The sequence below is a fragment of the Taudactylus pleione genome, unplaced genomic scaffold (genome assembly GCF_031769625.1).
Source record: "Taudactylus pleione unplaced genomic scaffold, aTauple2 ptg000324l, whole genome shotgun sequence".
In the NCBI taxonomy this organism is placed as follows: Eukaryota; Metazoa; Chordata; class Amphibia; order Anura; family Myobatrachidae; genus Taudactylus; species Taudactylus pleione.
Genome location: NW_028284725.1, coordinates 1,041,824 through 1,113,912, shown reverse-complemented (window position 1 = coordinate 1,113,912; position 72,089 = coordinate 1,041,824). Strand labels below are relative to the sequence as shown.

General features: G+C 46.5%; 1 protein-coding gene across 1 annotated transcript; it reads left to right on the top strand.

Moving 5' to 3' along the window:
• The first annotated feature begins 24,817 nt into the window (after nucleotides 1-24,817).
• LIN7B (lin-7 cell polarity scaffold B) lies at nucleotides 24,818-66,883 on the top strand. Its single transcript, XM_088443034.1, has 6 exons — nucleotides 24,818-24,854; nucleotides 31,163-31,281; nucleotides 44,593-44,664; nucleotides 45,430-45,639; nucleotides 52,287-52,450; nucleotides 66,797-66,883. Exons 1-6 carry the CDS (start codon nucleotides 24,818-24,820, stop codon nucleotides 66,816-66,818), a joined length of 624 nt encoding a protein of 207 aa, XP_088299160.1. The 3' UTR covers nucleotides 66,819-66,883.
• Nucleotides 66,884-72,089: the final 5,206 nt, after the last annotated feature.

Genomic DNA, 72,089 nt, shown 5'->3' with positions numbered 1-72,089 from the left:
CTTTCTCCGGGATAAATCACTTAAACATAGCTTGTCAGATTATAAATTGGGGGTAAAAAGGGGTCTAACTACCAGATATCCATCCCATGAATGTCTAAAATGACTAATTACATTAAATATAGAAAAATCACATGGGAGTATATCAAAATATAGGGTAATAACATGAATGTGAGGACATGGAATCCTTATGGGGTTAATGACATAACACAGTTACATAGCCGCAAGTCATATATAAGGAATAAAAACAGCTTATAGGGCAAGGTAGCTACATAGGTTCTCATAACAAAGAAAACATACATTATAGACTGTATACCTGTACATTTTCTTGAATTGGTTCTTTTAGGCACAATAAACAACTTTACAATTGTATACCCGACATGTAAATGTGTGTAACTATCTCACTTTAGATACATGCAAAATTCTATAAATGTAATTCCTTTAGCAGAAGGTGTGGAATGTATATTATAAAAGTAACACCATACACGTTCCTGATGAAGTTCCACCACGGTGAATGAAATGCGCTGAACTGCCTCCCACATACACCACCAGTAAGAGATCCGTCTGCCAGGGTGAAGCTCAACTGGCAACAACAGATGCATATAGCGGAACTTCGGACTCCAACGTTCCCACTGTTAATAGAGCTCCTCCTGGGGAATCTATTCACTACCCACAGGTCTCGAAGAGTGGGTAAGTGTGCATGCACTTGCTATCACTACTGCTCAATAGGACCTTTTCTTGCATATAACCAAGGCTAGAGACCTTTTACTATAAAAGAGTAACTGAGTAACTGCATACCAGGATATTTCCAATTACGCACCTCGGCCTGCTTTTTTTATTGACTATTACCCTATCACAAGCTTACTAGATTTTGTGCATTTACTTTAACCCCTTATGAGCTGTATGTCTGATTGCTTCAATGTTCCATGATCCCCACAGATGTTCTCTTTTCAAATTTTTTATTGTGATTTTAGTGCTATATTTTTACTGTTTGATATTACTTTATTGTTACACCCCTTTTTTACTCTTTGTTTTTTTTTTTCCCCACCAATAATCTTTTATTTTATTTTTTACATTTGTATTTGAAGAGCTCATAACAGTGGACAGGCTGAACATATAAATCTAGAAAGCGGGGGGGGCGTGGCTTGCTTGCCAAGGGAAGTGGACGCACACTAGAACAGCTCCCAGCTTAAATTCTTCTGGGCCCGGCTATCACAGCCTTTGACCCCCCTTCTGCTCTGCCCTGAGTAGCCAGCTGCCTTGGGATCCCGCTGGCCTCTTTTCCGGGCTGCGGGAGCGTGTCAGGGGCCATTACTGCATCGCGGCCTACACAGCACCAAGAAGCTGCGGCCTCGAGTTCCAGGGCTGTAGCCGCGCCGCTGATCGGCGTTATCGTGGGTGCTGCCGGACATCGCGGTGGGACCCCTCCGCGTCCTAGCCTCCTGCTGCCTGACTGGGGGCATAGGGGGCACCCTAAATAACCCCTGGAAGACCTGGTATGCGGCGGTGAACGGAGCCGCGAATCGCAGGAGGCGCCATTTTGGGACTTAATACATCTCCCTGTCACTGTGCTGCTGGTTATGTGGAGACTGGCTATACCTGTACAGGGCATTGTCTACTTACCTTGCTCTGCTTCTTCATCACTGCTTCTATAGCTGCCCTGCCAGGTCTGCTGCTGGCCCTGGCCTCTGTCCTGTGCTGATAGCTGGAATCAAACAGAGGTCTGTTACAGCTACATCCCCCTGGCACAGTTGCTGAAGTTGGATGGGTGGCTGTCTTAAACCCTGTGGATGCTGGAAGGAGTAGTCCATGTCCCAACAGCTGCTGCAATGAAATAGCTACATAATGGCGAGGGGAATGTGAATTATGACACCCATCCTATGCTATGCCTAGAAGTCTATTTATTGCTTTCTGTGTATATTTCTTCTAATATGTTTCTTCATGGGTAAACGGGGCACAACCAAACGACCCGCAGCCACCCCAGCTAAGTCTTCATCTAATACTGCATTTAAAACTCTATTTGGTGTTCCTACGTCTGCCGCTGGTGTCTCTTCGGGACCTACCTCTCCACATATAGCTTCTGGGAGTTTGGATGGCGGCTCTACCCCGGAGTCTCGCTCGCCACATTTGACACCATCTATTCCTGCCAGTTCCTCAGATATGGGTGAGATATTGCAACATTTAAAGTCCTTACCGACTCGACAGGACATTCAGCTAGATTTACAATCACTGGAAAAAAAGATCCAGGAAACAGTCCAGACTCATGTCGCCTCTATTCGGTCGGATCTTACTCAGGTGGCGGAGAGGGTGGTCTCGCTGGAGGAACACGTGGAGGTTGTTGACACTCAGCTTGGGGATATCAATGGGTTACTTTCACGTCACTCCCGTATGTTGATAGAGATGCAACGACATCTGGATGATGTCGACAACAGGGGCCGACGAAATAACCTGCGGGTACGTGGGATTACTGAAGATATCAACCAGTCTGGACTTGAAGATGCCCTCACTAAAATATTTAATGAACTTCTACATACTGACCCAGACGCCAGGATCCAATTTGATCAGGCACATAGAGCTTTGCGCCCTAAAGGTATGCCCTCTGAAAGACCCAGAGACATTATCTGCCGATTACATTATTATACTGTGAAAGAGGAGATTTTGAGAAAAGCTAGACAAGTAAAGGAAATTGAATTTAATGGATGTCCTGTGCAGATTTTTCAAGACCTATCCTGGAATACACTCCAACAGAGACGCCTGCTCCGTCTGCTCACAGAGGAACTTCACAGGCGAGACGTTAAATTTCGCTGGGGATTTCCTCTAAGCATTCAAGTTATGCATGAGGGAAAGCTTCATATACTACGGGAACCCAACGACGTACCTCAGTTTTGCTCCTCTCTCAATCTGTCTGCTGTTTCGGTGCCTAATTGGTTAGTCCCTTTTGATACGCACGTTCCTCAACCGCCTCGCAAGGAGACTTGGCAACGTGTCCGAGATTCCAGACGTAGACCCGGCAGGGACTCTGCAGCTGAGGGCAAGGAAATCACTTGATCATGGTCTCTAATGCTGTCTTGAATATCCTTTTTATACTCGCTGTGTTATAAATAGAATATTCGCTAATTCTATGTTATTTGCTACATTATCTTGGTTGCAAATGGATACTATACCCCGTTGAGGATGTTTATTCGTTGATATATATGTTCTGCTAAATTTTGCGCACCTATTCTGTTTTGGTGTAGGAGCTCTTTGATTTTTCTGTCTACTTATTATTAAAAATATTTTGCTGACTTAGGCAAACACTGTTTATATAATATTTTATTAGGTGGGTCCCAATTATTTGTGGACCTGCTTGGTTGTCATGTTCACTATGTCCCTCCCATTCCCCCTAACTCCGTTGTATATATAATGTCCATGGACACTTTAGGGGTTTCCATGGCCTTTTTTACGGAGATTTGTTATTTCACTATCTTCATCTCTAATTTGAAATATAATCTGAGGTTAACATGTATGTTGTTAGATATGGTTTGTTCCATGTCTATCTTTCTTCTTTCTTTCTTTTCTTTCTTTTTTCTTTTCTTTTCCGTTTTTTCTTTTTTTTTTCTCTTATTGTCATGCGGTTCCCTTTCCTTCCCTCTCTACCTGCAGGCGGACACCACACACATTCAGGTAAATGACCACGGTACCCAACGATACAGGTATCTTTTCCTTTTCTCAAATATTGACTATGGCTAAATTATCTATTTTTTCTTTTTTTAAAACATATTTTTATTGTAAAACCGCAATAAACAATATAACATATTGATCAGAAAATGACAAGACATCAACAGGACCACAACAGTGATGTGCAATACAATGTATCCATGAGGAACGTAACAATACAGGAATTAAAATGGTGGTTCACCTGAAGACAAGGTTTCTTCATTATACCAGGCTGTAAGTTGAACTGCAGCTCGAAGCGTGTCTTTAACCTGAGGTGTTAATGTGTGAACATATGGGAGCCAAATATTAAAGAACTTCTCTGCTTCCTTGTCTTTATTAAGGGATAGTTCTTTCTAACCAATCCATATTAAATAGGTGCGTAATTCTAGGTTGTAAAAGACTGAGTGTTAAAGTGTCAGTGGATATCCATTGAGATAATATTGTTTTTTTCGCAGCTGCTGCAATCTTTGCTAGTAATAGACGGGCACCTCCAGGGGCACAGGATGATCCAGATGATGGTACAATATCCCACATAGCCCACTCGGGTGTTAGTTCAAAGGCAATTCCCAACTTGGTGGAAATATAGGTGTGTACCAAGGACCAGAACCTCTGTACCTCCGCACAGTGCCACATACAATGCATTAGATCCGCATCAGGTTGACCACATTTAAAACAATTTGAGTCTGTGGAAGTACCTGTGATGAGTCTTAATTTGGGGGTGAAATAGGCACGATGCAATAATTTATACTGCATTTCCGCGTATGAAGCCGAAATTAATTGCTTATTGAGTCTAACAAAAGATTTCAAAATGGTGGATAGGGGTATGTTAGGGAATGTGGAATGCCACTTGGCAAATCCCACCGTCTCCACTTCCAAATTTATTTCCCGGCGTATATAGGTGTATAGCATAGAAGTGGAAAATGACATAGAGAGGCAGCGAGACAGCACATCATCCAAACCATTTTTCCCAGGTATAATGGGAATTTTAGGGAGTAAAGTATTGACATAACTACGTATTTGGAAATATATAAATAAAGGGATTTGGATACAGGGAAATTTTTCCTGTATTTGGTTATGAGAGTAAATAGTCATTGTGGAGAGATCCAATAATTGATATATGTAACGCAATCCCTGTGTGTTCCAGGTTTTGAAAGTCTGTGTTAGAAAACCAGCATCAAACCCTGGGTTATGGCCGATAGGAAGGAACAAGGAGACATTGGGAGGGACTCTCATTTGAGTTCTGGCTCGGCGCCAAGCCAAGCATGTAGTATGTAGTAGTAGATTTTGTGCTACGTGAGGTGGAAAGGACAAGGGTCGTGTGTGTAGCAAACTAGCTAATGGCATTTCAACACTAAAAGATTGCTCTATTAGCGTGTCAGCAAATCCATTTGTTCCTCTAATCCAGTCAATTGCGTATCGGTAATTTGACGCAATAGCATAAGATTTTAAGCAAGGGAGATTAATTCCGCCTAAAGCAGGTGGTTGTCTGAGTTTGAATAATGAAATCCTGGGTTTTTTGTTCGCCCAAATGAACTTGCTGATCGCTTTGTTAATCAATTTTAAATCAGATTCTAAAGGAAGCAAGGGGAGCATCTGAAAAAGATATAAAATCCTAGGAAAAGATATCATTTTAATTAATTGACATCTACCGAGATATGAGAGTGGGAGATGTTTTCATTTTTTAAAATCTAAAAGTGTACGTTGTATTAAAGCAGGGAAATTGACTGAGTATAGGGCGGAGGGATGTGCCGGGATATTAAGGCCTAGGTATTTTAGAGTTGTTTTGGCCCATTTAAATGGGAAAGAATTTTTCCAGTTTTTTGTGACGTCCGAGTGTAGGGCCAAGGCCTCTGTTTTGTTATAATTTATCAAAAAACCAGAGATAATATGGAAGTCTTTCAGGATATGAAGGAGTTTAGGTATGGCAGAATGTGGGTTCTCAAAATACAGTAATAAGTCATCCGCATACGCGGAGACTTTCAAAGTATTATTTCCGATATTTATTCCCTGCCATTGTTGACATAGCAAAAAGGTGCGGATAAGAGGATCTATAGCCAAGTTAAATAATAAAGGAGATAGGGGACAACCCTGTCGGGTTCCCCTATGTAGTCTAAGGGATGGAGTATTCAGGCCGTTAACTGTTAGGAATGCTATAGGGGTGTGGTATATTGTTTTGAATAATGTAATAAATTCGGGACCAAAATTTTGTAGCTGGAAGATGCGCAGTAGGTGGTTCCACGACACCCTATCAAAGGCCTTGTCAGCGTCGCAGCTGACAAGGAGCGTTTGGTTATTTCTCATTTGGTGAGATTTAGTTAATCCTGCAATCAAATGTCGGACGTTGATCACTGAGTGTCGTCCTTTCATAAACCCAGTTTGTGCGGTGTGTATGAGATGTGGCAATACTAATTGTAAACGTTGAGCGATAATACCAGTGAGGATTTTGAAATCCTGGTTGAGCAGAGATATTGGCCTATATGATTGGGTCAGCGTAGGGTCTTTCTCAGGTTTCAAGAGAAGGATAATTCGGGCCTGGTTAAAGTCTGGTGGTGTTGAGGTTCCCTTCAATATTGAATTAAATAAGGAAACTAAATGAGGGGTTACAAGTGGATTTAATATTTTGTAGTACTCGGCACTAAGGCCATCTGGGCCGGGTGTCTTTCCGTTGGCCAGGGACTTGATAGTTAGAGCAACCTCCAACTCCGAAACAGGAGTTGTTAGGGAGTCGCGGGCCTCTTCAGAGAGGGAAGGTAGATTAGCCTCTTTCAAAAAGTTCATCCCCAGAACAGGGTTATCATCCTGTGCGGAGTATAAGTCTGTGTAATATTGTAAGAAAGAGGCCGCAATGTCCTCGTTGGTATGTAATGATCCTAGGGGACCTTTAAGAGAAAGAATGGGAGAGGATGTTTTCTGACTTCTCACTATATTAGCTAGCATTGCCCGCTTTATTTCCCCAACGGAAATAGCGATGTTTCTGGAAATCTAGATAATATTGGGCTCTTTCAGTGCACAATGTGTCATATAAATTTTTGTTATTCAAATAATTCCGCCGTGTCTCTGTGTTGTTATTTTGCAGCATAATGGCATACGATTGTGATAGGGCGTTACTCAATTCCGTGAAACGTGTGTTAAGTTTACGGCGTTTATGGGAAACATATCCCATAATATGCCCTCTCACTACTGGTTTAGATGCGGCCCAGAACAATGATATGTCGCCAATATGAGAAGCATTATCATTATTATAATTAAGAAATTGTTGTTCTAAGTATTTTTTGAAGTCTGGAGAAGTGAATAAGTATGAGGGGAATCTCCAATTGAAGGAAGATGTTTTGGGGGTAGATAGTTGTAACGTGAACCATGTAGGCGCATGATCGGAGATGACTATGTTTTCTATATGAGATGTTTGAATCCTATTAATTAATGAGCTTGAGACCAGCCAGAAGTCCAATCTAGCTGAGGAGTGATGGGGGTGGGAGTAAAACGTGTAATCACGTGCTAAGGGGTGGAGGTGTCTCCATGGGTCTACTAGGGCGAGGGATTCAATTAGTAGTTGTAGCGTTGGAGATGTGCTGCCCCGCCACTCACCGGATGCTCCCGTTCTGTCCAGACTAGGAGAAAGAGTAGTGTTGAAGTCTCCTCCTATGACGAGGGCGCCTTCTGCCCAATTCTGGAGTCGGGCGTAGAGATCGGAGAAGAATGCATTGTTGTGACCTGTGGGAGCGTACAAAGTGACAAGCGTGATTAATTCACCTTCTAAATTCAGTTTAAGAAAAAGAAATCTGCCCTCGGTGTCCAGGATCGAGTCTACAACTGTGTATTTTAAAGATTTATGGAAAATCACCAGCACCCCTCTTTTTTTAGATGTGAAAGATGCAGCTGTATAATCTTTTATCCATGAGTCTCTAAGAGTATTAGGGTCACCCTGTCTCCAATGGGTCTCCTGTAGCACTGCTATGTCAGGTTTAAATTTTTTAAGTTGTTGTAGTATTTTACGCCGTTTAATCGGGGTGTTTAAACCCTCTACGTTCCAAGTTAAAAATCTTATGTTTTTTTGTGTTTTAGTGAGATCAGCAATAGAGTGAGACATTGTGTTATCCTATACCTGTTCTGTAGATCAAAAAAATGAACCATCGTAAAGAGACCATCACGCTCTCAGTCCCAGCATGCAGAGAGCGCCTGCAGTAAAACCTTGAAAGTGCCATTACAAAAATACACATAACACAAAAACAAAAACATGACCTGCCATAATGTATGGAATATAACAAACATAATGCAGTCTTACAATTTTTGAAAATTTTAAGAACCAAAAAATAAGGCTCTACGGGCCTATTTAAACCCAGTGAGGTATAAAAGTATCGATAATTGAAAAAAAGAAATAAAAGAAAATAAAAAAGGGGATATGAAAGAGGAGGAATGGTAAATGTGTAAAAGGAAGGGGAGAAAACAACAAACCAGAGATTATCTTGACAATTCTGCCGTTGACGTTTAGCAGTTGTTAAAATAACCAGAAATCTTGAAAACAAGCATAAGATATATATTTCCAATAACAAACTCTCCATGTTTGCGATAGGAGACGGATTTGTACAATTAAATGTATCTTCTTAAGTCACGATATCATTTTGAGGAGTGATTTGGTCAGTTAGAGAGTCCAGGAAAGTCTTTGCAGACGATGGAGAATCGAAAAAGTGTTGTTTGCCGTTATGTAGGACTTTCAGCTTCGCAGGGTACATTAATGCAAATCTCAGTCCCAGATCAAATAATGCTTTACAAATAGTAGAGTATTCCCTTCTTTTCATTGCTACTTGATACGAGAAGTCCTGAAACAACAACAATTTGTGTCCCTGATAGGTGAGGCCTTCTGATTTGCGGTAGGCGTCCAGTATGCGAGTTTTGTCTAGGTAGTTCAACATTTTCATTATGACAGGCCTAGGTCTTCTCTGGTCAGAAGCACGGTCAGGGCCTATGCGGTGAACTCGTTCTATGATGAGGGTATTGGAAGAAGCCGAGCAATTGAGCTCAGAGGGTAACCATTTAGAGACGAAATCCATGAGATCTCTTTGCTTAACAGATTCCGGTAGGCCTATTAACCTTAAATTGTTGCGGCGATTCCTATTCTCTAAGTCTTCCAATTTTTCCTGCATAGCAGAGATCGCTGATTCCTGTGTACGTATTACGCTTTGTGCCTCTGTTAGCTCATCTTCAACATTGGAGATACGTTGTTCTGCTTCCGTAAAGCGTCGACCATGTTCCTTAAGTTGCGAAACTGCTGATTCTATAGCTTCTTTGAGGCCGGACAGTTTTTTGTCAAGCAAGGGAGAAAGAAGCTCAGATATTTCTTGGGCTTTAGCTATTGAGGCGGTACTAAATTGAGTCGATTTAGAGGTTCCGTCCAGAATATTGTCAGCTGGAGGTGAAGTAGGAGAGTCAGGAGATGATGATGGAGCTACATTTTTGTCTTTCCCTTTAGTAGTTTGACCTTTAGGTGCACGCTGTGGTCTGGCCACAAACTTCTCCATGGTATAGGGATGTGATGTGCGATTTAATCAGGAGCCACTAGGGGGAGCCCCAGGTGTTCAGGATATATATGACACTGGGTCTGTAAATTAAAACTTATAGTATGGCTTGTGAGCACTATCTTTGGACCAGACAAGACAAGATCACAGTATGAGGACCCAGCAACACCACCCTGCTCCCTGGTGTGAGCAGCAAACAGAGAGGATTGTGAAAGGAGGTAAGCGCTTGCTGCAGCAGCTTAATCAGGTCTCAAAAAATGGCGGCCGCGGGTGATGTGTGGCCAGCGGGGAGCTTGTAACTGAGGGACGTCCCTGAAACGGTGTCCAGGCGTCCCGCTTGTTCCTATGGGTCTAATAATAGCTCCGGTGGCTGTTGCTGAAAGTGGGGAGGGGAGAAATTATGCCCGGCCGCGATCCAAGATGGCGGCCGCGGGCAGTGCCGCTTTTCCAATGCGGCTGTACTCCGGTGTTGTGGGGCAGTGCGGGGGGCCGGGGCATGCGCCGCTCTTACCCGCGTTATCCTAGAGACCTCAGGGTGGCTTTAGGTGAGGCAGTGAGTCTCTCCGGCGGCGCTATGTCTCGGCTATCATCTATTTTTTCTAACAATGTAAAGGGACTTAATATACCTGAGAAAAGGTCCAGTCTTCTACATACACTGCATTCGGACAGGGTAGACATAGCTTTTCTTCAGGAGACACATTTTAAAGAGGGTATGGCCCCGTCCCTTAGATCTCGATACTTTCCAGTGGGTTACTTCAATAATTTGTCTGAAGCCAAGGCTAGGGGCGTAGCCATTTTGTTTGCTAAACATCTGAAGCTTTCCAATATTTCAGCTGTCCCTATTTGGAACGATAGGGGATTGTTGGTCAAAGTTACCATAGATGATCAAAAATTTTCCCTAGTCAATCTGTATGTACCTAATCAGGGTCAGTCTGGTTTTCTGCGTAAGTCGTTGGAATTAATAGAGGATCAATTGGAGGGGATCAGAGTAATTGGCGGCGATTTCAATTGGGCCTTGGAGCCTTCTCTTGATACTTCCTCTGGGACCCCACGCACCTCCATTAAAGAGACTAGGAAGTTTAGGCTGACCTTACACGATTTTCAGCTAGTAGACACTTGGAGACTATTACATCCAGCAGAGAGGGATTACACCTTCTACTCTTCTCCACATAGGTCTTATTCCCGCATAGATTATTTTTGCATTGATCACTCCCATTTAGATCTTTTGGCGAAAGATACTATTGGGCAGATTACTAGCTCTGACCATGCCCTGATACTTTTGACATTATATCTGTGTGACCCTCCCCCACGCCAGTGGCTGTGGAAGCTTAATGAGCAATTCCTTCGGGATCCCTATTGTAAAGCTCAAATTGGAGAAACCCTGGAAGACTACATTTCTCACAAAATCACTGATGATGTGTCCCCTGTTACAATATGGGAGGCCCATAAATGCGTCATTAGGGGTAAATGTATTCAACTAGGGTCTTATCTCAAAAAAAAGAAAAATGAAAGTAGAGATGCTTTATTGTCTAGAATTCAGGTGTTAGAACTTACCCATAAATGTAATATGACCTCTGATGTGTTGGTGGAACTTCAAATGGCTAGATCTGATCTTAATAATCTCCGGAATGAGGGTGCCCAGAGAGGATTTCGGAGATGCCGCCATAAATATTACCGTTGGGGGAATAAACCAGGTAAAATGTTGGTAAGGGCACTTAGAGCCCAGAGATCTTTGACTTACCTTCAGAGTATCAGAGACCATAAGGGTAACCTCTGTCACATGGATAAAGCTATTGCAGCATTGTTTCAGAGTTTTTATTCTGGGCTGTATAATTTAGGTCCGACCCGTTCGGGCTTGGATCTGACAGATCGAGAATTAGAAATCCAGAATTATTTAGAGGAAATAGCTTTCCCTACTCTCCCTGAAGCGGTGCCACAGTCTCTCGAATCCCCATTTACAGAAGCAGAACTATCCGTAGCTAATAAAACCTCCCCGTCTGGGAAAAGTCCCGGCCCTGATGGGTTTACGGTGTCCTACTTTAAAACATGTCAAGATACCCTTTTGCCACTGTTATTACGGGCATGTAATGCTGTATCAGAGCATAGCCCTTTTTTTGATCAGTCGCTTGGGGCACACATCACAGTAATTCCCAAGGAGAGCAAGGATCCGTCCCTGCCAGCAAGCTATCGCCCGAATGTGAGGCCCTAGCGATAACTCGTTAGCCAACACTCACCACTTTTCCGCGGCAGAGTCCTAGAGCCTTCGTTCCCAAATTGCCAACTGATCTACGATCCGGAACTTCTTCACCGTTTTAGTATCAGGTTCAAACCAGCCTCAAACTGTAAGAGAATGGAGTATTCAATAATGATCCTCCTACGCTTGGCGACACAATAACCGCTAGGGATGAACGCGACCTTCACCGGATGGGTGAATGGTCATCATTGGCACGGGGCCTCAGCTACCCAGTTTTCACCTATACAGTGTTCACACACTCAGGTGTAGTTTGGATCTCTCACCGTTGTGAGAGATCCCCTAACCGGTGTTCAAGGGAAGAACAGACAGAAGGAGAGAAAGTATAGAATGTTTGGATCTCTCACCGTTGTGAGAGATCCCCTATCGGACGCTCCACTGAAAGACGGACAGACACTGAGAGATACTCACACTAGACCCCTTGTCACCTTGACGAGTCATCCGCTGCCCCTGAGGATCAAACAAAACAATCCCCCTACCTTCACGAACAAACACGCAAACAATGCTGTACCAACTGGGTTACCTGTTTGTATGTCTGGAAGCTTGAACTTCTCTTCCAGAAACTTTCTCCGTAAACTCTCTACTATAACGAGAAGATTCAGGGCAAACAACAAATAAACGTCACCTTGCACATTATATTAACTAAGCTTGAGAACAATATACCTCTAGCGGAAACACTCTCATTTCAGCTGTCCATCCCTTTCTCTTCCCGGCCGGCCGGCCCTGTCTGTACCCTCCTATGAACACACCGCTGCCTTGATCTACTAGGCTGAATCTTCAGAGTTCCCCCTACAGGGGTTCAGTACCGGAGCCGCACAGCCCCTTGCACTGACTCCCGAGAGAGCTTACTCAATAGCCTATGCCCAGTACTCAACCTCACCAAGCTGGGGTTAAAGCGGGTGATCCGGGTCTATTACTCGGATTACTTTATTCTTTGAACCACCTACCAGCACTCTGTACCCAGTGACACAGACCTCCAGCGCCGGGCACTCTGCAGCACAGGTCCGCCGACCTGTAATTGATCGCTTCGGTTCTTGCCAGGACGCCTTGCACTTTAGACCCACCTTCCTTCGACCGATCCCTAGGGATCTAGGCCTAACGCCTAGATCACTCTGAAGCTGGGCCACCTCTGGTGAATCTGGTGGTCTTTTAGTGAACCGGGCCTAATGCCCCAGACCACCTTATATGCAGGGCCGCCTCTGAGGGTCGTGCAGTGAACGGGGCCTAATGCCCAGCCCACTTTATATGCGAGGCTGCCTGAGGGTCGTGCAGTGACCTGGGCCTAATGCCCAGATCACTTTATACGCCGGGCTACCTGAAGGTAGTGCAGTGACCTGGGTCTAATGCCCAGATCACTTTACACGCTGGGCTACCTGAGGGTAGTGCAGTGACCTGGGCCTAATGCCCAGATCACTTTATAGGCGGGGCTACCTGAGGGTGGTGCAGTGACCTGGGCCTAATGCCCAGATCACTATATATGCGGGGCTACCCTAGGGTTGTGCAATGAAGCACAACTCCTCAAACCGGGCCTAATGCCCCCTGCTATCCCCGGGGCCTTGTGCCCCTCCTACGTGACCACAGGCCTAGTGCCTGATTATTCCCATGGGCCTTAAGCCCGACAACAAATAGTTTACTGGATTTTAAAGGTAAGTAAAGGTGGCCCACGGCCGCCTACCCTGTCCGTTGGGAGAGCCTGCAGTGGGGAACTTCGATAAGCTCTTTAACTTCCCTCCACTGCAGAGCTCTCCGGTCCTCAGCTTCGGCTCCGCTGACCACCGCCGTCTTCCGGCTCCAGCAGCAGCGCTTCCGTCTTCAGGAGTTGAGCACGACGTCTTCCGGCGTTTTCCGGCGCCTCTGGAACTCTTCTTCTCCGCGGACGATCTTCTTGGCTTGCTCTCCGCCGACGGACTGACTCGCCCCACTCAGCGGCGCCTAATATATGGAGCCGCGAGGGGGCAGAGCCATGACGCGGCGAGCCACAATTGGCTCGCCGTGCCAGATTCGGATTGGCTGTCCGCCCGCGAGCCATTGCTGGCTCGCCGGCGGCGCCAAATTCAAAATCCGTGCTGGTGGTTGGACGAGCTTGAATCTTTTCAGATGCAAGCTCGTCCAGCCCCGTCTCCCGCCGCCGCACCGCGCTGCCCGAACCGCCGACGCCTGTTGGTCCAGCGGTCCCTGGATTTCGGGCCGGACCAGTCCCTACACTGCCGACCCTGCTCACACGATCTCTCTCCTGAATGTGGATGTCAAGCTATACGCCAAGCTTATAACCAATCGCCTCAAACCATTTCTCCCGACTGTCATTCACTCTGACCAGGTGGGCTTTGTCCCAGGTAGAGAGGCTAAGGACAACACCACCAAAGTCATTGATTTGATACACCATGCAGTGGCCTTGGATGTCCCTATGATACTCCTCTCCACCAATGCTGAAAAAGCTTTTGATCGGGTGGATTGGAGTTTCATGACGTCAATACTAAGGCGGTTGGGTCTGGGCGCTAATTTTCTATCAAAAATCTTGTCCTTATATAGAGCCCCTTCAGCCCAGATACGTGTAAACGGGACTTTATCCGATCCAGTGCATATAGCCAATGGTACTCGCCAGGGCTGCCCTGTCTCTCCACTGGTTTTTGTTCTATGCATGGAGGCCCTGGCGAGAGCAATTAGGGCCAATCCAAACATAACAGGTCTTATGGTGGGTTCGCGGGACTATCGCCTTGCTCTCTTTGCGGATGATCTATTAGCGATAGTCACAAACCCAGTCACCTCTCTTCCCAACTTAATGAAAGAATTTCAGCAATTTGGCAATCTCTCGAACTTTAAAATTAAGTACAGTAAATCTTTGGCATTAAATGTCACCGCTTCAGTTGAGACTATATCTGCCCTTGGAGCTTCTTTCCCATTTAAATTCCAGACTTCCTATCTTAGATATTTAGGTATATTCATACCTAGACGTTTACAGGATTTGTTTACTCTTAATCATGCACCTTTGCTAAGTTCCATTCGTAAGGAATAAGATGAGTGGCTCCTAAAAAAGTTCTCATGGTTGGGTCGTCTAAATATTGTTAAAATGAATATCCTTCCACGTCTTTTGTATCTATTACAGACAACTCCAATAGGTCTCCCTCCAGGCTTTTTGTCTGAAACACATAATCTTATACGAAACTTTATTTGGGGGGGCAGAAAACCCAGATTGAGGTATTATTTAGACAAAAGTGTCGGGGAGGGCAGCAATTGCCCATGATATTAACTTATTATAAGGCCATAGTGCTTAGTAAAGTCTTGGATTGGACCCGACGTAGTTTGGATAAGCAGTGGGTTGAATTAGAGGCGGATTCATCCAGACTCCATTTGCGCACACTGTCGTGGTGCTCTAAAATTGCCCGCTCTTCACACCCAACAGTAGGCCCTACTTTGGAGACATGGAAACGAATGCGTACTAAACCTGGGATATCTTCTGTGATATCTCCCCTCACCCCTATCCTACATAATCCCCTTTTCCCCCCTGGGACTTCAGGACCTTTCATTTTTAAATGGTCGGGGGCTGGGATTGTTAGAATGAGTCACTTGCTGGCCGATGGTAAATTTATGTCATTTCCAAACCTATGTGCTAATACCTCCCTTAATGAGGAATGTTCTTGGGCCTACATTCAGGTACGATATTTTGCTTCATCCCTTGGGAGCCCTTCAGTATTTGCCAGAGATATGACGCCCTTTGAATCTATGTGTTCCCATCGTATTCCTCCCACACATATTATCTCAGGTATTTATAAGATCTTGCTACACGACATGTTTACTTCTGATCCTCTTTTTGTTGAGGCCTGGAACAGGGATTTTACATATAAGGGTATTCAAATGAATTGGGATAAAGTCTTCCAAATCTCCAAGGTGTGCTCAGATAGTCTGGAGGTTCGGGAAACACAATATAAAGTGTTGACAAGATGGTATCGCTGTCCTGTCATCCTACATAGATGCTTCCCCTCGGTGTCCCCTCTCTGCTGGAGATGTCTTCAGGAAACAGGTACAATTATACATATTTGGTGGGACTGTACATTAATTTCTCTCTTTTGGTGTAAGATAATAGCCTTGGCTTCTGAGATATTAGGATTTACTGTACCAACTGGACCGGATTTCTGGTTGCTATCTCATACGTCTTTCTCTGTCTCTATATATAAAAAATCACTACTTAGACATAGCAACAACGCCGCAAGGGCAGTGCTCCCAGTCCGCTGGCACTCTCAGGTTCCCCCCACAGTGTGGGAATGGTGTCAACGTCTTGATTTCTATATGACCATGGATGATATTCTCTACTCAGCCCCTGAAAAACACTTGGTGTAATTGGATTGAATTTAAATCATCTGCTTCTTACGCAGCCCTCATCCCACGACCCTAGTTTATCTATTGATTTTACTGATGCCTGGTCTCGGAAGGTGTATGCTTAGCATTGGTTGTCTGCCTCTCCTCCTTCCTCCTCCCCTCCCTATCTTTCCAAAAATTATTATTAATTATTATTTATTTATATATTATTTTTATTTATTTCTCTTTCTCTCTTTTTCCTTTTATTTTTCTGGTCTAATTTGTTGTATTTTTGTTTTAATTGAGAAATTGTAGGTTTTTGTTGTCCATGCCGTTATCTGCAGAAGATTTAATTGTTTGGATACAATTTTTTTATTTTTCCTTACTGATATTCAAGGTTTGTTTTATTGTTCCTGATTTTCATCTGCAAGGTTTATATGCACTAATGTTGAGAAAAAAGGAAAATGTATAGATTATGTACCACTGTTACTTGATATAACAAGATGTTTTCTCTGAAAAGAAAGAATTTATAAAAAAAAAAAAAAATCTAGAAAGCACCAGCAATGAGCGACATTTTCAAATAAAAAAAGATTCAATAGAAAACAAGACATGTAAATGAAACAAAAAAGTATGGCGTATAAGAGGAGGGAGGGTAGGGGTGAAAGGAGGGAAAAGTACTCCTTAAAAAAAAGACAGCATATCGAGGGGCATCAAATGATGTGCAAGAAGTATCATTACAGATGCAGAGAAAAGTACCTATCTCAGGCAATATAGCAAGGTAGGATGAAGCAAGGAGGATGGTCCACCCCGTCGCACATGGGTCCAGCAGAGGAGGCAGGGGTAAGGGTAAGGGGTGCCTTCATAGGAGAGCCACAGAGCCCACACCTGGGTAAACATATGGCCCCTCTAGAGGAGATAATAGGTGATGTTTTCCATAGCTGCAATATGCCAAACGTGTGATTTTAGGGCAGAGGGGGTCGGTGGAAGAGGATTTATCCTACCAATGCATGATCTGAGGTCCAAAAAAACATCAAGGACCAGGCAGGTCCACCAGACATGGGTAAGGGTATCCTGAAGGGCACAGTTTCTCCAGCAAAGAAGAGAGGCAGAAGGAAATATTTGTGAGAGCTGTACTGGAGTATAGTACAAGCAATAACATTATTTAATAGAGGTATTTTTGAGTTCTATGGAAATTGAATATTTGGCAACTGCCTGTATCATTGTCTTCCCAAGCTTCGTTATCCGGCGGTCCGCATTCCACCAGGAATCGTGGGGGCTATAGTCCGGGAGAGCAGCATCAATGAGGGTACCAACAATTTGGGAAATTATTTATTTGGACATGGGGTGGTACTGAAGGTATGGAGCTTGTGGCATAGAGATTAGAAAATGTCTTATTTGTCAATATTCAAAGGTTTTAAAAGGCTATATAGGAGATTTCGATAGTAGGTCTGAGAGGGGAAGCCAAAGCCTGCGTGCGCTATAATCAACAGGAAATTTAAGGGCCAGTCTTGTTCACAGTGTCATGCAGGTCATTTGTAGGCCCAGTGGGAAACTGGGATTATTCCATATGGGTATAAGGGTCGATATAGGGATATATGGAGAATTTAGCAGAGTATAGGTTCCATAGATATAGGAGAAATTTAAGGGTAGGAGGGAGGTTAGAAGGGGGAGCACTGTGCTGCTTTTGTAGACAGGTCTGGGGAGTTAATGAGGCTGGATTCAATGTCAAGACAGGAGGTTGTTGTGGAATTTGGGAATCGTGGCTAGCCAAATAGTGAAGTTTGAAACCTGGGCAGCCCCGACCACCCCTGAAAATAGGTTTTCTGAGAAGGCGGAGGATAATCTGGGGTAGTTTGCCACTCTGCCCAGCCATGAAATTATAATCTGCTTCCAAGAGACCAGGTCCGCATGAAGTTTTGTAAAATGTTGCGTAAAGTTTTCCTGGTACAGTAAGTCATAACGGAAAGGCTAGGAAAATCAATCATCTTTTAATTCAAGCTGCTAGAGCCCCTTTCCATTAATTCAACTTCTCTTGTTCCTACTACAATACAAGACACATCTAGGGACTTGCATTGCATCCAGGGACACCTAATATATTTTCCAGAGTCTCTAGTGGAACTGGAAGATCCACTAGGACCAGTCACAGCAGAGTCCCTATACTGTACCTGTCTAACACAGGGAGCGCAGCTCACTAAACCCATATATTCAATATTATAAGAGTAAACCTTCCTAGATGGTCCATATTAACTATTGTCCACATAGCTTGATCTAATTGTAGGTGAGGGATAAAAGTTAACTTTTTAACCATTAAAAAAAAATTAATCTATGATATAGCAATGTTTCTAGACACCAGTATTAACAGTGGTATATAACTAATAATAGAGCCACATGCTTTCTAATAATGAGTTTGTAACTGGTAATGCTTGGATATTCCCATAATAATAAGTTGCGTTCTGTTCTGGCAGACAAAAAGTACCAGAATAAATTTGTCTTTGTGCATTATCTACCAAGCTCAAACCTGCTTTGTGTTATGAATCCCAAGAAGAATCTCTTCAGAAGGAGGCATCTGAGGATGATATTGCGATGGGATCAACCAAAGGACGGTGCAGTTGTAACTCAAGGCTGGAGATGCTAGGCAAAGGTGGAGATCTAGTGATCACATAGCAGCCTTGAGGCCTGGAGATACTTGGCAAGGTGGTAACCCGATGATCATGGAGCAGCCTTGAGGCCTGGAGATACTTGGCAAGGTGGTGACCTGATGGTCACAGAGCAGCCTTGAGGGCTGGGGATACTTGGCAAGGTGGTGACCTGATGGTCACGGAGCAGCCTTGAGGGCTGGGGATACTTGGCAAGGTGCAGAGCAGCGGAGATAACTTTGATGTACAATAAAGTCCACTCAGATGCTGCACTGATGATGCGGCAATTTGTGATAACTGAAGACGCAGAGCAGCGGAGATTGCCATGATGTTTAGGCTTAATCCACTCAGATGCTGCACTGCGGTTAATGCCGTCGGGATGCGGCAACTGGGAAATGATGTGTACACACACTGCGGAGGTAGTTCCGGTGTAAGGCGGGAGACTCTCAGACGCAGTAGTGCGCACTGTGCTGCCGGAATAGACACGGCACTTGAAAGGCTGGAGGCACTCTGCAGCGGAGATAGCCGCTATGTTATGCTGGAACCTCAGACGCTGCAGTGAGGTTAAAGTCGCTGGGATGTAATACAACAGGAGACGCGACAGACTCAGAACTGGAGACGCTGACAATCATAATGAGATACCAACTCTATGGAACCGGAAACACGTGTAAGACGCTATCACCGGCATCCGTGTAACGCACCAGCAGGACAGAAAAAGGATGAAGAGCCAATACAGTCCCGCAGGGATGACGTACAACCAGTTTGGAGGACTTCATGAGTTGATGGTGTCTCCGTGTCCCGGCAACAGGCCTAAGAGAATTGCCAGGAGCACAGTTGTCCAACAAGACACGGCGGCAGCTTGTGGCAGTACCCCCCCCTTGAAGAGGGGTTAAGGAACCCCCTAGACCTAGGTTTGTCAGAAAAGTTCTGAAAAAATTACCTTATCAAGGCAGGATCATGTAAAGCTCTCTTGGGAACCCAGGAGCGCTCCTCTGGCCCATACCTCTTCCATTGAACCAGGATCTGAAGACCCCCACGTGACAATCTGGAATCCAGGATCTTTTCAACAAAAATCTCTTGATGCCCCCGATGAGGACAGGTGAAGGTCTAACTGGCCATCTGGCACCAAGCTTGGAAGAAGAAAACACCAGCTTGAGCAGAGAGCAGTGAAACGTGTTATTGATTTTAATGGTGTTGGGCAACTTCAGATGGAAGGCCACCGGATTAATCTGGCTGATGATTCTAAAAGGCCCTATGAATTTAGGACCCAACTTCTGAGATCGTTAGCGGATGTTAATATTTTTAGATGATAACCAGACTAGATCTCCCACCTTGGAATTGCATGGTTTCCAATGTTTATCCGCCCATGTCCTGGAGCGATAGGATGCCTTGATGAGACATTGGCGAACCTTCCTACAAACAGACCAGAGTCTAAAGACTGATGTAGAGGAAGGAGTTCCAGTTGCGACCGTCTCAAAGGAATTAACTCTAGGGTGCAGCCCAGAATTACAGAAGAATGGTAAAACAGAGGATGATGAGTGGCAGGAATTACTGAAAGCAAATTCTGCAACAGGAAGAAGGGAAACCCAATCATTCTGGTATTTTGAAATTAAGTACCAAAGATACTGCTTCAAGGACTGGTTTACCCACTCAGTCTGTCCATTTGACTGGGGATGGTATCCTGAGGACATACTGAGGTTGACACCCAAGACTGAACAAAATTTTTTCCAAAAGCGTTCCACAAATTGGGTCCCTCGGTCTGAGCCAATATCAACAGGTAGACCATGGAGTCTGAAGATATGTTGCATGAATGGAGAAGATAATTCTTTAGCAGAAGGCAGTTTAGTCAGTGGGGCGAAATGAGCCATTTTGCTAAAACAGTCAACAACTGTCCAGATGACCAAACAACGAGAGGAAGATGGAAGATCCACAATGAAATCCATGGTGATGTGGGTTCAGGGCTTTGAAGGAGTAGGAAGAGGAGGTAGAAGGACCGGGAGGAGCAGTACGAGGAGCTTTGTTCCGGCACAAATGTCATTGGCCAACACAAATTCACGGACATCTTGGACCATGGACTGCCACCACGTAGAGCGATATAGTAACTCAGTAGTTTTGGCAATACCCGGATGACCAACTGCCTCGGATGAATGGAAATCCAACAGGACGGCCTTACGAAACCTCTCAGGCACAAACACCACTCTCGGAGGCTTCTCAGATGGAGCTTCAGACTGACAGCCATTAAAAGAATCCGCTAAACTCCTGGTCAAACCAAAATGGATCTTGGAAGTGGGAACAATAGTTTCTTCCAAGACAATGAGAGGCTGAATGGGTTTAAAACTACGTGACAGTGCATCCGCTTTGAGATTCTTGGAGCCGGGATAAAACAAAATAACGTAGTTGAAGCGAGTAAAGAACAACGCCCACCATGCCTGTCTGGCATTTAATCTCTTAGCGGTCTCAATATAGGACAAGTTTTTATGATCTGTTAGCACAGTGATAACATGATTCACTCCTTCCAGTCAGTGCCTCCAATCTTCGAATACCCACTTGATGCCAAAAGTTCTCGATTCCCAACATTGTAATTCTCTTGGCTGAAGCGAATTTCCAGGAGAAAAAGGTGCAGGGATGCAACTTATTATCTCTGGGATCTTTCTGAGACAAAACAGCACCCACGCCAACCTTGGAAGCATCCACCTCAACAATCAATGGAAGATCTGATTGGGTTGCTGGAGGACAGGAGCAGAAATGAAAGCAGACTTCAATTACTTGAATGCTTGGAGAGTCTTGACTGGCCAGCTGACAACATCAGCCCCTTTTTTGGTAAGCTCCACAATAGGTGCGAATAATGGATGAGAAAGATTTGATGAATCTCTAATAAATGGCCAAGGAAACATTGCACAGCTTTCAAGGTGGTAGGCTGAACCCAATCCAGAATTGCCTTGACTTTGCCTGGATCCATACAGAACCTTTGGGATGAGATGATATACCCCAGGAAGGATATCTCTTGGATCTCAAATTCACACTTCTCTGGTTTAGCGTATAAGTTGTTCTCCAGGAGTCTCCATAGCACCTGCCTCACGTGCTGACGATGCTCTTGCAGAGAGTTTGAATAAATCGGGATATAGTCGAGGTAGACAACTGCAAATACTCCCAGGAAATCCCTCAATACGTCGTTAATAAAGTCTTGGAAGACGGCTGGGGCATAGGAAGGACCAAATGGCATCACAAGGTATTCATAGTGACCAGAGTGGGTGTTGAAGTCCGTCTTCCATTCGTCACCCACCTTGATCTGGACTAGATTGTACGCTCCCATGAGATTCATTTTGGAGAAGATAGATGCTCCACGAAGCTGATCGAACAAGACTGAAATCAGATGCAGCAAATAGGAGTTATTGTTTAAACCCCTAAAGTCAACACATGGGCGAAGGGATCCATCTTTTTTCTGCACAAAAAAGAAGTCTGCCCCGACCGGCAACTTAAATGGTCAAATGAACCCCTTCTCCAAAGCTTCCTGAATATACTCCTGCATCGCCTTTCTTTCTGGTATTCACAATGCGTATAGCCTGCCTTTGGGCAGTCTCGTTCCTGGAAATAAGTCAATGGCACAGTCATATGGGCAATGAGGAGGAAGTGTGTCTGCCTTTTTTTAAAAAAAAACCTCGGCCAGATCATGATATGGTGCAGCAACCTTAGAAGACACTTCAGACTGGATTGCGGCAGCCAGACAAACAGGTAGAGTGATGCATTGAGAAGAGCAGGATGTCCCCCATTTCTCTCTCCAGTCTGCCAGTGAATGACTGGGTTATGTCTTCTGAGCCATGGTAGCCCCAAAACCAGCAGTGCCAGAGGACAATGAAGCAGCAGGAAAGTTATATTCTCGGAATGTAATGATTCCACTGACAACCGGATGGGAGGCATCTGGGAGTTAACTGCAACTTGGGATAGTTCTTTGCCATCCAGGCCTATAATAGAGATAGGCGGCAATAACGGCTCGGACACCAGTCCTAGGTTATTGAAAAAAGAAATGTCCATAAAGTTGTCAGCTGCACCACTGTCCAGGAAGGCAGAAATGGAAACTTGCTGCTCATTCACCTGGATTACTGTGAGGATAAGGACTGAGTTATTGGGAGAGACAGATGCAAGGCCTAGATGTAACTCTCCCTGTTCACCTAGACCTTGCCTTTTCCCGACTTGATTGGACAAACAAAAGCAGTATGTCTTTTTCCTCCACAGTATAGGCAAAGACCTTGGGAGCATCTCCTACGCTTCTCCTCTGAGGACAAATGGAAAGCTCCTAAATGCATAGGCTCTCCTTGGTCAGGAGGTGTCACCCATACCGGCAATAGTTCTGAGGATTATATTGCAATGTGATCAACCAAAGGATGGTGCAGTTGTAAATCAAGGCTGAAGATGCTAGGCAAAGGTGTTCCCCACTGCACATGCACACGACGGAGGGAGCTCCGTCGTGCGCATGCGCGAGACCCGGCGAGCGACGGGCTCACCATCGCTCCGGGTCTCGCACCAAAGGGGGCGTGCTGTCGATGTTGATTGACAGCACGCCCCCTTTGGTGGGCGTGCCTTCCAGACGGAGGCGTTCCCATGGGAACGCCTACCGTCTGAAGCCGGCCCCACTGACATCACTAGTGATGTCAGTGGGAGTGATTTTGGCTCTGATAGAGCCAAAATCACTCCAGGGCTTGTGGCAGGGAGACCCTACCGCAGAGTCTTCGTCGCAAGTCCGATGGTCGCGATGGTCAAGACCATCACGACCATCTGTTTGGCCGCTCGCATATGCTGTGGGTGGTCACCCACAGCTATGCGAGCGGCCAGGAGGCTGCTCCATTTTCATGGAGGAAGGCCCTGATTCAGAGCGAGCGCTCTGGTCAGAGCGTCCGGCTCTGAATCAGGCCCTAAGTACAGCTATGTACACTAGCCACCAGACTAGTACTGCTTTGTACACTAGCCACCAGACTAGTACTGCTTTGTACACTAGCCGCCAGACTAGTACTGCTTTGTACACTAGCCACCAGACTAGTACTGCTTTGTACACTAGCCACCAGACTAAGTACAGCTATGTACACTAGGCACCAGACTAAGTACAGCTATGTACACTAGCCACCAGACTAAGTACTGCTTTATACTCCGTCACTGCCCGCATCGGCAATTGTGTATGCACTTGCCTATGTCAACTCCCCCGCCAGGTTCTGACCCTTCCGATGTTGGGCTGGGTACACAAGTCCTGCTTTCTACATTAACCGCCAGACAAAGTCCTGCTTTGTACAATTGCCTCCAGACTAAGGCTGGGTATACATTAGACAATCCGATATATTGTATCGGGCACATCGTCTAATGTGTATTCGCGATTGCACGCTCCAGCGGGTCTTCACAACATCGTCACATCTGATATTCTGCACATCAGATGCAACGTCCCGGTGGTCAACGGCATGCATTATAAATGTGGCTGCAAAAGATATATCACGCGGTCGCGTGAGACATCGTTTATTGTGTGTGGACGACTGATGTATCGTTATGTAGGATGTCCCGTTGGGAGGGAACCACATCGTTTTGATGTGTACCAGGCCTCAGTCCTGCATTGTACACTAGCCAACAAATAAGGAGCTTTTTATGTGATGTGGATGGTGTAGAGTTCTGTGGGCCGGCTCCTTGTGATTTATAAAACTGCAACTCTGGCTTGTTAATCCTTATACTGCAAGATAGACTTCTGCAGCACCGCCTAAATTTCTCCTGAGTATCCTAATCTCTGGCGGCCAATTTCTGTGCTGCTCTTTTGCCAAAAGGGTAGAAATCAAAATAAATATTACATTAAACCAAGCTTCTTCCCGTATGAAGTAGTTGCTGCTGGCTAATGTCATTTCAATCGCAGAGAGAAGGATAACAGATCAAGCAGATCCTGACTAAGGGTCAGGACCTATTTACTAAGCAGTGTTAGGAAACAGAGTGAAAATTGATAAGTCTGTGATAAGGTGCCAGCCAATCAGCTCCCAACTGGCATCTCACAGGCTGTGTTTGAAAAATGACAGTTGGTAGCTGATTGGCTGGCATCTTATCACTTTCTTATCACTTTTCACTCTGTCTCTTAACACTGCTTAGTAGATAAACCCCTATATCACTCTGAGGTTGGACATAGCATAAAATAACACTAGGAATATTACACTATTCATTTATCTTACATTGATTCATGCACAGCTTCAGAGTGTGACTGTAGCTACACAATGACTACACAGTACACATAATATTATGGGATGAGACTGTGACAACTCATCCCTGTGACACCACGTCTGGCGGAGGATGCAGAAGTGGCTGTCAGGATGCACACTGCATCTCCGAAGCTTGTGGATTGAGCAGCACAGTCCCTCCTTCTCCTCCTCCACAGTGGGGGAACTCCTGGGCATGTGACTGCTGGAGTTAAGATGGCAGCTCTGACTGAACCTTTAGGTCTGGAAAGAGGTAACAGATACAGTGCATGTTTCATTGCAGGGGTTGGGATTTTGCCTGTAGCAGCTGAGTGCAGCCAGAGAGAGGAGGGAATAGCTTTGCCTCTCTCTCTCTCTCTCTTTTTGTAGCTGGCACCAACCTGCTAATCGGCAAAGTGAGTGATTTGCAGAATAACCTTGCACTGGTCTCTCCCTGCATCCGATTTCTATTCTGCTTCTTTGCAGACCCATAAAGCATCTATCGTATACTGTGTAACATTTCTTCAGTCAGTATTGAATTATTTCCATTTCATCCTGTCCTTACACCTTTCACGTTCTTATTTCCACGCTGCAATTTTTCTTATTGCTTCGCAATATGCAATACAATTGTAGTTGATTATATGTTTGTATGTATATATGTATGTATGTATGTATGTCATTATAGTTTGCCAAACATAGCTGTTGTCTTTTCCCTTACTGCAGGTAGAACATGTAATTTGGTACTTTAACGCTTTCTGCAAAATAATAGTGACAGAGAAACATTACATGCAGTGCCCTTAATGTAAACTCCTAGACTACATCGGAGGGAAAAACAGCCCAGGTTGACTCAGGTGCCCACACACATAGCGATCTGCACACGATGAGCCGATGTGTACGATTCGATTTCCCTTGAAACTCTCCCCGGCAGATCTGCACACGATCTGCAAATGATTTGGTGTCCAATCTTCATACGATCTCTCCTGCAGTCAGACTTTCACAGTGCATCGGGTCCTAGATTGTCAGATCTGCCATACTGCACGGCAGATCTGAAGATGCGATGTGAGTGGGGATTTCCTCGCGATTTGGACATATTTTACACGATCTGTTGTTCCAATGTGTCGGAATCGGCCAGTGTGTGGGCACCTTAAGTCTTACATGCTGCTACTCAAATTGTCGTATTTTGTTAATAAATATCATCGGTCTCACTTGCAATGCTACAAAATGAATTTTGTCCATTTCTGTAAAAAATTGATTGACCATTAGGATTTTGGATATGTCCCCTCTGTATATGACAATTTGCAAATTAGTCAATAAATGGTCAATGTGACAGTACAGACGGTGCCGTGTTGTGCCCACCAATCTACTTTTCTGTAATTAATAGGTAAAGGACAACTAAACCCAAGTGTTAAACCTTTGATGCTTGAAGGTAAAATGCAGAGCCGTAACTAGACTTTTTGGTGCCCTGTGCCAGAAAGAGCATTGGTGCCCCCCTCATTTTTCAAAGGGACATAATGCACCCAAAAAAGGGCCATGGCCTCATGGGGAAGGGCCAGGGAAGAGATAGGGGAGGCCAGGAGATGCTGGGGATGAAATAAGAGGAAGCTACAAGTGAGAATTATAATAAACAGACATTTGACAGGCCCAAACAGCGCCCCCTGACCTGTGGTGCCCTGTGCCATGGCACCGGCCACACTACCCTAGCTACGGCCCTGGTAAATTGCACTCAAACTCCCATCATAGCTGTTACAATGAAAGCTGCATTACCACCCAAAAGTGCTGAACATTTTTTATTAGCCATTTCAGAATGACTGCGGACGGGGTGTGTAGGTGGGAAGAGCAATCAGCAGGGCCATGCCAAGGGCCCACTCTGCCCAGTTTATGTTGGCTTTAGAGGCGCTCCACCCAATAAAGGACAGCCCTGCTTCCATCTCCCTTCTAGCTCCAGGCTCTCTTGTCTTTACAGCCCACATGATGTCATGACATTGGGGGGGGGGGAGAGGGGGGGAGAAGTACAATTAGAAGAAGAGAAGAAATAAAAAGAAAAAAGAGAAGTGGAAAGAAGAGTTTGCTACAAGGTTAAAGGAGAAGGGCAGGAGATCACAGGGAAGCAGGGAAGGGTACTCTTACTCGGTGATAAAATATTTAGGTTGAGGAAGAGGGGGGGTACAAGTGCCAGAATGGCTGCCCTGCCTTACCAGGATTCCAAACTAAGCAGGTACAGCATTGCCTCTTAGAAGCTGCAATGTTTGTGATTTCAATTTATTTAAATTTTTCTATTAGGGTTGAGATACTAACCACCATACAGCCATCTTCTTCCAGGGCTACAGGTGACACCACTAAACCCTCTGCCCTTAGATGGTCCTTAAAGATGTGATAACAAAGTCTCCAATGACAGAGGATAATAGTTGCTGCAACATTGCTGGTCACAGTGTGCCTATTTGTGTCATGAACACATTTATGTTACCTAGGAGACTGAGGGACGGATTCAGACACGTTCGCTAGTCAGCGTTCGCACGTAGCCTGCCGATGCTTGCAATTTGCGCATGCATCGCAGTGCACGTGTGTAAACCAGTCCATGCTATCGCTAAGTGATCGCCCCTTGTATATAGACGCCTCGCTAGATTGAGTGACAGGACGAGCCGTTTGTGGGTGATGACGGGTTGGTTGATGGAAACGAGGGAGTGGTGGTGCGAACGCAGGCGTGTCTGAGCATCTTAACGCCGTTTGAGGCGTGCATAATTAAGACGCAGCGTCACAGTACACGTCACATGGTTGAATTACACACTGAAGCACTCGCAGTGCTTGCGGTAGGGTATGGTCAGCCACAAGTGCTGCGTATGGTTCCGATGGTACACGATGTTACCGATTGTTGCATAGACTTCCTGGAGATGACATGCATCACTAATGGAAAGTGGGCGTCTTAAGAGAGGCCCCGATGGGCATCTAAATACACACCGCGATCACACGCTAAGACATAGTGGGCGTGCTACTGCCTTGCCGTGCGATCGTGGGATTTGCATACTTTGGCTGCGTGCGAACGCATCTAGCGAGCGGGTCTGAATTGGGCCCTGAATGCCTGTCTCTCACCCTTGGGAGGTCTGCATTGACACATACTGTTTAAATATCCCCTTGATATGCCAGAGGGGCAAATGCGGGGAGCATGATGACACAATCCCCACCTTTCCCTGCACAATATGTCATTGTTCCACAATGGAGGCAGTGCTTGATGACATTAAGGGGGAGATGTATCAAACCTTGGCAAGAGATAAAGTGGAGAGTGATAAAGTACCAACCAATCAGCTCCTGTCATGTTACAGGCCGTGTTTGACAAATAACAGTTAATTCCTAGGGGTCCGAGGGGACTTTCCAAAATGTGTCAGTCTCCCAGTCATTCTCCCAGAAGTGTAGGCATGTAATGAAGACAGCTTAAGGGACTGATATTGTCATTGATTTATAGGTGGGAGGGAGTTTCATCCGATGGCCCTCGAACCAGGAGACTTGCCCTCTCTTGCTGGGGGGCCAGGAGCACCACCCAATTTTCGGGAGCCTCCCGGCCATTGCGGAAGAGTTGGCAAGTGTAAATATGGTGAGTAGTATGTTTCTGCCTCATATGTACAAATAATAGATGGCAGGAATTGGCCTTTTGTTACATGATGCCACTGAGGTATGTAGGACAGGGCACATGAAATATGGGTGAGGTACAAAGCAGCTTTTCATCTGTGTTTTGCCATTTCATCGTATAATAAGAGTTTCTTTTTGTTCCGTTCTGTCCATCGCTCCTCTGAAATGCAGTCACTGGGCTGCTGTGATCACTGAGCCATGTGCGTGGGTTGTGACCGAACCCCTACAGTCTTATTCCATTGCTGTGTATTATCTCAGGTGGTCAGAACTGATTCGCGCCTCATTTGCTCCTAAAGAAGAAACATCATTCCCGTCATACAGCTGTCAGTGCAGCGGGGTTATTGCATCAAAACCACAGTATCGTTCTCAACATCAGCATCATATTATTGGTGATACCTTGCTGCTGGCCAAGCTTACTAACCATAAGTGTTTCATGTTCATAGCATACGACACTCTCTCAACGGTTTGTCAATAACGACATCGTTATCATTAAATCGTTCAAAGAAATCGTTCAGTTTATGAGTTATAACGATGAACGATAATCACAAATGCGCACTCCCATTTGTAGTTTGTAATTATCGTTCATCGTCCATTTCAGACTGTCCAACATGACGATTTTCATTAAGGAAAGTAACATTATTCGTTCATCGCTCAAAAAATCGTTCATTACACTTCAAAAAAATCTTTCACTTTTTCAAGGGAAAATCTGACAGAAAATCTGACAGAAAATCGTTGGTTACAAAATCGTTACGTGTGTATGCACCTTTAAAACATAGACAAGTGTGCAATTGATCACATTTATTTCATCATATACATATTAAAATATTTATACCATAGATAGAGTGTACCCTATAGTTAGGGAGCAATAAATACAATGTCCAATATATCGCTAATAAGGGACTAATAAATCCATGGGTAGGACACTATCGTTGGGACTGTTGTAAAATTCCACAAGCAGGATCCAGCAAATATTTAACCAACAGGATTTGGACACAGGAGCTACCATCTGGACTGAGCTATCAGGACAATTCACTTGGTAAATATTTGCTGGACCCTGCTTGTGGAATTTTACAACAGTCCCAACGATAGTGTCCTACCCATGGATTTATTAGTCCCTTATTAGCGATATATTGGATATTGTATTTATTGCTCCCTAACTATAGGGTACACTCTATCTATGGTATAAATATTTTAATATGTATATGATGAAATAAATGTGATCAATTGCACACTTGTCTATGTTTTAACTAAACACAGCAACTTTAATTCAGCGCCGGTATACATCTTTGTATATAATATATATTTATCGGGACTGACAACCCCTACTGGCTGCTTCAAATAATAGCGCATTGGATAATAAATTTTTTGTATGCACCTTTAAACATAACTTTATTTGACATTAAATAATTTTTTTTTTACATATTGGAGCTGATGCAGAGTTTCCATTGTGTGATGTTCGACGGCACATTCCCCTAATTGAATTGGCACCTTAGATGTTAAACTGTGGGGCTGAGTATCCTGAAAATAAGGGTGCACCTTATGTACAATCCAAGGAATACTAAAACCACCTTTTTTAAAGTAACTATGCTGCTAACACATATTAATAATTGTACAGAATGGAGTTTTCAATCTGCTTGTTAAAGGATAAATACTAGAAGTTGAACAGGCTGGGCACATTTCTTCCTCAATTCATACTCTGTGAATCCATAAGGATACGGAATGATTTACCGCCGGACCCATGCCCGGTGGTTGGAATCCCTACAGCGGTATCCCGGCAGAGGAGGAAATCCCGATCTTCCAAGGTAAGTATTGTCTAACCTAATTCTACCCCCTAACCCTAACCCTCCCTTAGGGGAGCCTAACCCTAACCTTCCTCCCCCCCAGTGCCTAACCCTAATTCCCCCTCTAAGTGCCTAAACCTAACCCCCCTTCCCTGCCGCCTAAACCTAAGTCCCCTGGGGGGGTGCCTAACCCTAAGTTCCCCCCCGGGGGAGCCTAACACTAACCCCCCCTTCCCCTAGTCTAACCCTAACCTCCCGGGGGGGGGGTGCCTAACCCTAAGTCCCCCCCGGGAACCCTAAACCTAACCCCCCCCGCCACGGCTATCTGCACCCAGCGTCCCTTCGATCGGGATGTCGGGCGCCGGTCTCCCGGCGTCAGTAAAATGGCAGGCGTCTAGATTTAGACGCCTGTCATTTAACCCTCGCCGGGATTAATCAGTCGGGAAGCCGGCTGTCGGGATTAGGGGTGCCGGCTTCCCGACTGCATACTATCCATAAGTGAAGCATTTATCCTCCTGCATTTTGGCATACACCACACCTGCCTATTTTTAATTTCTCCTCTCCAGGAGAGGGATTGTTGCTGACCACTTTGGGGGAGGCCTCCCTAGGCCACACCTATCGTGGAAAACTGCAGCGAATCCCTGGTCCATGGGAAGGAAATGGGGCTAAAGTAAAGTGATATGTGTCATTTTAACCCCACCCCCTCCCTATGGACCAGCGCTTCACGGTGCTATCTCCCCATCCTGCCCACCTCACTTGGAAGTGGACAAGATGCGGGGGATCCACCAACTCTTCCAGCGGTGCGGGGGACTACCCAAAGATTGCGAGTCTCCCACAGCTTCCAGAAGAGTAGGTAAGTATGGTGTACACCCAGTTACACACACTGCTTTGTGATACAAATATGTTAGTGAGAGAATGACAGAAAATAAAAAGTCACTAAAGCAAATGTAATGGGAAAATAGAATATATTTTAGGCCAAAGTCTTCCTACAGTGTAAACTTCAATATTGGGATAACTTCTACAAAGGAGTGAAAGTGTTGCCCATAGCAACCAATCAGATCATAGCCATCATTATTTAGAATGTACTAGATAAATGACAGCTACAACCTGATTGGTCGTTATGGGAAACACCTCCACTTGACCTCTCTTTCGAAGTTTTGTGTTTTTTCATGTCTTATAGATGTGTCCCGTGCGATTGAGCTACTAGAGAGACTGCAGCGAAGCGGGGAAGTGCCACCACAGAAGCTGCAAGCCCTGCAACGTGTCCTACAGAGCAAGTTCTGCTCGGCCATAAGAGAGGTCAGTGTGTTGTCTGTCACACACACAGGGGGGGATGTTATGTCCGTAGAGGCAAAAAATGCCAACCTGGCTCCCACAAAGCCTGTCTATGCCGATAGTAAGAAATATATAGAGTGGTGCAATGGAAGGCAAGGAACTTGCAGCAGGACATAAATTGTGTGTTTAGTATAGTATATCCATCCCCAACCTTCTGACTAGTCATGTGATCAGTGCTTTCAGCATTCCTTTCTATCAGTGGTGGAACTACAGCTATTGCAGAGTGTGCCGGCTATGGGGCCTGAGAGTGAAGGGAGGTCCATGGTCACTGTACTTCCTGCATGGCTGTGGCTTCATCCGCTGCCTGCACCCACTATCTTCTCCTGTCAGCCCACAGCATTTGCAGGACACCCTTACAGACTACAGTACTCATGTGCAGGTAGCTCCCTCTACACATACACATTCACTTACTCAGGAGAGCAAAGCTGGGACTGCAGGAACATGGAGCCATCGCCAGGTCTCCTTCACAATTTTGTTATGGGGCCCAGTAATATAGCCTTCCACCCCTGTTATCAGTATTTCATATGAAAATATTATACCATGTCGTGCCCACTCATCAATACCACAAACAGGAAGTGGTAGAATATGTAGGCAGAAAACAGGGTGCCCCAATGTGCTAGCCATATCACTACCCATATTACCCCCACCGCCCCTGGCATCCAGCTATGCAGATGGACCCCTTGCACCCACATCCGCATCTTCCATTGGGCTGGCCCTGATCATATCTACACGTGGTTGCTTTTAGTTATGTGCAGATAAAGTTATAGTAGTGCATTCAGTGTTTTATTCTTTCTGGCAAGTGGCACAGAAACGTGGAAAAGTCACGTGGCTGGTTCAGCATCCATTACTCATTGTACAGGAAAGGGTGTAATGTGGGTAAGGACATAGGTAATTCCTACCATTTTATTAGGTAAGGTTGCAGGTTTTACTACAGTCATTAAGAATTAAATAACACGCACGAATGGTTGGGCCAGAAAGGCCACAGCAGATTTATTAAAACATACCTTTATAATAAATGAAGACCCAAATATAATAACATAATACTCTATTCGCCTCTTCTTCCTTGTTCACCTTTGTGCCGCAGTCGTCTATCCTCTCTTTCAAATGTGGGTGCCCCAAATGTATAGCTGCTGTATTGGACATAATCAGCCACATAGTGTCCACCCGCCCATAGAAAGACAACGGATGTTTTATGTAGAGCTGGGTACCGTTTGGTGATCAAAGCTGATCACCAGACAATAAGCACAAAGGGGTTCCATCATGGGGCACCTCATTTAAAAGTGGGGTCTGCCATCTTTTTAGGCACCGTGGTTAGGGAGACAAATTTTCTTACTATCCTTTCCCCATACTTTTTATTTTTTTATTTTATTTTTTTACAAAAGTGACTGTTGTGTGCATGCCGGTGGCTCTTCTCAGACCAGTCTGGCAGCTGCTGGGAGTCCCAACTGGTTGTCAGATAAAATATTTTTTTTCTGCCACTGCTGTAGAGGACGAGGCTGACGTCCTCTGCAATTTCAAGGTCTATCCAACGGATGAGTCAGGCTTGTCCTTAGTAGCAAAGGGGTTAAATCGATTCTTCTCCAACTCTCCACCACTTGTCTTTTTCTAGTTCACCCTTTAACTGTTTTTCCCTTCTCATAAGTATGTAAGCTCTTGCAGACAGGGACCTCCCTTCTCTTTTTCTTCCCTAGCACAGGCCATGTCACCAGTGATCCACCCTCTTGTATCCTCCCCTTCAGTGACTCTACAGCTGTATTAAATATATATATATATATATATATATATATACACACATATATACATATATACACAGCTACAATCATGTACTTTGGGCTTGTTTTTTTGTCCATACAGTCTTAATAACCTCAATAGCATTAAGTTCCAATCATTTCCAGTCAATTTTGACCACCTCACAGCTTACAATATTGTTCACCAACATTGGTCAAAGGCTAGCTGGCTAAACTAAGCAACAGAGCAGCAGCACAAACACACAGCAGTTTAAATGAATATAGAAGATCTATGAAACATTCCCAGCAGTGGCAGATAGGATGGCAGTTTAATAAACTATATGACCCCAAAGAAACCAAGAATGTTTTCAATAATCAAGAACTAGATCAAAGGCCTAAGGACAGTACAGGGAAATGGAGGTGGAGTATGTAATGGAAGGCATGTAAAGCATTGGTTGGTTGGTTGATTGATTGATTGATTAAGAAAATGGAAAATGTAATTTGAGACGTGCTCTTGCAAGATCTGTTTTCAGCAACTAAGAAGAGAAAAGGCCGTAAAAGAATACAATGTTGTTGTTAATATAGCCAAGGATTCCTAGCAAGAGTTGCAAGAGAAGTTGGCCACACTGCCCCCCGTCCCTCCTTCCTAATTGGGTAACAACCACTGTAGTACATTTATGAGATGCACCAGAGAGTTTGAGAATAAGGGGAATTAGCTCAGAGGCCTGAGTGCAGTACAGGGAAATTGAATTTGAGTATGTAGTGGAAGGCGGGTAAAGCATTGGTTGGTTGGTTGGTTGGTTGTTTGGTTGGTTGGTTTATTGATTGATTTATTGATTAAGAAAATATAATTTGAGACGTGATCTTGCAAGATCTGTTTTCAGAAATTGAGAAAAGAAAAGGCCATCAAAGAATAAAATGTTGTTGTTAATATAGCAAAGGATTCCTGACAAGGGTTGCAAGAGAAGCTGTCCATACTACCCCTCCTCCTCCTCCCTCATTCCCAATTGGGTAACAACCCTTGTAGTACATTTATGAGGTGCACCAGAGAGTCTGAGGGGAACTAGCTCATAGGCTCAAGGGCAGTACAGGGAAATGATGATGGAATATGTACTGGAAGTCAGGTAAAAAAGAATGAGCGATTAATTAGTTAACATTTTTTTAATTGAGACATGGCCTTATATCTTCTTGTTGATATTAGTAAATAATACTCAATATGCTACATAATTCTGTTAATTTTTTATTATATTTTGTGAGGCACCACATTATATCTGGTTAAAAATGTGTTGCAAATTAGTTATGTGTTAGAGCAATAACCAATAAAAATGTTTGTCTATGCAAAAAGGACTGTCACAAATGCCCACAAACAGCCCATAATGAAAGGAAAAGTGGTCCATGATGGAATTGTCCTTAGGCCCTCCCACCCACTTGTATATTAAAAAGGACATGCACAGTTTAAGAAACCAAGCAGTTCAGTGACAGGTACTGCCATTTTTGTGGCTGAAGGGCTTGGTTTGTTTGGGCCCCCACAAAATAAGCTGTGAATGGGCTTAAGGCAGCTAATAGAGTTGTTAATCTTCTCTACACTGGAAAGATGTCCTTATCATGATCACCCTCATCAGTGTTACCATCATCTTCACACAATATTAGCTCATCCCCACTGGAATCCACCATTACAGAAGTCTCTGTACTTTGTTGCAATTGGCAGCAAATGTCTCACTCATAGAATTTCTAGTTCATCTTTATGAACATGAGTTTTTCCACATTTTGAGGAAGTAGCCTCCTACACCGATCACTCACAAGGTTACCGGCTGTGTTAAGCACACTTTCTGAGTGCACACTGGAGGGTGGGTAACTTAAGTACGCCAAAGCTAGTTTGTACAAGGGGCTCCAAATTGCCTTTTTTTCCTCCCAGTAATCAAAAGGACTGTGTGACATGCTAATTTATACATTGTAATTAAAATAATACTCCACCATCCTATTGATACTTAGGAACTAATGTAATAGGGTGAGAGTTTAGAAAATGTGAGAGTTTAGCAGTAAACTGTCACATTGGTTGAGTTTTATCTTCAAAATGGGAAAACATCTGAGAGTTTTTTAAGTCAGAAAAACATGCGAGTTTGCATGTTCTCGGACTTTATTACTGTCAGGACTCTTGGAAAATTGGCCTCCTTTGATGAATCAGACACTGCAGGCTGGGACCGTGGAAGAAGAATCTGTGGAGGTTTTAGATAGCTTTTCCTCATAGGAGAAATAAGATAATACCCAAACTTAATGGTAAAGGATACAAGGCTTTATTGAAAAAACAAAGAACTAATTGGAATGATGAGTAGAAGCAGAACTAATCCAGGATGAAGAATGACTTGGCACGTAAGTCCTGAGAATCTGAGAGTACCACCTTAGCTGGAGTAAGACAACTAGTACAGATGCATGAACTCCGCGTCCAGCAGGACACATAGTCAGATGACACTGAATTATCCTCAGTTAGACAAATGAAGGAATCCTGTGTCATAATCACCGGGGTATAACCCAGCTAGACGAGGCAGGGATCTTAGGTCAAAGGTACTGCAGTGTATCCAGATAAACTGTTTGGTATTGGTGGCTTGAAGAGAATGTGGATCTTGAGTACACAAAGGTGCGTCTAACTCCTGGTGTTGAACACTGAGATGCGTCCTGGAGACATAGGTTGAACACACAGGTGTGCGTTTTAGGTGCTCCGGGCTTTATACCCAAAGTAGCGTCTTCAGTATTCCGGGATTTGTACCCAAAGTAGCGTCTTTGATGCTGCGGGTTTTGTACCTAAAGTAGCATCTTTGGTGTCCCAGGTTTTGTACCCCAAGTGGCGTCTTTGGACAAAAGCACAAGACACAGGGAAGCGTAGGAAATCCAAAACTTGGAGGCAACAGGAGCCAAATACTAAGACTTGAAGAGAAGTTGTACAGGCACTGAATGAACATCCATGAAGAGGTTATATAGGCAGTGCCTGTCGCTGATTGGCGACTGATTCCCAGCAGACCTGAGAAGCTGATTTGATTGGAAGATTCAGAACCACATGACTGAAGCAAGATGGCCGCGCCCATGGACCAGAGTCCTCGCTGATAGTAATGGAGGATGACGCATACTGCGTGAGAAGTATCAGTCAGCACAGAAGAGAAGACTTGAAATGAAGGGACCCACGCTCAGTGCCTGTGAACCAAAGACCGGAGGTACGTAACGCCGCTGAGCAAACTTTGCATCGGGACCTGGTGGTCACATTCCTGACAATTACATTGCCGAGTTTAAAAAGTGTGAGCATTTACTCTCACATTTTCTAAACTCTCACCCTATTACATTTGGCCCTTAGTGTATTAGATTGAATCACGGTAGAGGTATCAATACTTAAAGACAATTCTTTTAAGCCTGACCAGATGTCAAAATGGTGTTTCACTTTGGGTGAGTTGACTCATCATCCACACCCCTAGTGGGTTTCTTGGAAAAGGTCAGTTTTTCCTGGCAACAGATTTGCAGGAGAAACTGCAGGATATGTTCTTGAGTCATGTGCCGTTTGAGCTAACAACTTGCTGGCAAGGAGCTCTCTGCATCTCTTAGGATCTGTGTCAGTTGGAAAGAAAGACACTACATATGACTTAAACCCTGGATCAAGCATGGTTGCCAAAATGTAGTAATCTAATTACAAGATCTTGACAACCCTTTGATCCTGGTGAAGCAAATAAAGAACTTAAAAGTCCAACATACTTAGCAAAATCACTGTTTCATCTTCTCCTTCATTTTCTCTAGCTGCTTTTCCAGTAGTTGTATTAAGGGAATCTCCTGAATCCAAGCTGGCAGTGTCTAAAATCACTTCATTAGTTACTACTACAAATGGCTTCAGTTGCCCACATAAAACAGAGAGTATTTTCTCTGTTTTATGTGGGTACATAAGGTACATTTCCCATCCTCTACCTATGTCACGGCTTGTTGTGTAGGTTTGGAAGGCTTGTTGCTGTTCCTTAATTCGCAGAAGCATATAAAGGGTGGAATTCCACCTGATCACTACCTCTTGCTGCAGTTGGTGGCATGGCAAATTGAACTGTTCTTGCAGCTGCTGCAATCTTCTACATGCAGTCGCTGAATGCCAAAAATGTCTGAAAAAAATTCTGCCCACAGACAGGATCTCTTGCACGCCCCTTTAATTTTTAAAATAATTTTGAACCACCAAGTTTATTGTGTGAGCAAAACATGTGACGTGTTCAAATTCACCCAGTTGTAATGCTCTCACAATGTTACATGCATTATCAAAAATGACAAATACTGAAGAGAGTCTTAGCAAGGTAGGCCATTTTGCTATGACATCTCTGAGTTTATCAAACAGGTAGACACCAGTATGCCTCCTAGTGAAGCCAGTGATACAGAGAGTAGACTGCCTGTGAATAAGCTGGCGTTGTGTGTTAGATGCTGCGAAGGTGATACACCCATCCAGTGGGTGTATTCATTGCGATCACTATTCCAAGGACGCCCACCTTACCTTACACACATCCATCATGTATAGCATGACTGCAAAACCATTGGTAACATCGAGTACCATCGCAGTATCACACACACTTGCACAAGGTATGACTACTCAGGAATTGCTAACCTCAGCGCACGAGCTGCTTTTGGCATCGCAGTGAATAATTTATGCACGCCCTTGCAATTGCGTTCGAACGTACTGGCACGCCAGCGTTTCGCCGACTACTCCCCCCCTTCACCTCCTACAAATGGCACTTCCTGTCAATCACTATGCGATGGGTCTGCTTAGTGTCTGCAATCGCAGTCCCGATCGCAGTGGCCGGGTCACGTACACGCACTAGGAGGAGTCAGTTAGCCTTCACAAATTGGATGCAGTAGGATTACCTCTGATCAATAATGAGGAGATTGATGATGAAGGTGTTGGTGGTGGAGATTGCATGAGCTGGGATCCAGTGGCAGATTTTGCCTAGGGGCTGTGAGGTTGCAGTCCCCCCAGTAAAATCCGCCACCTCAGTGTAGTCAGTGCAGTCCGTGACTGCACTCTCTACACTGTGAGTGGCAGTGGCTTCCTATTGGAAGCACCATCTGCCAGTCAGATAAACAACAGGCAGTCTCAGGGGGAGGTGTCTCCTCCAACCTGGGACTGCCAGTCCGGGCTGCTATTGCAGAGAGCGGCTTCCAGGAGGAAGCAGCTACTCTGTCTTTCAGCCAGCCCTACCCGGCTCTGAGTGCTGACGATGCAGTCCTTTGGAAGCCGGTAAAAATGTGCATGCGTGGGCGCCTGTCACAACAATTTGCAGGTGCTGAGACCCGGCCAGTAGCTACTCCGGTGGTGAGTCCCCCTCGGGTGAGTCTTCTCGGTTGCGGCAGCCCCCCTCCTCCATGAGGGTAGAAGCCACCGTTGCTGGGATCTATAGCTGGGAGCTAGCTGATGCTGGACTGCTTGTTATTATTTACCAGATTTTTCAGCTTTTTCCAAAGACTTTACATGAACTCGCTGCAAATGACGCAACAGGGAAGATGTTCCTAGCTGGTTAACGTCCCTACTTCTACTTACTTTGACTTTACAAGTGCTACAGATGGCTTGAAAATAGCTTTATTGCCCCTGAGGAAGCTGTCTAATGACAGGGAAATGCGTTAGACTACTACCAGCGCTGATATCTGTGTTTATTGATCTGCCATTTACTATCTGCCTTTTTTGGACTTTGGGATTTTTTGGACTTTGTCAATCTGCAGTCTGGATTTTCCTGTGTCCCACATATTAATTACCAGCATTATGGGGTCTCATCTGTAGCAGTAAGGAACCACATCTGAAGATGGCGCTAGTGCTCGCAGGCAAACTGCAAAAACTTTCCATTTTCGGAGCTTGCTGAATATCAGGTGGTCCTATTCGGTCCCCTGATGATGAATGGCCTGGGAGACCCCACCCCTCATCCTGAGTGCCCTCCCCTTCCACTCCTTTAGCCTATTTCTCTATTCCTCTACTATGTTTTGAGCTCTGCAGAGACCAGAGGGATCCTCTATGTATTATCAGGCGATCACTGATGCTCTCTATATTTTATTATCAGGCGATCACTGATGCTCTCTATATTTTACGGTGTTCCCACACTCACTCAAACTGTCCCAGGATGATTCCGCATTGTGGGCCTGATTCAGACCCACTCGCAAGCGGGTCGATGGCCCGGCAGTGCGCACGTGCGGCGTGCACGAGCGAGAAATCACTCGCTCCGGCGCTCACATCCAAAAGGGCCGGCTGTCGATGTTGATCAACAGCTCGCCCCATTTGGTAGGCGTGTCGGGGGGGTGGCTGGCCAAACTGAGGCGTTCCCGAAGGAACAAGTGATGTCAGTGGTGAGCTGCCGGCTCTGTTAGAGCCGGAAGCTCACTGGGGCTTGCGACGGATGAGACCCTACCACAAGGGTCTCGTCGCAAGCCCGATGGTCGCAACCATCGCGACCATCATCTGGCCACTCGCTAAAGCTGTGGTGATCACCCACAGCTTAGGGAATGGACAGGAGGCTGAACAAATAAAAACATGCGGCCGCCCTGATTCAGAGCGAGCGCTCGCTTTTTGCGAGCGGCTCTGAATCAGGCTGCTCTCTGGAATCACAGGTACAGGAATTAGTAACACAGGGCCTGATTCAGAGCCGCTCGTAAGCGGCCGCTCGTTCGCTCCGAGCGATGTTTGCCCAACTGCGCATGCATACGGATCGTAATACGCATGGGCGAACCAGTCAGTGCGGCCGAAAATCGTTTGTTCGCTAAATAGCGAATGCCTGCTATTTTGAGTGACAGGAGGAGGCGTATGTGGGTGGTAACAGCTGAAGCTGCTTGAAAACGGGGAGTGGAGATTAGAACGCAGGCGTGCTTAAAGGTCAAAACGGGCGTTTTATGGGTGTGCATATTTAATACAGCAGCGTCATTGACCACGTCACTGGGTTATTTTATAGTCAGAACTGCTCGCATGATTGCGGTAGGAAAAACCAACCACAAGAATAGCGAGCAGTTCATACGCTGGTCGATGTACTTGATTAATCTAATAAATAGCGGACATGACGTAGGATGCGAGCGGCCAGGGTGCGTAGTTTCCAAAAAAACTACCGCAAGTTTTGTTCGCTCGTTCAGACATAGAGGCGTGAACAGACCGCAAAGAGCGAACGGTTAATTTGAATAGCCACCCCTTTTTTCAGAACGAACGACCGCAAATAGTGTCCGGCTCTGAATCAGGCCCACAGTCCACCTCATCTGGCAATATTAACGCTAAATCTGGCCTTGGGAAAAGTTATATACACACACACATCTACCTGCCAACCAGAATACCTCTGTTATTATTAACTGTAATAAGGACATTAGCAGTAGTTGGCCAGTTGTGAGAGGGTCATAGGAAAATTTACTTAAAATAACTTTAAATGACTTGATAATGATTTATATAGTAACGTAAGACAGAAAAGAGCTCCACACTACACAGTTTTACCTGTTTTTAACTATTTCTTAGGAAATCTAGATACAAAATCAAAATGAAAACCTGTCAGGTTGGTTTCCCAAACCCAAAACACAAAAATGGTTTTAGAACACAACCCAAGCACGTGGGTCCTGGCACATCTGTAGTAATAGGTTTGGGTATGAAATGCCGACAGTTGAATAGCCGTCGGTATAAATCCCGATGCTGTGAAGATCCTGACAAGGGCAGTAAGTACCCTAACCCTTCCCCGCTCCCCTCTTTACCCTTACCTCCCCTGGTGGTGCCTAACCCCCTCCTCCCTGAAGGGTGCCTAACCCTAACCTCCACCGTGGTGCCTAACCCTAACCCCCCTCCCCATAGCCTAACCCTAACCATCCCAGGGGGGGTGCCTAACCCTAATCTCCCCCATAACCCTAATCTCCCCAGGGGGATACTTACCCAGGGCCTAACGTTCGGGATTCCGGCATTTCGGATGCCGACGCCGGTATCCTGATCTCCTTCGGAATAGTGGCGTAGGCATTTTGCCAGGCGTCGGGATTTCGACGCCCGGCATCCCGTCCACTGGGATATTAACTACACCCTGTAGTAATAATATCTAGGTGAATAAACTGTAACGTGATCTGTAATGATGTTAGTGACTTACCCGATGCAGATGTTTATTATAACGGCAATAATAGCCGTCCTACATATAGCGATTGCTATAAATAGGGTCTTATAATTATCATCTGTAAACGGTCCAAAGTCCAGAGCTCTGATGTCTGCTGCAAATATCAATTCATTTTTTATAACATTTATAAGAACAAAGCTGCTTCCTTATTATGGGGGAGTATTGTTAATAATGTTAATAAGTAAACTAAGACAACCTGGCACCTTTAGTCCCCCTATACACATTCCCTGAGCTAGATAGCAGGGCCCCTGAGACAACCGCAGGGCCCTGCAACTGAAGGGGGTGTGACCATATGTGGGGGAGTGGCCAAAAATCAATAGAAAATACTATGCACAGCGTTGGTAATTGGCGCTGAGCCCTGCAAAGTGAGACATTTGCCCCCTTGGAAGCTGGCCTGGGCCACTGCTGGGCCCCTCCAGCAGGCCTAGGCAATTAGTACCCGCCTACTTTTCTGGGCAACCAGGTGCACTACCTGATTTTCAGGAGCCTCCCGGCCGTCCCATGAGATTAGGCATGTGTGGTGTAATGTTTTGTGGGGGGGTTTTGTCTGCTTAATAAAAATAATTGACATAACTGAAGGGTCCATTTCCTGTCTGTCTCTTCTAACAGCGCTCCATGTTCAGTGTAAGATCATTACAATCGGAATGTATAAGCAGCAAAATAAATGCAAATTATAATAACATCCTCCCTGAGACATAGACTCCCATCAAAATAGGCCCATAGGATTGCTGTGCTGCTGCAGACCTGAAAATGTATTACTGTGTGAGGTCACTAACAGGTATGTTGCTGCTGCAATGTGGGTGCACTGACAGGTATGTTGCTGTTGCTGTGTGGGTGCACTGACAGGTATGTTGCTGCTGCTATGTGGGTGCACTGACAGGTATGTTGCTGATGCTATGTGGGTGCACTGACAGGTATGTTGCTGCTGCTATGTGGGTGCACTGACAGGTATGCTGCTGCTGCTGCTATGTGGGTATACTGACAGGTATGCAGCTGTGTGAGTGTACTGACAGGTATGTTGCTGCTGTGTGGGTGCATTGACAGGATTGTTGCTGCTGTGTGGGTGCACTGACAGGTATGCTATTGCTGTGTGAGTGCACTGAGAGGTATTTTGCTGTGAGTGTGCTGACAGGTATGTGTCTGCTGTGAGGGTGCACTGACAGGTATGTTGCTGCTGTGTGAGTGCACTGACAGGTATGTTGCTGCTGTATGAGTACACTGACAGGTATGTTGCTGCTGTGTGAGTTCACTGATGGGTATGTTGCTGCTGTGTGAGTGCACTGACAAGTATGTTGCTGCTGTGTGAGTGCACTGAGCTGTATGTTGCTGCTGTGTGAGTGTACTGACAGGTATGTGTCTGCTGTGTAAGTGCACTGACAGGTATGTGTCTGCTGTGTGAGTGCACTGACAGGTTTGTTGCTGCTGTGTGAGTGCACTGACAGGTTTGTTGCTGCTGTGTGAGTGCACTGAGCGGTATGTTGCTGCTGTGTGACTGTACTGACACAGGGCCTGATTCAGCAAAGATTGCAGTAGCAAAGACGCACGCAATCGATCGATTAATTTGCATTGTGCATGTGTATGCATCACAGTGCGTGAACTAGTATTTGCGATGGGAAATGCATTTGCAGAGGCTACACAGACCCAGAGCACATTGATTGACAGCAAGAGCCATTTGTGGGTGGTGATGGGGGGTGGTCATGTGAACACAGACGTGCCAGTGTGTTGCAAAACCGTTGCAAGGGCGTGCATAAATTATCCACTGTAATACCATACGCATGAGGCCTCATAGCTTGTGCTGAAGTTAGCTGCTCCTGAGTGAGGTCTGACCTGCCTTAACTGTGCGTATGGTTTCGATGTTACTCAATGTTACCGATTATTTCGCTATATTGCCCAAGTATACGGACGTGTGTAAGGGGAAGTGGGCATCCTTATGGTAAGCTGTGATCGCAATGCGATTGCAAACATTTGCATTTCCCCGCTATTAATATTAGCAACTGCGGTGCGCGCATTCTAGCAGAATAGCGATCCTTGCTGAATCAGGCCCTCAGTGCACTGTCAGAAGATTTTAATAGTTAAAATTTAAATTTGAACAATTAGAATTCTTTATCTGTGATATGATATTAACTGGAGGACCAATTTAATATAATTGTGGTATAGTCCAGCTTTAAAGAGTGTGTGTATATATATATATATATATATATATACTTATACAAATTACTCAGTATCTCGGCATGTTGGGGCAATATAAACTTAGCGCGAAGACACAGCAGGGCATAAGATGGCTGGTTACTGGGTAAGCCTGCATACAATGTCATATTTTCACCACAGAGCGCAAATAGTTTATATTGGGCCTGAATCAGAGTTGTGCGCTAATGCTCCCGCAGCTACAATTTTCGCAGCTGTCGATGTGTCAAAATATGCTAATGGAAGAGCAGCCAGGACTTGTACTGAGACTGCCACCCGAGTTATCACATCTCTCCGCAGCTGCGTACTCATATGCAGCGTCAGATGCAGACCATGCAAACATCGACTCCAAGGGGCATATTCAATTAGATGTGAAAAGTCCCGTACTTTTCGCATGATGGACTTTTCACTGTCATCGCTGGTTATCCCCTTATTCAATTACAAAGGACGTGAAAACGCGTCCCGGCGAAACTCAAACAGGCGAAAAGTGCTGTCAGATTTCGGGAAATCAGCCTGACACCCCCCCCAAAAGATGCACTAACATTGGGGATCATGGTAGATGCCCCCGATTAGCCCTGGTGAAGGTATTTTGGGTACTTAAATGCTCTCATTAGCTGCTAAATAGTGCAGTTTACCTTTGGAGACCTGTCCTAAGGGTGCAGAGTGGTTTCCCCACCTTTGCACCCCAAATCTGCAATTGTGCACTTTTTTACGACAGCTATTCATAGGCAAAACTTTTCTGCCGTGTACATTGCGTTTTCGCACCAGCAGGGATAAGTTTCCACTGGCGAAATGACGTCATCAGCGAAACTTTTTCAGCTTTAATTGAATACGGCCCTTACAGTGAGTCTATAGTCATTCAAAATGGCCGCTGTAACTGAAACGCCAGAAGCCCTGTTTCCTGCGAACGGGATCGCAGACGCAGGAAATTACATGCCCCCTAAACGAGACACGCCTGTGTTTTTAGCCGACACTCCCCGTTGCCTCCCACAAATGCTCCATGTCTGCCAATCACACTGTGAATAAAGACGCGCAGCGTGCGACTATGGTGATGTACCCCAGCACGTGTGCAGTGCGACCCAGAACGTTGTGCATCATTTCTCATAAAGGTTCACACAACTAAAGACATTTGTTAATAAAACTGGTGATGACGTGCCTGAAATGATTCACAATTCAGTGTACAATTGGACGGCTTTGCCTTACCACACTGAACGGATCTCTTTACCTCCTGATCTTCTCCCACACAGGTGTACGAGCAGTTATATGACACCCTGGATATTGCGGGTAATGCAGAAACCAGGGCACATGCCACTGCCAAGGTGAGTTGTGGTCATGTGCAACACAGCATAATGTCTCCATCAATGGACTGTGGGCCTGATTCAGGTTGGTTTGCAAGGCTGCGTTCGCACGCACTCGCTCGCTGCGAAAATATGCAAATGAATGAGATTTCAGCACTATACCAAGACGCCCACCACTGTATAAAGTCGCCCCCTTTCCATGGCATGCATCTGCAAGTCAGCGAAAACATCGGTAACATCGGACCAATACGCACAGTTGTGGTTGAGCTGACCCTGACTGTAAAACTTCCTGTCGCCATCTAGACCTCTGGCTGCGTATGCCATCTCAGGGGCTTACTTATACACACCCCTGTAATGGTGTTCAAATGCACAGCCACGCCTGCGTTCCTTCGACCATCCCCCCTCTCCACCCACAAATGGTGTTTCCTATCAGTCATTACTTTGTGCCGCTGCGTTTCTGCTGCGTTCGTATTCCCAATCGCAGTGCCTAGCTTGTGCAGGCGCACTGCAATGCATGCGCAGAAAGCAAACAGCCAGCTGCGTGCCTCCGCAGCCTTGCGATCCAACCTGAATCAGACCCTATGTGCCCTGTCCGTCAGCTATCACTGTTGTTTTTTTCATCGTAGCCACATTCGCCATTGGTGTTATGTGAGTTTGATAGAATTGTTTTGCTATTGCTCTTTAGCCATTAGCGCATTACGTCTACTGCTACCAGATCATTTGACGAACACAGCAGAGACTGAAACAAATGGCTCTCTAAAATCAGGTTTATTTTGTCCATTCCAGGCCACTGTTGCTGCTTTTGCCGCTAGCGAAGGCCACGCCCATCCACGAGTCGTGGAGCTCCCAAAAACCGATGAGGGTCTGGGGTTCAATATCATGGGAGGAAAAGAGCAAAACTCCCCGATATATATTTCACGTATCATTCCCGGCGGAGTAGCGGATCGCCATGGAGGACTGAAACGCGGAGACCAGCTCTTGTCTGTCAATGGGGTGGTGAGTGAGAACAAGTCATGTTCATGAAACATACTAGTATCAGCCATAACATTAAAACCCCTGACAGGTGAAGTGAGTAACATTATGATTATCCCATTACAACGGCACCTGTCAAGGGCTGGGAATTATGAGGCAGCAAGTCAACAGTCAGTTCTAGAAGTTGATGTGTTGGATGCAGGAAAATTGGGCAAGCGTATGGATCTGAGCAACTTTCACCAGGGCCAAATTGTGACAGCTGGATGACCAGGACAGAGCAGATGCTGCTTTTGATAGGTACTAACCCCTTGTGGGGTCTTCACGCCATGCAGTGATTAGTGAACCAGCAACAGGGCACCCAGGACTCAAGAAGCGTCCGTTTGGTCCAATCCCACAGAAGAGTTACTGTAGCACAAATTGCTGACAAAGTTAATGCTGGCTATGATAGAAAGGTGTTAGAGCACACGGTGTAATGCAACTTGCTGTGTATGGGGCTGAATAGTTGCAGACCAGTCAGAGTACCCATGCTGACCCTTGTCCACAGCCAAAATTGCCTACAATGGGCATCATAACTGGACCATGCAGCCACAAAAGAAGGTGGCCTGGTCTGATGAATCATGTTTTCTTTTACATCATGTGGACGGCCGGGCTGTGTGTGCTTCGTTTACCTGGGGAAGAGATGGCACCAGGGTGCACTATGGAAAGAAGGCAAGCCAGTGGCGGCAGTGTGATACTCTGGGCAATGTTCTGCTGGGAAGCCTTGGGTCCTGGCATTTATGTGGATGTTACTATGACATGTACCACCTACCTAACCATTGTTGCAGACCAAGTACACCCTTTCATGGCAGCGGTATTCCCTGATGGCAGTGGTCTCTTTCAGCAGGATAATGCGACCTGTCACCCTGCTTTTATTGTTCAGGAATTGTTTGAAGAACATGTCAAAGAGTTCAAGATGTTGACTTGGACTCCAAACTCCCCAGATCTCAATCAGATCGAACATCTGTGGGATGTGCTGAAAAAACAAGTCTCAGCCATGGAGGCCCCACCTCACAACTTAATAATAATAATAATAATAATAATAATAATAATAATTTTATTTATATAGCGCTTTTTTCCTAAAGGACTCAAAGTGCTTTACATTTACAGTACAAAATACAAAATAAGCTTAAACAAGGGACATTAGTGAAATGCTTGGGTGAATAGGTGAGTCTTGAGTCTATTTTTGAAGGATTCTAGAGTGGAGGCCTCTCGAACTGTGCGGGGAAGTGAGTTCCAAAAGGTTGGAGCCACAAAACTGAAAGCTCGACCCCCAGACGAATTCCTTGAGATTCTAGGTACTGTTAATAGTCCTTCGTCAATGGATCGCAGTAATCGAGTGGGACAGTAAGGAATCAGAAGCTGCTTCAGGTACCCTGGGCCATGGTCATGAAGGGCTTTGTAAGTTATTAATCCAATCTTGAAAGCAATTCGCCATCTGACAGGCATCCAGTGTAGGGAGTAGAGAATGGGTGTTATGTGGCTAGAACGGGGCTGGTTGGTTAATAGCCTGGCAGCTGCGTTTTGTACCATCTGCAAGCGGTGTAATTCTTTTGCTGGGTAAATGAGGTAGAGGGCATTGCAGTAGTCTAGGCGTGATGATATAAATGCATGTATGACTTTAGGCAGATCTTCTGAGGGAATTAAGTGCTTGATTCTGGCTATGTTCCTCAGATAAAAGAATAAGGATTTGATTGTGGCTGATACCTGATGTTTAAGTGTCAAGCCACTATCCAGGACAACGCCAAGATTCCGCACATGGTTAGTGTTTTGTAATTCTGAACCCCCAAGCGTAAGTCCTGTTGGTTGGCTATGCTGTAGCCCTGTCCTGTGACCTATCATAAGAACCTCTGTTTTATCAGGGTTCAGTCGCAGCCAACTGGCACTCATCCACTCCTGAAGCTCTACTAGGCAGCCATTTAGGGTTGTTATTGGGTCCTTTGTACCTGGAGCAAAGGACAGGTACAGTTGTGTATCATCTGCATAGCAGTGGTAGACCAGGCCATGACGTCTGATTATTTCACCCAATGGTAGCATGTATACTGCAAAAAGCATGGGAGATAGTATAGAACCCTGTGGGACAACGCATGGAAGTGACACTGGTAATGAAGAGTTTAATCCAGAAGAAACTCTCTGTGACCTGCCAGTGAGAAATGATTTGAACCATCTAAGGACTGTGCCATCCAGTCCACAGAAATTTTTCAGGCGCTCAATTAGAATCCCATGGTCCACAATATCAAATGCTGCTGAGAGATCCAGAAGGATTAAGATTGAACAATCACCTCTGTCTCTTGCCATCAGAAGATCATTAAGCACAAATACCAGGGCTGTTTCAGTGCTATGTCTTCTCCTGAATCCTGACTGGAATGGATAATAAATATCATGGGTAGATAGGTGGGTTTCCAGTTGCATTGCCACCACTTTCTCAATGACCTTTCCTAGAAAAGGAAGGTTTGATACTGGTCTATAGTTGGTCATGCAGTTGGGGTCTAAATTAGGTTTTTTAAGAAGTGGTCTAACAATTGCTTCCTTTAGTGGTTCTGGAAAAATGGCTGTTTGTAAAGAGCATTGAACTATTTTTGCAACTACAGGGCCAATAATGTCTATACACCCTATGAGAAGTTTGGTTGAGGCAGGGTCCAGATCACAGGTGGTGGGTTGCAACATTCTGATAATTTTAGCAATGTCTTTTACATCCATTATGTCAAAGCTGTTCCAGAGAGACAGGTGGCTTACCTTGGCAGGCTTGGTAGTTTGGCACTCCTTTGGTGGCACTGTGGGGATTCCAGCCCAGATGGAGGATACTTTATCTGCAAAGAATTTTGCAAACTCATTGCATCTTGACTGGGAGAGGGTTTCATCATGCTGCAGGCATGCTGGTTTGCAAAGCATCTCCACTGTACGGAAAAGCTGAGCTGGCCTATTGTTTGCTGCCTTGATCTCATTTGAAAGGAACTGTTTTCTTACGGGTGATTGTTGATTGATATTCTCTTATATGTTTGATTAGTGTTAACTTATCCTCTACCAGGTTCGTCTTCCTCCATCATCTTTCAAGTCTACGCCCCTTTTTCTTGAGTTCACTAACACTATTGTCAAACTAAGGGGCTTGACGGTGTGGTATGAGGGGTCGTATACACACAGGGGCAATAATATCCATTGCAGCTGTCACATCCCTGTTATAGTAATGGACAAGGGAACAAGGATCTTCACAGGCCCCCATTACCGCTGAAAGATCCAGATTTGCTGCAAGAGCCTGGGGAGTCATGCCCCTCCTTGGACGATACCTTGTCAACTCCATGGGTAAAGTTCTATTTTGAGGGGTTGCCACTGAGAAGTGAATTGAGTGGTGGTCTGACCACGTTACTGGGTTTATATTTAGGTCAGAGACATCTAATCCAATCTGGAAGACAAGATCAAGAGTATGACCACTTATATAAGTAGCCGAAGGAATTACTTGGGTGAGGCCCAGAGCATTCATTGTGCACAGGAGATCTTGGCCAAGGTGTGAGAGCTCATCATCAACCCATGCATTGAAATCCCCAAGGATCAGCCATCTTTGATGCTCCAGAACTAGTTCAGCAACAACTTATACCCCTTTCAGACATACGACCCGGGAAATTTCCTCCTCAGACCCAGGAATTTCTCCTGTGCAAAATCCCGGGTATTTGGTCGAGACCCCCCTTTCACATTGCAGCTTTTACCTGGGAAATTGCCAGGTAGACCCCTTTCAGACATAAGCCTTTTTTTTCAGTTTTTTACACTGGATGTCTGATAATAGCTGGTGTTGTATGTGCTTATAGAAAGTGAGATGGCTGAGACTGCAGTGTGAATGTTTTAGGATCCTCCCCTCCTGCAGCTTCCTCACCTCTCACTACTTCTCTGACGGGACAGCGCCACAGCCTAATCCGACATGTCCCCCACGATATGCTAGGGAGATATGCTAGGGGACAGCAGGGTACTAGCCAGGCTAGAGCCGGTACCACCATCTGTAAGTGGTCCCACACTTGGAACCGGGATAACGTGCTGCACTAGAGCCGAGCTCGGTGACCCTGGGAACCCCCCTCCCCAGTGACCTGGAGCAGTGGCGCCACCTCTTCCAGCTTCCCCAGCTCTTCCCCTCGTCATGTCCAAGATGCCGGCGAAGAAGAAGAGCTGCTGACCCACAAGTACCTGCAGGACTTTAATGCCGGTGAGGCAGCGTCTCTGTCAGTCATGACAGGAGTGACTGTCAGCCGGCCAATTAGAAGCTGCTTGGTGCAACCTGGGAGTAAATTCCCCGGTAGAACCATTCACACATGAGCAGGGACTTAAGTCCTTGGAAATTCCCTGGTTAATTGCATAGTCGGCTACCCGGGAACGTACCTTTCAGACATATGCGATATCCTGGAAATTTGGCCAAGGCAGACCATAATCCCGGGAATCTCAGTATCTCTGAAAGGGGTATTACAGGACTGAAAGGACCTGCAGCTAACGTTTTGGTGCCAGATACCTATGCCTCGAAGGGTCAAAGCTGTTTTGGCGGTTCTAGGGGAACCCACACAATATTAAGCAGGTGGTTCTAATGTTATGGCTGATGGATGTATATTGCTCATATGTTCACTGTGCAAATACTGCTCTGTCGATATGTAACATGAGAAATTATCTGTCCATGTTCTTTCAAAAACCATGAAGTTGGCCAACATCACTAATCCTGAATGTTTTCTATATACAGTACAGTTTATATAATAAATGTACGTTGATGATACCATTAGCTTTTTCCTATTAAGATGTTGGTATTTTACTTTTTTTTTTTCTCTGCTACCATTACTAGCTTGTCTTGGCAGAGCAGGAATACATTTTCAGGTTTGTTCTCTATAAGGAACAAGGTATGGATGCTGAAATGGAAGTACAACCATTTGCCGAGCATATCTTGAGTGATTCTAGCCGTACAGATGTCAGTCACATTTACACTTCCGACTGAATAGGCATAACTGGGCAATAGCGTAGCTTAAGTAGGGAACGTTCTGCCAGGGCATGGTGATTGCTCTGAAGATTCCCAGGTGCTGGCAAACCATAAATAAACTTAACAACTCCGGAAGGTAAATCTCATTCATGGTCATGGTCAGATGCTGCCTGACCTATCACCACTGCTGTAGGAATGTATAATACTGTAAAGTTCAGTGTAGGCACATTATCCACTGCACAGGCGTACAGTCATTCCACTCTCGTGTAGTGGATACGCACCTTTAGACTCAAAACTAAAAAGAATAAGGATAAGTCACTGCGCACCCCAAAGAGCTGCAGGTGTGTCAAATGAAGGTCACCTAACATATATAACTCAAATATTAAGAATGAAAGAAACACCGTCCTCACATGCGGTCACAGGAAAATCTTAATGAAGTCCGTAGGGTTCAAGAGTCTATAGTATGCACTCCCTTCCAGATGGAAAATATGCAGGTATACAATGCCTAATCCTAACCTCCCGTCCTAGTGCCTAAACCTAACCTTCCCCCAGGGGCTCCCTAAACCTAACTCTCCTGGGGGGGCCTAAACCTAACCTCTCCTCCTAGTGCTTAATCTTCCCCCAGGGGTGCCTAAACCTAACCCCCCTCCCCGCACCCTAAACCTAACTCTCCCGGGGGGGGCCTAACCCTAACCTTCCCCCCTAGTGCCAAACCCTGGCTCCCCCTTCCTCTAGCCTAACTCTAACCATCCCGGGGTCCCTAAACCTAACCCCCCCATCCCCAGGCTAAGTGTTATACTTACTCGTCAGAGGACTATCGGGATGGCGGGGGTCGGTTTACCCACATCGGGATTAAGATAGGAGTCAACATTTCGACGCCTATCTTAAATCCCTTGTCTGGGACAGGTCATGTCGGATTTCTATTAACTACATCCCAATTGTAGTTGCTGCAGACACAGATTAAAGAAACCTTTATGGGCGGAATATACACCATCACAGTGTGAGTACGGTATGCCGCCTAATTCAATCCTTATAGGGTGGAAGGTGTAGCCACCGGTATTGGACCTATATAGAAAGTGTTGCATACACTAGAGGTGTTTATCATCCACTTATTAGACGTACTACACTATTTTGTTTGTTTTTCTACATCTATCCTCATGTACTGGAACATCATCTGAGGATGGCATTACAGTCCATTCTGCAAGTTTATACTACCCTGTGCAATCCTATAGACGTGATATCGCTGTGGCCGGCGGAGACAGACCTTAAAGAAACCTTTATGGGCAGAAAACACATTACTAATGTGTGAGTACGGTACGCCACCCAATATTATTCATATATATAACCCATTGGAGAAGTATAGTCACGAATAAACGGCCTATATGTTGAACTTCCACACATAATGGGGATATAAGATTACCCTTTTCCAGAGACGTACTACACTATTGTGCCTTTCCCTGTATTTACTCCATGTATTGGGAACGCAAGTGAGGATTATACCATAGAGAAGACACATTGGAGATATTGTATGGCGTACCCGCATATCCTCCATCTGGAAGGGAGTGCATACTATAGACTCTTGAACCCTACAGACTTGATTAAGATTTTCCTGTGAGCTCATGTGAGGACGTGTTTCTTTTATTCTTCATACTGTTAGACTGTTATATGCGTATTAACACCGGCTCCTCTGCAGAGCGTGGAAGGTGAGCAGCACGAGAAGGCGGTGGAACTTCTGAAGGCTGCACAGGGAACGGTGAAGCTAGTTGTCCGCTACACTCCGAAAGTGCTGGAGGAAATGGAGGCCAGGTTTGAAAAAATGAGGACAGCTCGACGTCGGCAACAGCAGAACAGCTACACGTAAGAGATAAGGGTGGATTACTAGGCCCACAGTTAGCAGTAATAGCAGCACTATAGATCATTGGAGGCCCAGTCCACATCGGCTGAGTGGAGCCATTACTACTGATGCAACGTCTTCTAAGTCCCAAGCCCAAGCACTCAGGAGGGGCGGAGGGGTATATTTATAACCACGTTGTCACTGCATGGCCAGTGACGGTAGACCTCCATAGCCAGACTTAATAATGAGAGAGAGGGAAATATAGTACAGCGCTGTCCCTATAATGACTTAGCCAGAGGTATCGTCAATGCTACGTTAATTGTACCCTCTTTCATAGCCATCCCTAAAAGTGTCCAAAGCTGTCGCTATGGCCTGTGCAGTACAATCAATACTTCTCTCCCATGGACCCAGCACCTGCAGCCAGTGTTTAGCTAGTCTAGTTCCTTACATACAGCAGTACTGCCTCATGTTCACACTGTTTCATTTAATTGCTCATGGTCCATTTCCTTTGCTATTGTTGTGTATATAATTCTAGCACACTAAATTATAGTTGCTGGTTTCGCATCATTCTCTTTACCGTTATCCTGTATAATTTATCTGTGACCCAGCTCCCCATCTGGCGCATCGGCATGTTAGACACTATTGTGTCACCCACTAAAGCAATTTCCCTTCCAGATTATTTCCCTTTCCTTCCACACAATCTGAGGTATCACTAATAGACGTATTTATAATCTTCCAGATGAACTGTCACATTTTTCAAATACACAATATTATACATAAGTGGTATCTATCTATCTATCTATCTATCTATCTATCTATCTATCTATCTATCTATCTATCTATCTATCTCATATCTATCTCATATATATCCCATATTCAAAGCGAGAGTTTTTAGAAGTGGAGATGCTGCCCATAGCAACCAATCAGATTCTAGCTCTTATCTTCTAGAAGGTGCTAGTTAAATGTTAAGTAGAGTCTGACTGGTTGCTATGGGCAACATCTCCACTTCTAAAAACTCTCATCTTAGTAAATACTGTATACCCCTGAGAGTTATATAGAGGAAGGAGCAGGATCCTTCAGCATCAAAGAGTATATTGAGTGATGATGTGTCAGTGAGGACAGGGCTGCATGTGACAGGGGCAGTGACATGATGTGAGGAGGGGAATGGAAGCAGCAGAAATCCACAGACTGAGACTTATATAGTGGAAGAAGCAGAGAACCCCGACAGCACAGACAGGGCCGGTTCTAGACATTGTGGAGCTCAGGGCGAAAGTTCAGTTGCGCCCCCCCCCCCCAAAAAAAAAAAAACCTAAACAACTTTTTGTAGATGACGTTCCTCTGCACGCGCTGAAAGCACACGCGCTTCCGGAAAGGGGGCGTGTCCTTGCGGAACACCCCCAATTCATCAAACTGTGGGGCGTGCCCAGCACTTATGAAGGTGCTGGTCTTCCCCCAAGCTCTCCCCTCGTGGCGAATAGTTGCCATGTGCAGTAATGCGCCTTACACAGTAATGCCCTTTATAAATAAATTATGCCACATGCAGTAAAGCCCTTTATAAACAAATTATGCCACACGCAGTAATGCCCTGTATAACACATTATGCCACACGCAGTAATGGCCTTTATAACACATTATGCCACATGCAGTAATGCCCTTTATAAACAAATTATGCCACACGCAGTAATGCCCTGTATAACACATTATGCCACACGCAGTAGTGCCCTGTATAGCACATTATGCCACAAGCAGTAATGACCTTTATAACACATTATGCCACACGCAGTAATGCCCTGTATAACACATTATACCACACACAGTAATGCCCTCTATAACACATTATGCCACACGCAGTAATGCCCTGTATAACACATTATGCCACATGCAGTAATGGCCTGTATAACACATTATGCCATACGCAGTAATGGCCTTTATAACACATTATGCCACACGCAGTAATGGCCTTTATAACACATAATTCCACATGCAGTAATTCCCTTTATAATACAGTATCCCCAATTCAAATTACGCCACACATTAGTCCCCTTATTCATGTTATGACACACAGTGGTGCCCCTTTTACACAATGCCCAAATTAGTGCCCCTTATACACAAGCCCACAGTACTGAGTAGTAGTGCCCCTAATACAATGCCCACATTAGTAGTGCCCCATTAATAATGCCCCCTATAGTAGTGCCCACAGTAGGAATGCCCCCTATAGTAGTGCCCAAAGTTGGAATGCCCCCATTAGTGCCCCCTATAGTAGTGCCCCCAGTAGGAATGCCCCCTTATAGACATGTCCCCAGTAGTAATGCCCCCTTATAGACATGCCCCAGTAGTAATGTCCCCTTATAGACATGCCCCCAGTAGTAATGCCCCCTTATAGACATGTCCCCAGTAGAAATGCCCCCTTATAGACATGTTCCCAGTAGTAATGCCCCCCTATAGACATGCCCCCAGTAGTAATGCCCCCTGTAGTAATGCCCCTTATAGACATGCCCCCTTTAGTAATGCCCCCCTATAGACATGCCCCAGAAGTAATGCCCCCTATAGACATGCCCCCAGTAGTAATGTCCCTTATAGACATGCCCCCAGTAGTAATGCCCCCTTATAGACATGCCCCCTTATAGACATGCCCCCAGTAGTAATGCCCCTGTATAGACATGCTTCCAGTAGTAATGCCCCTATAGACATGCCCCCAGTAGTAATGCCCCTTATAGACATGCCCCCTGTAGTAATGCCCCTTATAGACATGCCCCCAGTAGTAATGCCCCTGTATAGACATGCCCCCAGTAGTAATGCCCCCTTATAGACATGCCCCAGTAGTAATGCCCTTTATAGACATGCTCCCTTTAGTAATGCCCCCCTATAGACATGTCCCCAGTAGTAATGCCCCTTATAGACATGCCCCCAGTAGTAATGCCACCTTATAGACATGCCCCCAGTAGTAATGCCCCTGTATAGACATGCTCCCAGTAGTAATGCCCCCTATAGAGATGCCCCCAGTAGTAATGCCCCCTGTAGTAATGCCCCTTATAGACATGCCCCCAGTAGTAATGCCCCTTATAGACATGTCCCCAGTAGTAATGCCCCCTTATAGACATGCCCCAGTAGTAATGCCCCTTATAGACATGTCCCCAGTAGTAATGCCCCCTTGTAGACATGCCCCAGTAGTAATGTCCCCTTATAGACATGCCCCAGTAGTAATCTCCCTTATAGACATGTCCCCAGTAGAAATGCCCCCCTATAGACATGCCCCCAGTAGTAATGCCCCCTATAGATATGCCCCCAGTAGTAATGTCCCTTATAGACATGCCCCCAGTAGTAATGCCCCCTTATAGACATGCCCCCTTATAGACATGCCCCCAGTAGTAATGCCCCTGTATAGACATGCTCCCAGTAGTAATGCCCCTATAGACATGCCCCCAGTAGTAATGCCCCCCTATAGACATGCCCCCAGTAGTAATGTCCCTTATAGACATGCCCCCAGTAGTAATGCCCCCTTATAGACATGCCCCCTTATAGTCATGCCCCCAGTAGTAATGCCCCTGTATAGACATGCTCCCAGTAGTAATGCCCCTATAGACATGCCCCCAGTAGTAATGCCCCTTATAGACATGCCCCCAGTAGTAATGCCCCCTGTAGTAATGCCCCTTATAGACATGCCCCCAGTAGTAATGCCCCTGTATAGACATGCCCCCAGTAGTAATGCCCCCTTATAGACATGCCCCAGTAGTAATGCCCTTTATAGACATGCTCCCTTTAGTAATGCCCCCCTATAGACATGTCCCCAGTAGTAATGCCCCTTATAGACATGCCCCCAGTAGTAATGCCCCCTTATAGACATGCCCCCAGTAGTAATGCCCCTGTATAGACATGCTCCCAGTAGTAATGCCCCCTATAGACATGCCTCCAGTAGTAATGCCCCCTGTAGTAATGCCCCTTATAGACATGCCCCCAGTAGTAATGCCCCTTATAGACATGTCCCCAGTAGTAATGCCCCCTTATAGACATGCCCCAGTAGTAATGCCCCTTATAGACATGTCCCCAGTAGTAATGCCCCCTTGTAGACATGCCCCAGTAGTAATGTCCCCTTATAGACATGCCCCAGTAGTAATGCCCCCTTATAGACATGTCCCCAGTAGAAATGCCCCCTTATAGACATGTTCCCAGTAGTAATGCCCCCCTATAGGCATGCCCCCAGTAGTAATGCCCCCTGTAGTAATGCCCCCCTATAGGCATGCCCCCAGTAGTAATGCCCCCTGTAGTAATGCCCCTTATAGACATTCCCCCTTTAGTAATGCCCCCCTATAGACATGCCCCCAGTAGTAATGCCCCCTATAGATATGCCCCCAGTAGTAATGTCCCTTATAGACATGCCCCCAGTAGTAATGCCCCCTTATAGATATGCCCCCTTATAGACATGCCCCCAGTAGTAATGCCCCTGTATAGACATGCTCCCAGTAGTAATGCCCCTATAGACATGCCCCCAGTAATAATGCCCCTTATAGACATGCCCCCAGTATTAATGCCCCCTGTAGTAATGCCCTTTATAGACATGCCCCCAGTAGTAATGCCTCTTATAGACATGCCCCCAGTAGTAATGCCCCATTATAGACATGCCCCAGTAGTAATGACCTTTATAGACATGCTCCTAGTAGTAATGCCCCCCTATAGACATGTCCCCAGTAGTAATGCCCCCAGTAGTAATGCCCCCTTACAGACATGCCCCCTTATAGACATGCCCCCAGTAGTAATGCCCCTGTATAGACATGCTCCCAGTAGTAATGCCCCCTCTAGACATGCCCCCAGTAGTAATGCCCCCTGTAGTAATGCCCCTTATAGACATGCCCCCAGTAGTAATGCCCCTTATAGACATGCTCCCAGTAGTAATGCCCCCCTATAGACATGTCCCCAGTAGTAATGCCCCCAGTAGTAATGCCCCTTATAGACATGCTCCCAGTAGTAATGCCCCTTATAGACATGCCCCCAGTAGTAATGCCCCCTGTAGTAATGCCCATTATAGACATGCCCCCAGTAGTAATGCCCTTTATAGACATGCTCCCAGTAGTAATGCCCCCCTATAGACATGTCCCCAGTAGTAATGCCCCTTATAGACATGCCCCCAGTAGTAATGCCCCCTTATAGACATGCCCCCAGTAGTAATGCCCCCTTATAGACAGGCCCCTAGTAGTAATGCCCCCATGCCTCCCTTCTGAAAAATAAAAAATACAAACACAATACTTACCTTTGACCCCGCTCCTGCATGCGTTGCCGTCCGGTCCGACCACGGCTCCACCACGGATCTATGAGAGAGACGTCATGACATCCCTCACATAGTGCTTTATACGGGAGCCGGAGCTCTGGAGTGAGCTTCGGCTGCCTTTGCAGGGAGGGAGCCGGGTGCCCGCTGATAACAAATATCAGCAGGCGCCCGGCAACGCGGGGGGGGACTGGCGCTGTTTTTTTTTTTATTATGAGATTTATTTATTTTTTACCTTCTGGGGACTCAGTGGCGCCCTCTAGGGGCCGGCGCCCCGGGCGACTGCCCTGTTAGCCCACCCCTAGAACCGCCACTGAGCACAGAGTATATCAGGAGAGGAGTGATGTTGTGTTAGTGGGGACTGGGCTGTATGGGACAGGGGCAGTGACATGATGTGAGGAGGGGAATGGAGGCAGCAGGAAGCCACAAGCAAGAAGTTATATAGTGGAAGCAGGGCCCCCAGCAGCGCAGAGTATATCAGGAGGTGAGTGATGTGTTAGTGACGGCAGGCCTGCATATGAAAGTGGCTGTGTAATCAAATTTTGCTGTGAACAGGCCCCAGACCCCATTGTGTAAAGCTGATCATAAGGGTCAATCCAATTAACACTTTATGGCAGCTTAAACTCACTCAAAAGTGCTCACAGCTCCATAGGGCTGCGAGCTAAATTGAGCAAATTCAGGCTAAAAGTGGTCCGCGAGGGGTGCGAGACGAGGTGCTGTTGCTGGCGTTTTAATGCCGTTGCCACAGCAACTCACTACCTTCTCTGCCAATTTGTTTGACCCCATAGACTGTACGATAGGGCAGACAATCAGAGAGAACAGACGAGGGGAGGAGTGACGGACGATAATCTGTGATATGTATGGAGATTATCCACATTCATACTATGGGGTGATGTATTAAACCACTGAGAGAAATACATTAGATAAGTTGCCCGTAGCAACCAGTCATCTTCTAACTGTCATTTGAAAGATTTTGTTGGGTTAATTAAACTGGGTACACACTAGATAAACCGTTCATATCGTCCAGTGTGTACGCACTATGGGCCTGATTCAGAGCCACTCGCAAAAACCGAGCGCTCGCTCTGAATCAGGGCGACCGCTTTTTTAATAAAAAACCCGGCCTCCTGGCCGTTCGCTAAGCTGTGGGTGACCACCCACAGCTTTTGCGAGCGGCCAGGTGATGGTCGTAATGGTCGTGACCAGCGCGACCATTGAGCTTGCGATGAAACCCTTGTGGTAGGATCTCGTCTGCCGCAAGCCCCAGTGAGCTTCCGGCTCAGAGCCGGAAGCTCACTACTGGCATCACTGGTGATATCAGTAGGGCCGCCCACAAACGGCAGGCGTACCTTTAGGAACGCCTCCGTTTGTCCAGCCACCCCCCCATCTGGCCTACAAAACGGGGCGAGCTGCCGATCAATAGCCGCCCCGTTTGTAGCTTGCCCCGGACCGAGTGAATTTCTCACTCACTCCGGGGCTTGCGCACGTGCATTGCACACGCCATGCGTGCGCAATGCCCCTCCATCGACCCACTTGCGAGTGTATAGCGCTTGCGAGCGGGTCTGAATCAGGCCCTATGCGAGCTCCCGCGGCGGCGGCCATCGCATCTTCAAATCTGCCGTACATGCTGCTCAATCTGAAGATGTGACTGATGACCCCATGCATTTGGATGCGGCGGGGGAACGACATATCGTGCGGTCGTTCACCAAATCATGTGATGCGTATGGACCGCATGATATGTCGCCTGTCACATCTGTTGTCGTCGAGTGTGTACCCAGCTTTACAGTTAGAAGCCAATTGGTTGCTTAGTGCAACTGCTCCTTTTTTATCTCTCAAAGGTTTGATACCGCTCCTCCACAGAATGGATTTGGGTGACCGATCACTGGGAGGATCGGATAGGTCTGATAACCAAACCAAATGATCCAGATCATCTCTCGTTCATGTCCTTATTCTGTACAATATTCGTTCATAACAGTTGTTACATATCATAACAATGGGGCCTATGCATTATAACTAAAAATCGATTGAGGTAATTAGGTTTAGAACTCGCATGGAGTTCTACATCATTCCTCCTCTCCATAAGTATCTATTCCAAAAAGCTGTCATTTTTGCAATGACAGCTCTTCAGAAAATAGATACTTTTCCTTGCCTGCTCTAAGCTACCGCAGCTGTAATCAGTGCTGTGCATGCGTCGTTACATTCGCAAAAGCGGTGCATGCGCAGCACTGATTGCAGTTGTGGTAATTGTGCCCCCCCCAAGCCTCTCCCCTCCGCTCCCCTCCCCTGCCTACCCAGGCCACCTGTCACAAGCTGCAGCCGCTAATCCCGACCTCCTGCGTTGGTCTGCAGCAGACAGTACGGCCAGGCTGAGAGGGTGGGCTGAAGATTTTTTTTCCTTTTTATAAGCTTTACTGTGTTCTGCCGGGAGAACACACAGAGCAGCAGCTGGAGCCGGAGGAGGGAGCGACGGAGAGAGAGCCGAGGAGGACCTGCTCACGCTGACAGCAGGTAAGTAGAACCCGCTATACGCCATCTGAGAATGGCGTATAGTAACACCATCAAAATCCTGAAAATACATCATTTTCGGAGTTTGATGAATAGACTAATTTCTACATTCCCATACTAATGTACTAATGTATGGGGAGTGTGGAAATGAACGCAGACGGACTTAACCACGAGATATCATTGATATCTCCTGTGTTAAGTGTAGGGGTGTGCACCGGCCACTTTTCATGTTTTGTGTTTTGGTTTTGGATCTGGATCTTTCTTCGTGTTTTGGATCTGGATTGGTTTTGCCAAAACCACCCTTCCGTGTTTTGGGTTCTGGGTTTTGTGTTTTGGATCTGTATTTTTTTGAAAAAAAGCATAAAAACAGCTAAAATCACAGAATTTGTTGGTTTCTCTGCTCCTATGCTATTATTAACCTCAATAACCTTAATTTCCACTCATTTCCAGTCTATTCTGAACACCTCACACCTCACAATAGTGTTTTCATGTCCAAAAGGTTGCACCGAGGTAGCTGGATGACTATGCTAAGCGACACGAGTGGGCGGCACAAACACGTGACCCATCTAGGAGTGACACTGCAGTGGCAGACAGGATGGCAGTTAGAAAAACTAGGCCCCAAACTGTACATAATGCAAAGAAAAAAAAGAAGTGCAAGATGGAATTGTCCTTGGGCCCTCCCACCCACCCTTATGTTGTATAAACAGGACATGCACACTTTAACAAATCAATCATTTCAGCGCCAGGGTCTGCCACACAACTGTGGCTGAAATGATTGGTTCGTTTGGGCCCCCACAAAACAAGCTGGCAATTAATGTGTCCCTGCACAAACTGGCTCTACGGAGGCAAGATGTCATCCTCATCCTCCTCATCCACCGATTCCTCACCCTCTTCAGTGTGTACATCCTCATCCTCACAAAGTATTAACTCGTCCCCACTTGAATCCACCACCACAGGTCCCTCTGTACGTTCTGGAGGATGGTCTCCCTGGAAGAGCTGATAATTCATTTTGATGAACATCATCTTCTCCACATTCTGTGGAAGCAACCTCCTACGCCTTTCGCTGACAAGGTTCCCGGCTGCACTAAACACTCTTTCGGAGTACACACTGGAGGGGGGGCAACTCAGGTAAAATAGAGCCAGCTTGTACAGGGGCCTCCAAATTGCCTCTTTTTCCTGCCAGTACAGGTATGGACTGTCTGACATGCCTACTTGGATGCTGTCACCGATGTAATCCTCCACCATTCTGTCAATGGTGACAGTATCATATGCAGTGACAGTAGACATGTCAGAAATTGTTGCCAGGTCCTTCAGTCCGGACCAGATGTCCAAACTTGGTCCTGCCTGCCCTGCATCACCGCCAGCGGGTTGCTTAGGATACCTAAGTTTTTTCCTGGCAGCCCCAGTTGCGGGAGAAAATGAAGAAGGAGCCGTTGACGTGTCACGTTCCGCTTCAGCTGACAGTGTGTTCACCAGCAGGTCTTTGCACCTCTGCAGGCTTGTGTCGGCCGGAAAGAGAGACACCACATAGGCTTTAAACCTAGGATCAAGCACGGTGGCCAAAATGTAGTGGTCTGATTTAAACAGATTGACCACCCTGGAATCCTGGCAAAGCGAATGAAGGGCTTCATCCACAAGTCCCACATGCCGAGCGGAATCGCTCCGTCTTAGCTCCTCCTTCACTTTCTCCAGCTGCTTCTGCAAAAGCCTGATGAGGGGAATGACCTGACTCAAGCTGGCTGTGTCTGAACTGACTTCACGTGTGGCAAGTTCGAAGGGCTGGAGAACCTTGCACAACACGGAAATCATTCTCCACTGCGCTTGAGTCAGGTGCATACCCCCTCCTTTGCCTATGTCATAGGTGGATGTATAGACTTGTATGGCCTCCATCCTCTGAAGCATATAGAGGGTTGAGTTCCACCGCGTCACAACCTCTTGCTTCAGGTGATGGCGGGGCAGGTTCAAGAGTGTTTGCTGGCGCTCCAGTCTTCGGCACGCAGTCGCTGAATGGCGAAAGTGGCCAGAAATTTTTCGGGCCACCCAAAGCGTCTCCTGCACGCCCCTGTCGCTTTTCAGAAAATTCTGCACCACCAAGTTTATTGTGTGAGCAAAACATGGGACGTGCTGGAATTTGCCCAGATGTAATGCCCGCACAATATTGGTGGCGTTGTCAGATATCACAAATCCCCAGGAGAGTCTAAGTGGGGTAAGCCACTGAGCGATGATTTCCCTCAGTTTCTCTAAGAGGTTGTCGGCGGTGTGCCTCTTACTGAAACCGGTGATACACAGCGTAGCCTGCCTTGTAACGAGCTGGCGTTTCTGAGATGCTGCTACTGGTGACGCTGCTGCTGTTGCTGCGTAAGGTGATACATCTACCCAGTGGGCTGTCACAGTCATATAGTCCTTAGTCTGCCCTGTTCCACTTGTCCACATGTCCGTGGTTAAGTGGACATTGTGTACAACGGCATTTTTCAGGACACTGAGGACACTTTTTCTGACGTTTCTGTACAGTCTCGGTATCGCCTGCCTAGTGAAGTGGAATCTAGACGGGATTTGGAACCGGGGACACACTACCTCCATCAATTGTCTAAATCCCACTGCACTAATGGCGGATACCGGACGCACGTCTAACACCAACATAGCAGTCAAGGCCTCAGTTATACGTTTTGCTTCAGGATGACTGCTGTCGTACTTCATCCTCCTCGCTTAGGACTGTTGGAGGGTCAATTGTTTAGTAAAAGTAGTGGTGTTCCTACTTCCTCTCTGGGATGATGAACGACTCCCAGCAGCAGCAACAGCAGCAGCGGCAGCAGTAGGCGTAGCAATGCAGGATCCTCCAGAGGAATCCCGGATAGGAGAGTCAGTCATGCCAGTGACATGGCCTGCAGGACTACTTCCGATCCTGACTAAGGAGGAAATTGACGAGGAGGGAGTTGACGGTGTGGTTTGCAGGCGCTTGGATACAACAGGACAACGGGATTTAGGTGTCCCTGGACTGCTTACGGTCTTAGCCAAAGTTTCTGAACTTGACAGTAACTTTTTATGAATGCGCTGCAGGTGCCGTATAAGGGAGGATGTTCCTAGGTGGTTGACGTCCCTACCCCTACTTATTTCACCTTTACATATGGTACATATGGCAAGACAGTTGTTGTCCGGATTTGGATAGAAATATTGCCAGACCAAAGAGGTGGAATGTTTGGTCTTCTGCCCAGGCATGACCGTGATGGGCTTTTTCATCCCACGGACAACAACTGTCTCCCCCGGAGCCTGATTTAAACAAACCACATCACCATCAGAATCCTCCTCGCCAACTTCCTCCTCAGCGCCAGCTACACCAGTATCCTCATCCTGTTGTACTTCAACAGTGACATCTTCAATTTGCATATCAGCAAGTGGACTGTGGGTGCTCCTTTCAGCACTTGCAGGGGGCGTGCAAATGGTGGAAAGAGCCACCTCTTCCCGTCCAGTGCTGGGAAGGTCAGGCATCGCAACCACCACCACACTTGGACTCTCCTTGGGGACTTGTGATATCTTCTTAGAAAGCACAGTTCTTCGCTGTGCTTTTGCCAGCTTAACTCTTTTGATTTTTTTAGTGGGAGGAGGGCTTCCATCGTCATGTGAAGCTGAACCACTAGTCATGAACATACTAGGGATCGACCTTAGCCGTTCCTTGCCACTCCGTGTCGTAAATGGCATATTGGCAAGTTTACGTTTCTCTTCAGCTGATTTAAATGTCTTTTTCAAGGTCATTTTCCTGAACTTTGCCATTTGGGATTGTATGTGCCCTCTACTATGACATTGGGCATCGGCCTTGGCAGACGACGTTGATGGCATGTTATCGTCTATGTCATGACTAGTGGCAGCAGCTTCAGCACTAGGAGGAAGTGGTTCTTGATCTTTCTCTATTTTATTTTTATCGGAGAAAGTTTGGTCCTCCATTTATGTTATATCGATTTGATATATACGTGCGGCTAAACACAGAAAATAATTTTTTTTTTGGTTTGGCCTGGAGTGTACTTTGGGGGTTACAGCACCCTTTAACGGTCAAGCCAGCCGGCCCTTTACTTATGACACAGGCGCACGCTTGGCACTACTTTGTTGATGCACGTGCGGCTACTGCGCACACAATTCACAAACACAGAAAATAATTTTTTTTTAGGTTTGGACTGGAGTGTACTTTCGGGGGTTACAGCACCCTTAACGGTCAAGCCAGCCGGCCCTTTACTTATGACACAGGCGCACGCTTGGCACTACTTTGTTGATGCACGTGCGGCTACTGCGCACACAATTCACAAACACAGAAAATATTTTTTTTTTTGGTTTGGACTGGAGTGTACTTTGGGGGTTACAGCACCCTTTAACGGTCAAGCCAGCCGGCCCTTTACTTATGACACAGGCGCACGCTTGGCACTACTTTGTTGATGCACGTGCGGCTACTGCGCACACAATTCACAAACACAGAAAATAATTTTTTTTTTGGTTTGGACTGGAGTGTACTTTCGGGGGTTACAGCACCCTTAACGGTCAAGCCAGCCGGCCCTTTACTTATGACACAGGCGCACGCTTGGCACTACTTTGTTGATGCACGTGCGGCTACTGCGCACACAATTCACAAACACAGAAAATAATTTTTTTTTTGGTTTGGACTGGAGTGTACTTTCGGGGGTTACAGCACCCTTAACGGTCAAGCCAGCCGGCCCTTTACTTATGACACAGGCGCACGCTTGGCACTACTTTGTTGATGCACGTGCGGCTACTGCGCACACAATTCACAAACACAGAAAATAATTTTTTTTTTGGTTTGGACTGGAGTGTACTTTCGGGGGTTACAGCACCCTTTAACGGTCAAGCCAGCCGGCCCTTTACTTATGACACAGGCGCACGTTTGGCACTACTTTGTTGATGCACGTGCGGCTACTGCGCACACAATTCACAAACACAGAAAATAATTTTTTTTTTGGTTTGGACTGGAGTGTACTTTGGGGGTTACAGCACCCTTTAACGGTCAAGCCAGCCGGCCCTTTACTTATGACACAGGCGCACGCTTGGCACTACTTTGTTGATGCACGTGCGGCTACTGCGCACACAATTCACAAACACAGAAAATAATTTTTTTTTTGGTTTGGATTGGAGTGTACTTTCGGGGGTTACAGCACCCTTAACGGTCAAGCCAGCCGGCCCTTTACTTATGACACAGGCGCACGCTTGGCACTACTTTGTTGATGCACGTGCGGCTACTGCGCACACAATTCACAAACACAGAAAATTATTTTTTTTTTGGTTTGGACTGGAGTGTACTTTCGGGGGTTACAGCACCCTTAACGGTCAAGCCAGCCGGCCCTTTACTTATGACACAGGCGCACACTTGGCACTACTTTGTTGATGCACGTGCGGCTACTGCGCACACAATTCACAAACACAGAAAATAATTTTTTTTTTGGTTTGAACTGGAGTGTACTTTCGGGGGTTACAGCACCCTTAAGGGTCAAGCCAGCCGGCCCTTTACTTATGACACAGGCGCACGCTTGGCACTACTTTGTTGATGCACGTGCGGCTACTGCGCACACAATTCACAAACACAGAAAATAATTTTTTTTTTGGTTTGGACTGGAGTGTACTTTCGGGGGTTACAGCACCCTTTAACGGTCAAGCCAGCCGGCCCTTTACTTATGACACAGGCGCACGCTTGGCACTACTTTGTTGATGCACGTGCGGCTACTGCGCACACAATTCACAAACACAGAAAATATATTATTTTTTTAGCACTTGGGGGGAGCACCCCTGATGGACAGAGCACCCCCTGGACAACACTACAGCACTCCTTTAGGACTGGGACACTGCACAGGACTTTGGAGTGGACACAGCCCCTATGGAGAACTGACTGCACAACACAGTCCAGCCAGCCCCTATGGACTTTGAAGTAGTGGACAATGCCCCTATTAACAACAGCAGCAAAGCACAACACAGCCAGCCCCTATGGACTTTGAAGTAGTGGACAACAGCAGCACTACACTACACTACACTACACAGCCCTAACTCCCACCCTCCCTCTTCACTGTCCACAGCCGAGTGAGAAAATGGCGCCGACGCGGGTACCTTATATAGGATCCAAAACCCGCGAGACTCGGAAGGCGGGATGATGACGTTTTGCCTCGATTTCAGATCCGAGTCAGGCGGGAAAAGTCGAGCCTGACTCGGATCGGCCTCGGATCGGGGGGGCTCGGGGGGGTTCGGATTTCAGAAATCCGAACCCGCTCACCCCTAGTTAAGTGTAGTAATGAATACTAGAAAATGGTAATTAAGGAAAATGTCCTTAAAACCCTTATTTTAGTGTTGATGAATAGGCCCCAATATGTTACAATTATCTCCTAACAGATCTTAATTTTGTTAACTCTTTTTTTTTTTTGTAATCATTGCATCAGAGTGTAAGAGGGAGGGAGTCTGGATATTGAGCGTATTTCATTCACTTTAGGACTTTGTTGCACGACCTTTGGCTGCTTAATACTGACATACTGTACTGTAACAATGATTGTTATTATATTCACATTTGCCAGTATGGGAAATATATTTAATTCCTTGTTGACTGACTCCAGTGTTTTTCTTGCAGATCTCTGGAGACCCGAGGATAATGATTCCTACCAGAGTGTGTCCTAGAGGTCTCACGTGTACCGGACCCTTCACTCTATATATTGACACAACTCATCTCTGATCTGTGTGCAGTATTTATTTCAGTTGTGTTTTGTATAGGCAAGTCCAGGAGCACGCGAGGGTTATACCTGACAGACAGTGATGTATTCCCAGACATGATTCTGCTGTGTGTAACGCAGCTTTGTGGGGGAAAGACAGTGGACTTATGGTGCAGTCAGCAGGTTTATAATATTTAAATCCTATAAATGTTAGTTTATTTTGCAATCTATAAATGCTAGATGGGAAATTTTACCATTACAAAAATAGATGACGGTGCCATTTCAGGGAAATGTATATTTCATTTTATTTATGGATCGGGTACAGTTCCTTCCCCTAGTCTGTAGGTGGCAGTGTGCTTTTACCTGTCTGTGTGTAAAGTAGCGAGATGGTGTCACAACCTCTGTTTAGTGACGTAGTTGTGCAATAAGGGAATATACTGTGACTATTTCTACTTCAGGGTCCATAGGGTATCCACAGGATACCTTGGGGTATAGGTGATGACGTCAGGCATCGGGCACCATAGAGTTAAGTTTCAGCCTCCCAGGATGCACTGGGGTCCCCCTCCTATACCCCGCCCCCGAGCCAAGGCATCTCAGTTTAGTTTGGTGCCTGGCCGGAGTCGGATGCACCTGTTACAGGGGGGCCATGAAGAGCCCCTGTAGTTTCTTCGATGCAGCTGTGGCTGCACATCTGGAAGTACAGCATGGACAGTCAGTCCTGACGTCCATGCTGTCTTCCCTACACCCCCACCGGTACCAGAACGCCGGTACCGATCCGGGGATGCTGGTAGGCATCTGGGGTCACAGCTAGCGGTGACCCCAGATGTTTAGGACCATGGCCGGAATCAAGGGGGACAACAGGTAAGCAGTGGGGTCCCGCGGTGGGTCCCCACTGATACATGGTCCAGAGTCCCCAGGCAGGGGGCTCCCTGGGGACTGGCTGCAACGTGGAGCCAGGTACTAACCTGCGCTTCCACTACCCCCCTGGGACAGCAGGACCGCGGCAGAGCGGTAGCGCTGCGGCGTCCCAGGGGTTAAATGCATGCCAGGGGAGCGCGCCTTCCCTGTCTCACAGCCGGCGCCTCCCCCGCTGCACACAGCGCTCTCTCCACACGCCGACTGGTCTTGTGGCAGCGCTCCTCCCCCAGGCCAGCCTCCTCTATGCTCCTCGGTGGTCATCTTCTTGAACGCATGGTGAACGCTGCCGGAAGTCTGGACAGAGGCATCGTGGTCTGGGTCCCCCCGCATACCTCTCCTCCGCTGTGGTCAGGTCTGTGTATGCAGCGCTGTGTCCTACCAGACTCTGGGCCAAATGTAATAGGGTGAGAGTTTAGAAAATGTGAGAGTTTAGCAGTAAAATCTCACATTGGTTGAGTTTTATCTTCAAAATGGGAAAACATCTGGATGAGATTTTAAATCGTGAGAGTTTTCTAAGTCTAAAAAAACATGCAAGTTCGCTCTGTTACTTTGTTTTTGGACTCTATTACATTGGCAAAGTTTAAAAAGTGTCAGAAACTCTTACTTTTGTAAACTGTCACCCTATTACATTTGGCCCTCTGTGTCTGAGTAGTTGATCTATCAGCGCTGTTAGTGCAGGAATTGAATTTCTTTGCATTGTATGTGACTGTGCTAGCACTGCTGCCTGTACTTTGCCTTCTAACTGTCAGCCTTATCACTGTCCCTGCTCTTTCTGCTAAAGCCCTTGCGGTGCGGTGCTGCAGGGTGGTCTCTCACTATACTAAAAGTGTTGGTGAGAGGGGTCACATACTTCCGCCATCATGTCTGAAAGTGACTTTCTGCTCCGGCTTCAGTATACTACATGTAAAGTACCTATAGCGGAGGGGGAGGGTAGCGCGGAGGGGCTATGCCGGCAGTGTCTTTTATTAGCGCGGCCAATTACGGTCTCAGCACCGGTACAGGAGCCGCCCTGGGCTTGTTTCGCTCAAGCGCTTACAACCTTTGTGGGCCAGTTAGCTCCATAGCCCGCGTTCTTGCAGATGGGATTGTCCCAACAATCAGTGGTGTCGTCACCCATGCAGGGTTTCCCGAGACAATTGATGGTACCCCGCAGTCTCCCTAATTCCCCTCTCCCGGTTTCTCAGGAGCCGGCGTGGGTTAATTCCCTGACTAGTTCTGTGCAGCACTTGTCGGAGGTGTTACAAGGGGAGTCTGTGTTGCGGCCACATAAGCGGCCGATGGCGTCTCTGTCTGCTCCTTATGAGGATGACGAAGCGACGTCTGATGATGGGGAGATTCTGGATCTTTCCGACCAGGAACCTCTCCGTACTAAGGAGGTGGACGCTAGGTCCAAGGTATACATTCCTGGACTTATTCGGGCAGTCCGCACAGCTTTGGTGATTGAGGACGAAGTTCCTCCGGCGTCTAAATCCAAATATGTCTTTTTTAAGGATGTTAAGGGTGACGCCACAGTCTTTCCTCTTTCGGGTCAGTTGGTGGACCATTTAGAAGAGGCGTGGAAACAGCCTGGCAAACGATACCAGCCGCAGAGGCGTTTAGCGGTGGCTTATCCGTTCGCGGATAATTATTTTTCTAAATGGGAATCCCCTCCACAGGTGGATTCTCATGTGACACGCCTTATCCGTAGTGCCACTTTACCCATGCCATCCATGTCCTCCCTTAAGGATGCTACGGACCGCAAGGTGGGGATCTGTCTCAAGTCCGTTTATTCCCTTGCGGGGGGGCTGCGCGGCCAGCTATGGCCATTTGCTAGGTTGCCAGAGCTATGAAGCGCTGGGCGGATACGTTGGAGGCGACCTTTGAATCCGACTGTTCGGCTGAACAGACGGAGTTGATCGGCAATCTCCGGGATTCGGCCACTTATATCAACGAAGCGGCCTTGGATATTAGTACCCTGGCGTCTCGAATTTCTTCGGCAGCTGTAGCTGCTCGTCGCACATTGTGGTTGCGATCTTGGAAGGCGGACGCGGATTCCAAAAAGGGTTTGGAAGCATTGCCTTTTAACGGAGAAGTTCTCTTTGGTCCGGACCTGGACAAAATTGTAGCCACGCTGGCGGCAGCCAAATCGGCATGTCTCCCGTCTGCTGCAGTTCCTTCCGGTTCAGGTACGTCGTCCTTTCGGCCTTATAGGGCCCAGGGTAGGCCTAAAGCACAGTCCTTTCCCTGACAGGGTGGCCCTAAGAAATCGGCCAAGCCCCGGAAGCAGGCCTGGAGTACCAGATGTCCGGCCCCTAAGCCAGATGACAAGCCTGCGGCCTGACGGTCCGGGCCTCCCTTTGGGGGATCCCACGGTGGGAAGCCGCCTGCTGCAGTTCGCCTGGTGTTGGTCGGTCACCACGACAGACACTTGGGTTCTCAAGGTGGTCTCATACGGGTATGCCCTCTCCTTCCGGCACAGACCCCCGGCTCGATTCTTCACCACGGGTCTATCATCAGACCAGAACAAAGCCACGGAGCTGTGGAAGGTCTTGCACACTATGCTCCAGGCTGGAGTTATAGTGCCTGTTCCATTCTCCCAGAGGGGCCAGGGTTTCTATACCAATCTGTTTTTGGTGCAGGAACCCAATGGGTCGTTTCGTCCGATTCTCAACTTCAAAGCTCTCAACAAGTCTTTGCGGGTGCCGAAGTTTCGGATGGAGACCCTTCGGTCCATCATTCTGGCGCTGGAACCTGGGAACTACATGGTGTCATTGGACATACAGGACGCTTACCTGCATGTCCCTATTCTTTTGCGCCATCAACAGTTCCTCAGGTTTGCAATCCGCAGCGACCACTTTCAGTCGGGCATTACCTTTTGGCCTGGCGACAGCACCACGTGTTTTCACCAAGGTGATGGCGGTCATGGCGGCTTCCCTGCGGCTGCAGGGAGTCCGCATGTTGCCGTACTTGGACGACCTTCTCTTAGTGGCAGGATTTCTGGAGCTCCTTCTGCGCCACTTGGACCTGACAATTGCGCTACTGCAACGGCATGGCTGGTTGATAAACTGGTAGAAGTCCACCCTGATCCCGTCTCAGCGGATTCTGCATCTTGGAGCCTTATTGGACTTGGGACAGCAAAGGATCTTTGTGACGGGGGAAAAGATCTCTGCCTTACAGTCGAGGGTGCGCAGTTGTCTGCAGAGCCGCCGGGTGTCTCTGCACTCGGCAATGAGGTTACTGGGCTCCATGGTGTCGGTATTCGACATGTTGGAATATGCCCAGTTTCACTCCAGACCTCTGCAGCACCTGATCCTGTCCAAATGGAATGGACTGCCTCAGAGTCTGAAGTCCCAGACGTTGGTGCTCACTCCGGAGGTTCGCCTGTCTCTAGCCTGGTGGTTGCAGACGACCCATCTCAACAGGGGTCGTCCGTTCTGGGTGGCGAATTGGGTCCTGTTAACAACGGACGCCAGTATTCAGGGCTGGGGAGCAGTTTCGGGTCCACACTTGTTCCAGGGCAGGTGGACTCCGGCAGAAGCAGAGCTTCCAATAAACATCTTGGAACTCCGAGCGGTTTTCAATGCTCTCCAGCGGGCACATCGGGTTCTCCAAGGTCACCCAGTGCAGGTCCAGTCGGACAACGCTACCACCATGGCCTACATAAACCGGCAAGGAGGAACCCGAAGTCGGGCGGCTCTCGTAGAGGTGTCTTGGATCCTGGTATGGGCGGAGCGCAATCTTCCGGCCATATCAGCTGTCTTCATCCCGGGAGTGCTAAACTGGGAGGCGGACTTTCTCAGTCGCCAGGACGTTCATCCGGGGGAATGGTCCCTGCACCCGGACGTTTTTCAACTGCTGGTGGACAGGTGGGGTCTTCTAGAGATCGACCTCATGGCGTCCCGGCACAACAACAAGTTGCCGGTGTACGGGTCTCGCACAAGAGACGAAGAAGCGTCTCTGGTGGATGCTCTGTCCGTCCGGTGGACGTTCCGGTTTGCTTATCTCTTTCCTTCGGTTTCCCTTCTTCCACGGGTAATCCGGAAATTCAAACAGGAAGGAGGAACACTCCTGTTGATAGCTCCCGCATGGCCCAGACGGCACTGGTTCTCAGACCTTCAGGGTCTGTCCGTGGACAGTCCTCTGCGGTTACCGCTCCGACCGGACCTTCTGTCACAGGATCCTTGTCTTCACCCGGACCTGACTCGGCTGTCTTTGATGGCGTGGCTGTTGAGACGGCCATGTTAAGGTCCAGGGGGTTTTCCAGCTCTGTAGTGCGAACAATGTTGAGAGCTCGGAAACCGTCTTCCGCGAGAATAT

Coding starts and splice junctions, on each gene's coding strand:
- LIN7B (XM_088443034.1), top strand. CDS start 24,818: ATGGCAGCTCTGACTGAACCTTTAGGTCTGGAAAGAG. Junction 24,855..31,162: donor ACCTTTAGGTCTGGAAAGAG/GTAACAGATACA, acceptor CATGTCTTATAG/ATGTGTCCCGTGCGATTGAG. Junction 31,282..44,592: donor TCTGCTCGGCCATAAGAGAG/GTCAGTGTGTTG, acceptor TCTCCCACACAG/GTGTACGAGCAGTTATATGA.